The sequence below is a fragment of the Meles meles genome, chromosome 3 (assembly GCF_922984935.1).
Source record: "Meles meles chromosome 3, mMelMel3.1 paternal haplotype, whole genome shotgun sequence".
In the NCBI taxonomy this organism is placed as follows: Eukaryota; Metazoa; Chordata; class Mammalia; order Carnivora; family Mustelidae; genus Meles; species Meles meles.
The window spans coordinates 41,509,790-41,581,878 of NC_060068.1; the positions used below are offsets into that span (position 1 = coordinate 41,509,790).

At 42.1% G+C, this 72,089-nt stretch overlaps 2 protein-coding genes across 2 annotated transcripts; both read left to right on the top strand.

Moving 5' to 3' along the window:
- Window positions 1–1,970: 1,970 nt before the first annotated feature.
- FAM170A (family with sequence similarity 170 member A) lies at window positions 1,971–6,840 on the top strand. The gene is made up of 5 exons (XM_045998877.1): window positions 1,971–2,129; window positions 4,102–4,242; window positions 4,977–5,748; window positions 6,041–6,104; window positions 6,491–6,840. The coding sequence occupies exons 1-4, from the start codon at window positions 2,060–2,062 to the stop codon at window positions 6,045–6,047; spliced, it is 990 nt and encodes a 329-aa protein (XP_045854833.1). The 5' UTR covers window positions 1,971–2,059; the 3' UTR covers window positions 6,048–6,104; window positions 6,491–6,840.
- Window positions 6,841–68,089: 61,249 nt separating this feature from the next.
- Window positions 68,090–69,073, top strand: LOC123938604 (proteasome subunit alpha type-6-like). Its single transcript, XM_046000132.1, has one exon. The coding sequence runs from the start codon at window positions 68,154–68,156 to the stop codon at window positions 68,892–68,894; it is 741 nt and encodes a 246-aa protein (XP_045856088.1). The 5' UTR covers window positions 68,090–68,153; the 3' UTR covers window positions 68,895–69,073.
- The last annotated feature ends 3,016 nt before the right edge of the window (window positions 69,074–72,089 follow it).

The window sequence follows — 72,089 nt, forward strand, 5'->3', positions numbered from 1 at the left end:
GAAGCCTGCCTCTCCCACTCCTTCTCCCCCTGCTTGTGTTCTCTTCTCTGTCTGTCTCTCTCTCTCTTTCTCTCTCGCTGTGTCTGTCTCTGTCAAATAAAAAAACAAAAACAAAACCAAAAACCCAACAACAACAACAACAAAACCTCCTCATCTACTGGATATAAATACTGCTGCATTTAGAGAGAGGAGAGGACATGTCTGAGATTTTCTTCAAAATGCAGTTCTCCCGCCACCCTTACACATTCCCAGAAACATCTAAACTGGAACAACTGAAGGAAAAGCTAACTGTGTGTACGTGGTGTGGGGGAGGGGTGTGGGGATGGGACGAGAATGACAGAATATTGGTAATGGTTCAGCCTGGGTCATAGGTCTATGGAGCCACATCCCCATTAGACACCTTTTTTTTTTTTTTTTACTTTGTGTATGCTTGAAAATTTCTACCACAGGGTGCTTGGGTGGCTCAGTTGGTTGAGTGTCTGCGTTTGGCTCAGGTCATGATCCCGGGGTCCTGGAATCAAGTCCCACATCGGGTGCCCCGCCACTTCTCCCTCTCCCATTCCTGCTGCTTGTGCTCTCTCTCTCTCTGTCAAATAAATAAATAAAATCTTAAAAAAAAAAAAAAAAGGAAAGGAAATTTCTACCGCAAGAAGTTTTGAAAAGCCCTCCTTTCCCTTTCTTACCTAGGGCTTCTCTAAGAAACAGGAAGGTTGAATCTCATCTGTAAATCCTCGCAAGACTGCATTTGTCCTGTCTCCACTCTCTGCTGTTGGAGACCATGACGTCCGACAGTGCCCTTCAGATTCGGATTCACCTTGGTCCAGTCAGGCTTCTTGGTGCCAGGGACCAAGTCCTGGGGAGGTCTGCCTGCTCCCTCGACACCAGTACTACCTTCAAAAGGAGGTGTCTCTCATTTTGGACTGGAATCAAGAGCATGCAGTTGGGTCGCCACTTATAACTGGTAGATGTTTCATCCCACAAGCAGAGGAACACAAGAAAGAGGATGGAATTGTTTTTGTAGCTCTGCTAGATTTGTATGTTAAGCCTTGATCCTGTTGGTGTCCCCTTTGGATTTCCACCCATCCCTAGCGGGAGGTCGTACAGGGCCACGGTGAATGAAGGTTGAGGTGAGAGCATGGTTACTGTTTATTGGGAGGACACACTTACAGCTTCGATGTCCCGTAGCTTGGTTGCCGTGCCTTCTTTGGGTTTGGTGGTTCTTGGGTGACATGTGGGACAGGTTGCCATGATTCTGCCTGTAGGTACAACACAGCCTTCTCCTCGTGGAGTTTTTGGCACACCTTCGGCTCTAACCATGCCTTGGAGACTCCTCCTTCTGGTCCACAGACTTCTCTCTGACAGTCGGTACCTCTCAACAAGCTAGTAGGAAAAGAAGACAGGAAGTACTGAATTTCAAGAATCCTGCTTCTGTTAGGTTCTGCTCAAGTGCCCTGTCTTATCTGTGGAGTTGAGGATTTTAGAAATAAAAGCCAAGGGGATGAGCATGATTTGCCGCTTTTAGCCCTGCCAATGCCCTTCCTCTGGCCAGAGAACACAAGAGTCTGCTACTTGTTCGAATGCAGAAGAGAAAGAGAAAGGGAAAAAATAATAATAATAATAAAGAAAGAAAGGGGGAAAAAATGAAACACCAGCAGATGAACATCTCAAAATACCCTACCCCTCTTAAGATGTGTTGAATTCAAGGGAGAGATTCCACCGGGGAAAGAGGAATTGTTCTTGAACATGGGGTCTGTGCATTTGCAAAGACTGTGTGGGATCCAGGTCCCCAGAATGCTCTGATGTCATCATTCAGGTCAGAGAACCCCCGCTGGGGGCCGGGTGACCTTTGAACCTTAACAGTCCTGTGCTGGAGCAGGCACTGGGTGGTGTTGCTGGTTCTCTATGTGGTCTGAGTTCCTCAGCCATTTAGGACACTCGACAGTGTTTATTCCTTTTGGGTCACCTCAGCGAATTTCCTGAGAGTGAGGAGGGCCAACCAGTACGGAAAAAGAGGAGCTGGGTGTTAGGCATCTTCTAAGCAACTCCTGTCGCTGGTACCATGAAACAGCGACAGAAGAGGAAACATCTGGAAAGTGAAGAGTCCCCGGAAAGTGCCCAGCAGGGAGGAGGTATGCGCTGGGCACCTTATTTGGGGCACAAAGGCTGCTGCCAGCCTGGACCTTCTCTAGGAAGCTGGGGTGGAGGAGGACGTGTCCCTGGGGAAGTAGCCGAGGATGCTGTTGCGTCCCTTCTGAGCATCCCTGTAGTGTGAGATGGCATGGGAGGGCCACATGCCCCTGCCCGGAGAGGGGTCAGCCTTGCCCGTCTGAGGACTTCTCTCTTGAGGCTGGTCGGGGCTGGAGCTCTGTTGGACTCATCGCAGGCCAGGGTCCTGCTTGTGCAGACTCACAGGGGATGGCTTTTCTCAGTCCTGTATTCTCTCTCATTCTCTTTGTTCCACCTTCCTCTGGGGTCACTGGGTGGGGGTAGGGAGGTTGTGAAGGATGCCGATGAAGATCTATGGGTTGTGCTGTCCCTTTTACCAAAGAGCAAGGAGAAGCCTTGTTGAAAAAGATTTTGAGGAGCAAGAAAGGAGATTGTCTGGCGATGGCATCATACTGCAAGCATGGAGATGGGGTTCCTTCAGCAGGAAGAATTTATCAACGGATCTGTAGGAGTCTGTGTGATCTCCAGATGTGGGGCTCGGCAGCAGAGATCGGGGAAGGGAGGGCCTTTCAGAGACCAGGTCCAGATGGATGGGGGTGAGAAATGGTGTCAGGGGCCTGCAGGGAGCTCTGACAGTTGTGGATTTTCTCCCTCGGGTCCCTGTAAACTCCTAGCTTGCCTTGAGAGAGAGTGTGGTCACATTGGGAAGTGGGCAGAATGGAGACCATCGGAGGGAGCCTGCCAGAGACTTCTGGCACATATCAGAGGCCCGCAGTTTCCACAAGGCATAGGGCTGGGCATATAGGATGAGCCCTGGGACTGGAGGCCTGGACAGGAGGCAGATTTTCAGGCAGCAGCTATAGGACAGAGAAGGCAGTGATTGGTGAGGTATTTTTGCCTCTGTGTGTATGATGGGGTTGGGGGGAGCAGTGGGGAGAATGTGGATAGAGTATCCTCAGATATGAAGTCGGCCTTGTAGAGTTCCTGTCACCATGCCTGGATCTGGGAGACACTCAAAACATGTAAGTGTGAATACAGAAGTCATGATAAGTGAGTTTCACGAGAGCATCACTTATATATCTGTATACACTTTGTACAGAAAAATGTCGCACATCTCCCTGCACCCGATTTTATCAAACCACACACAGATCGTGTAGGGAGATACTCACATCACTGCTGCAGTGTGTTTGCACACCATCCACGAGTGTCAAAGTCCTCTCCTCTTACTCTGAGCTCTGGAGTATGAGTATGTCCCAAAATGCCATATGGGACATACTTACGCTAAAAATAGGCATCACCCAGGTATTGTATGGGGAAAGCTTGCACTAAAAAATTGTTTGTGGTTTAGCTGAAATGCAAATTTTCCTGGGCATCCTCTTGTTTGCTAACTCTGGCAACCCTTGTATACTTAATGCCAGCTATCATAGACGTTTACTGTACTTACATCTAGTGTCTGTCTTCTATTAGACTGTTCAGCCTTCCCAGAGCCCAGAATCGTGCCCAATACATAGTAGCTACTCTCTGTTTTTGAGTGAATGAATAAATGATTGACTACACCCCATAAGTACATACCATATTCTATAAAATGGTTATGTGTTGCCTCATTCCGGAGTTGTGAACACCAACTTTCCACCAAACACCACACCAAGGCGTGTGTACCCTCCTCATCACACCACCCTCACATTTGTGAAAGGTTTGGCTGATACACACGATGTTCACATTTCAGACCTACTCAGGCCTTCAGTCCTAAGCAGACACTAACAGAGTAAGTGTTGATAGTAATTCAATACAGGAGCAGCCACCCGGGACCAGACTCTGAGCCCTGTGTATTCACTGCACTTGACATATGTCATTTGGTTGATATTTGTTGTATGGACAAATGATGCCCAGACATGGCCCACCCACCATATTTCTGAGGCTTTCCTATCTTTCCAGGAGTCTCAAAGTCACAGGAGGACGCCCCTCAGCTTGAATCAACTGGGGTGGCCAAAGGTTGGGACACGGAGGTGGGGGAAGTGTCCTCTGCCTCTGAATATTTGTCCTGTGTCTCTTCTCCACGCAAGCTCGTCTATGCTGGTAAGGGTTCAGGGCTCCTTGGTTGTGGGGCACATAGATCCAGGAGAGGCCAAGAAGAAACCCAAGACAATCAGAGGTGGTCAGGGTTCCGCGGAGGAGCCTGGGAAGCTGGCGTTGCTGTTAGGAGAGCGTGGGTATGAGCTCAGTGTGTGTGTGGAGGGGAGCCCTGCTGCAACCACAGTGGGGATGTTAAGAAGCATGAGCCAGAAAGATCTGGGCTGGAAGCATGGTGCCGAGAGACGGGATGAAGGAGCTGTGTAGGCTGTGCCTTTGCCGTTGCCTGCAGAGAAGGACAGAGCTCCTCAGCCCAGGTCTCCAGCCCTGGAGCAGGACCGTCCAGCTCAGATCCCTGCACCCTGAGGCACACAGCTGTGCTCCACACCATGCACATCCATTCTCAGCACACAGCTCCTGCCCCCGAGACATGGGATCCACAGCACCGTTTCCTACATGACTGTCCACATTCCACAAGCACACCGATGGTATCACAGATAACACACAACCCACCAGCATTCCAGACATTTCACAACCCCTCGCCACCCTGCTCCACACCGCTGGATACTGACACCCTGCCAACATCCTTACACATGCATGAAAAATGCCTAGATGACACCACCCCGGTTATGAACACTGACCCCAGGCTCCCCACACCATGCGTCTTCACATGTGAAGACCCCCTCAACTTCTGGCCCGCCCCCCACTCACATTCTTATGTCTCTAATTTCCTTTCCCAGGACTCCGGCGAGTACCTCGAGACTGTCCCAAGCCTAGATCACCCCTAATCCAGGTTCAGGAACAAGGGGAGACTGCTCCCCCCTCACACCGAGTCTCTTCATCCCCTTCGTCCTATAAGACCTGTGTGTCCTCTCTGCACATAAACAAAGAGGAAAAGGGCATGAAAATATACTACATGCTGGTACAAATGGAAAAGGGCGTGGCTGTCTCCTGGGAGACCGAGGAGACCTCGGAGTCGCTAGAAAAGCAGCCAAGGGTGGAAGAAGTGACCCTTCCCGAGGACGTGCGGGTAGGGACTCCCCCCTCTGACGTGTCCACCAGAAACCTGCTGTCTGACAGTGAGCCCAGCGGGGAGGAGAAGGAGCACGAGGAACGGGCAGAGTCCGACAGCCCACTGGGGTCGCCCGCGGTTGAGGAGAGACCCAGGGCCAAGACCCCCGACTGGCTGGTGACCATGGAGTCCGGTTACAGGTGCATGGCCTGCTGCCGGGTCTTCTCCACCCTGGAGGTCCTCCAGGAGCACGTGGAGCATGGCATCTGGGAAGGTTTCAGCTGCCGCGTGTTTCACCTCACCATGGCTCAGCTGACAGGCACCGTAGAAGCCGCAGGCACCCGTGAGGAGGAGCAGGATGAGAAGGGGGAGGAAGAGCAGGAGAGGCGGGAGGAGGAAAAGGAGAAGGAGGACGAGCGGCCTCCGCAGGAAGACCTCAGCCCAAAGCGACCTTGGAGCCAGTGCCCAGGCTGTGTGTTCCATTCTCCAAAGGACAAGAAGTGAGCAGGGCCTGGGGCTGCTGCGGGAGCCATGCCTTCTCCGAGCTGCCCCTGTTTCTCCCATCCAGGCTCACCCTGCCAAGGAAGGAGAGCTGGGGGCTTTCAGAGCTCAGAGGACACCTGAAGGTTGGGCGGGGGGGGTGGGGGGGTGCAGGTAACTGCGGCCCTGGCTTCTTGTCCAGTCCTCTAATAAAGATCTGACTGGAAGTGGGGATTTATCCTGAACTTTTCAGGCTAACAGAGCACCTTTCTTCTTGAATTATGGAGCATCTTTGTTCTGGTTTCCACACAGCCATTGAGATTCGTGAGCCAGAAGATCCTGGAAGATGGTGTGGTAAGGCCACACCTTGGGAGAGGTAAGGCCTGAGGCTGGCATCGTCTGAGTCCGTGCCATGAGGTTGGGGAGGAATTTAGGGGCACTGAGAGAGCTTGGCACAACATCAAGGGCCAGGAATGGTGTGAAGCGAGGACAAGGGGCCTAGCGGGAACAGAGGTCTGAGGTATGAGGGCCAGAGCCAGAGGTCCCAGAGTGAGAGAGGGGCGAGAAACTTGGAAGTGAGGCCCTAAGAGATCTGGAAATGTTCCAGCACCTTGACTGGGCTGTAGCTGATCTGGTAAAGAAACTCACTCTGGTGTGCGTGACTCTGAGCTTTAAGACGGAGGTGAAGGGTTACTCAGACTAGTGGGACTCCCGTTGCTTTTGTCTCTTCCTGCTGCGCCCTATCTGTTGAATTGCTTCCAGGGAGAAGACAGGACCCTGGGGAGAGTAGCAGAGAGGATGCCAATGACGTGAAGGAAGACGAAGGAACCAGCGCTCTGTCTAGCATCACAGGACCATATGAATGTCTTATGCAATAAAGGCTGTTTTCCAAACCTCCCCTGGATATATTCTTGAGTTAAAATTGTCTATCCACCATGTGCACTAGTCTCGCTAGTGGCTGGCAAACCAGGTTTCCTGTAAGTGCCAAGGACCCCCACGGTCCTTTTGCAGATGCAGCAGTACTCACGCCCCTGGGACGGATGAGACTTCAGTGTGACCGTTTTCACAAGGCTGGCTTCCACCTCTCGCAGGAGACTGGGACAAACACGCTGAGTTCCACCGAGGTTGCTGGTAGGCAGCAGGTGCTCTAGAATCCGTGTCCCGTGGGCTGTGACTGAAGGCACTGGGATGGTCTTCGGGGGGCTGGTGGGTGCTGTGCGTATCTCCCCGGGTCTGGCCTGGATGGAGGCCTCTAAGTTGTGGCTTTGCAAGGAAGCACCAGGGCAGAGGAGAGATGCTTTCACATGGAAGCTGTGCATGGAACAATTTCTTCTGGGGTTGGTGGGACTTCATCACAGTGCTTGAAAAGAAGCCGCCTGACCACGGGCAGGAATTGGAGGAAGACACGGTTGTAATCAAAGGTTCAGCCAAGAAGCTTGGATATTTCCAGTTCTGATGTGAACGGGTCAGTTGCCGCATAAATTCTTACTCTAGCTGCTCAAGTTTGGGACATGAAGTTGAGGTCATCCCTGAACTTCATCCTCACCTCACTGCTACCAGAGCCCCCAGACCTATAGGTGTCTGGGAGGTCCTGAAGATGCATTTCAATGCTTGAGGCTGTCCATGGACAGAGAGGTAAGGGGGATGCTGTGTGTCTTTCTAATCTGAGTAGGGGGCCAAAGCCAGGCTTCAGAGAACTGATGGAATTAGAAGGGAATAATTCAAAGCCCAGAGATTCTGTGAAACGAAGTGGAACCGGGTCTAATTCCAAATTCCCATGGATTTTTTTTTTCAGGAGCTGAAAGGTGACTTTCATGGGGCTTTACTGAATCAGCCATGGTCCTGTGATCTGGTATTGTTGTCACTATTTCAGTCACCATCATTATTATCTTCCAGCTTCCTCACTGGCTTCTCAACCTCTCCAAAGGGGGTGCCATCTGCATGTCCACATCCCTCTGCCTCTAGATGCCTAGTGCCCCCTTTAACGGTCATTCCAAGAATTCAGAATTTAGGGCTTGTCTATCCTTCCGTACTCACACCACCCTCTGGGAGATTCTGCTCTCTCTCTGGGAGGCTTTGCTGTGCTCTGTCATCTTCCCCTTTGTTCCTTTGCTCCTTGAGACCCCCAGGAATTTTCCATCCCCCCTCTGCCTTCCTGGGTCTTTCACTGACAGCTTCAAACACCTAGCATTGATTCCACAGGACTTGGGAGGGTGCAGGTTACTACAGAGTTCTGGCTGTTCTCCCTGCACGGGGGGAGAAAGAGAGAGAGAAAGAGAGAGAGAGAAGACTTCCCAGGAAAGCACGGAGTCACACAAGGGCCTGTGCCTACGAGTCAGCGGCAGGCAGTTATTGCTAAGTCTAGAGAAACTTGACGGATTTTTCCATGCGCTGACCTTGAATCCACCTGGCTTATTGAACTGTCTTACTAATTTATCTGCGTATTCTTTTGGGCTTCTTGGATACATGATGATATTGAAGGTAAATCCTATGCTCCATGGATAACTTGCATAATTCATTTTATAGATACTTTTTATTTTTATGTATTTATTTATTATTAAAGATTTTATTTATTTATTTGAGAGAGAGAGCATGAGCAGGAGGATGGGCAGAGGGAGAGGGAGAAGCAGACTGAGATGAGTGGGGAGCCCGACCCAGGGCTCCATCCCAGGAACCTGGGATCGTGACCTGAGCTGAAGGCAGACGCTTAACTGACTGAGCCACCCAGGGGCTCCTATAGACACTTTTTAAACACAAAACCATTTCTAGATCTATTTTTAGTGCCCCTCCCCCAGCTTCCCAGAAGTGACCGGTATCAGAGTTTTGCATGTATCCAGTCCATATTTTCATATATATATATAATCAAAATATAACATTGTGCATCACATTTTCTTTCAACCAGTCCTGGGGTTTCAGGTTTTATCTGTGTCAATTTTTAATTGACCTTCGTCTGTTATTTTAACTGTTCAATGTTATTCATTCATATGAATACTAGCACCATTTTTTTTTCCCGATTCAGGTGTTACTGCACAATTGTGTTGTGTCCATCCTTTCTCTGGAGAAAGCAGTATTTCTGAGAATCTTCCAGACTTCTCCTCTCAGTCAGGAAGGACCAGACTGTCTGAAGGATTGCTGCTTGCCTTCAGATGCCTTGCAGCAGCCTACCCCCAGCCAGCAGTTGGAAGCACCGAGAAGTAACCGCTCCTCCAAATGGGAAAATCGAAGGAGCCAGAAGGTAGGAGGTTAATGCCAGGTGTCCTTTTGGACTGCAGGAATGTCTGGGCTGCCCTGAGCCTTCCCCCATCACCTCACCCACCCTGGCTTCTCTAAAGAAATGTGGGGGAAAGGAGAATCTGAAAACTGAGCAGACACAGGCGAGATGCAGGCATGGAAGCTATGACCAAGGTCTCTGAGTGCACTCTGGGGTGCAGATGGCCAGGCTCTGCCTTCTGAGAACTTCCAGAGATGTTCATAATTGGGGTGATGCCAGGCACATGCAACTGACTGGGGCCACCCTGTCCCAGAAAGCTCTGCTTTGTCGGTATCTATTCTTGGTCACTCTTGTTTCTCATTATCCAGTCCCTGCCTTCGGTCTTCCGCAGATGGGGACCACAGGAGGTAGAAGACCCGCATGACCCATCCTGCTGCTCAGTGTCACCAAGCTTGGGAGGGAGGGAGGAGGCCGACTAAGCTCATGAAGGAAAGATGGGCTTTAAAGAGGGGATCTGAGTGAGGGGGGTTTCCTCAAGTCTTGACGAACAAAAATCTAACATTACTACCATGAGGATTTCCTGAAGTCCTCCTTCTTTCAAGGCTGGCTGTGGGTCTGGGTTTACTCGGTGAAGGAATCAGGGTTCCTGATCCGTTCGGTGCTTGCTAACACTTGTGAACTCTGATACACAGCTCTGCGAGCCTCGTCATCCCTCTAAGATGACTTTTTACTCTTCTCTCTCCTGAGCATTTACTGCTGTCCTGCAGAACCCCCCCCCCACCTTTAAAATGTCACTGCAGTGAATGTATAATTTGATAATCGTGCTTCTCATTCTATTCTCAGCACCTTCTGATAAACTCTCTCTGCTTTAACTGCTGCCGTTTTCACAGATCAATAATCCTTCTTACCTTTGTGGAAGTGGATGAAACTGTGAGGAATCTTTGCCTTTCCCCTTTCATCTTTGCCAATTCCTTTCTATCTTTTAAGATCCTTTTCTTGTCTCTCTACTCTCCTGACTCTTTTTTTTCCTGATTTTGGTCAACTTTCAGTCTCCTACCCTAATTTCCTCAAAAACATTTGGGGTTCCTCTCTCACAAATTAGAGAATGTTTGGTTGTTGAAAGTGCTAAGCTCACCAGTGTTCTTGCGATTATGGAAGCTTCCCTATCTGGCGACCCACAAGAGTAAAGGAGGTCCATGGAGACATCCAGCTGAGTTCCAAACCCTTCTAAACACAAGAAAGTTCATACCAAGCATACCTTCCAGCAAATGAGAGTCCCTAGACCACTGACCAAGCTCAGCTTTGAATCACTATCCATTTAAGATGACTTAGATAAAAGTCATGAGGTAAATGTGTCCCAGAATCCATGTAAGTAGAAAACCAAAGAAACCGTAAAACAAAAATTGGAAGGAAATCACACATAAAACAAATTAGGGAATGGTTTTTATTTATTTTTTATTTATTTAGTTGACAGAGAGAGATCACAAGTAGGCAGAGAGGCAGGCAGAGAGAGTGAGAGGGAAGCAGGCTCCCTGCTGAGCAGAGAGCCCCATCGGGACTCGATCCCAGGACCCTGAGATCATGACCTGAGCCGAAGGCAGTGGCTTAAACCACTGAGCCACCCAGGCGCCCCTAGGGAATGGTTTTAATCTGTACCAAGTGTGTGTGGTTTTAGTATGTTGGACGTGTGGGGATAGAGTGGGAAAGGTCCTATGAGCTCTAATGACTTATGCAGGCAGGTTCAGTGGAGACATCCATTGTCCCATTTGCAATGGGTACATCCAACCTGACAGGCCTCTGCCATTTTTCTCATGCTTTTTGGAGCAGCCTGTAAGTGCAGAGGCCTTTGGTTCCCTTCATAGGTGTTTTAGGTGATCTTCCACTCTGGGATGTCCTCACCTCATCCAAGAATCTGACTTGCGCACCCTGCTGCTTTGGGTCCCCACACCACTCCTCTCATCTTCTCAATGCTGGAGAACAGTTTTCCCCGTCTCTTGGCCAAGCTCTTCCCTCTCCGAGGCACTCCATTTTTTGTTCCTCAAAATTTGAACAGTAAATATTCATGGCTTATTAAACCTAGAGTCAGCTTATGCTGAGAATGTGGTGAGAAGCAGGATGGTCAACAGAACAGCTAGTTCACCTTTTCTGAGGGGCTTGAGAATTTGATCTTTAAACCTCTCTACCATGGAAGGGCAATAGAATATAACACTAGCAGTTAATGAGAAAGCTCTTTTCTATGTATTTGTGTGGATTTATTAGTCTGCAAAAAGACTCTGTGAGGCAGGTCCCATTATCATATTGTAGGATGAGACTTATCCGGCCAAAGGGATTGTCAGAACAACTCCTGGAGCCACCTGGGAACTTGGTTCTCATTCTGCAGCCCCAAGTTCAGCTGGGACCAGATAGCACTAGCCTGGAGCTCCCAGGGAGTGGATGAAGGATTTATTCAGGCCTGAGGTCACTGTACATTGTAGTTATATTAGGTATGAAGAAATTTCAAGATCGAGGAAATGTACTTGGCCCGGATAGCCAGAGTGGTTTTTGTGCAGATAACTTCTGACCTAGGGAAGTTCTGAGCTGGTTCTGTTTGATCTCACCCAGTGTAGGCAGGGGATCCCCCATCTCATGACCAGCCCCACAGCCTCTCTAGGGGTATGGGCCATGCCACAAGTCAGGTTTTGAATGTCCTGGGAGAGTGGACACACAAGAATTTGGATGGGTGCCACCGGGTATGTCTCTTGCTGGGGAGCTATGGGTGAAGTGCCGGTTACTGGAGACACAGGCTTACTTGGGGACAAGCAGAGTATTATCAGAGTGCTTGCTCTACACGTGTGTGTGTGTGTGTGTGTGTGTGTGTGTGTGTGTGTATGCGTGTTCCCTTCTGGTTGGTTCTCTTGTGCACATGCCCTAAGACTCCATCCACCTTCAGCCCAAGGAGTCCTTTTCATCACAAGGGTAGGACATTTGCCTCATTTGTCATCATATCCTTTCCCCAAAGGATGGTTATGCTAAGGTGTCCCCACTTCCCAGACTTTTTTTCTCTCACTTCATTTCGGTCCTGTTGTCTCTTCCCTCCAGAATGGTCTGTTGACTCAATGAGTGTAGATCCAAAGATAGGAAGAAATGCCAGCAATTCCAAAATAATACAGGCATGGCAGGAAAACTTCAAAACATTTATCCTGACACATCTTTAAAAATTTCACAAAGAATATATTAAATGTGTCACAACTCAAATGATAGAGGAATGGAATAAAACTTTTTTTCTTTAATCCTTCCCCAGTGTATTCCAATCCTCAGAGTTAATATGATGAGCCATTGGATAGGCAAACTTTCATATATTTTTACACACACACACACACCCACACATACACACTTTTCTTTTTTCACATACGTATGAACTGGGTCCCCACCAGCTTGCCATGATTGTCATTTACTCTTTCCCATTGACTCGTCCACTGGTAATGTAACCATTTTCATGGAGACATTTTCCAAGAGCGAATAGTAAACCTCGGCTAAGTGCTAACTCTGTGTCAATTATTCTTCTAATGGCTTATGTGTAGCTATCATATGTAAGTTTCACGACCTACCCACCGAAAAGGTACAGTTAGAAGCCCCCTCTGACAGATAAGGGCAGACAAGGCATGATCATCTACTCCGGGGACTTGCCTGAGACATTGGAGCAAGTCCAAATCCATGCCTTTAATCGTTCTCCTTTATTGTCTCCGGAAGACTGGGTGATTTTGCCACTAAAACCTTTAAATATCATGTTCCATTTTTACATCTCTAAAACAAGCATGGGCTTGTTACAGGGGGTACGTCAACTGACTCTTTTTAAAAACCCTTATGCAGGGGCGCCTGGGTGGCTCAGTGGGTTAAAGCCTCTGCCTTCAGCTCAGGTCATGATCTCAGGGCCCTGGGATCGAGCCCCGCATTGGGCTCTCTGCTCAGCAGGGAGCCTGCTTCTTCCCTCTCTCTAGCCTGCCTCTCTGCCTACTTGTGATATCTCTCTCTATCAAATAAATAAAATATTTAAAGAAAAAAAAACCCTTATGCAGCTGGATGAAGGTTAGCTATAGATTGAAGATTGTCTACCAAATTTTAAAAAGTAGCTTCTTAAACTCACTTATGTAACGTCAAGTCTAGTATGCTGTCTGAATAGCAACAAAGAAGTGAAGGTAGGTAAAACATTATCTTGAGCTGACAAGGGCCAAGAATGTGGTAATACCGGGACCAGGGTGGAGACCCATAGAAAAACCTGATATTTCCATCCAGACCCTTGGAAGGGCTCCACCAACTGCCTACGCCCCTGAGGCAGCTAGTCAGCTCACTTAGTACACCGCATCTTCAATTTGATAGACCCACAAGGAAGCCTTCCATGCGGTTAGCGGTTTTGTGTTCTTGATGCAATCATATTTTCAGAGTGTGGGAGGATATGAAGCTATGAAAATATCCTTGGAGAGACTTGCTTATTAAATTTGTCTTTTTCAATCTTCCTGATACTTTTCACTAAACACCAGGCGGTTCCCGTAATTTTTCAGATTCATGTTGTTTTTCTTTTGTCTGATGTACTTTTACATACTTTCTGATGAGCTATTGAGGTTGGAAAAAAATCAACATCTCTACAATAAAAAAGATATTGACAATGACAAGCAGGGAAAGCCCGAAAATTGAGGCTATACTTCATTATGTCCTGCTAATTGGAATGGAAAATTCAGGTTCACACAACTTAGGGTAGATAAATAAAAGCCAAGGATTCTCTGAGGCATCCCTGGGATCCTTTTGAGTCTCTACCATTTGTAATGAATAAGATTTGACTGATAAAATATAGGATATGTAGTTAAATTTGAATGTCAGAAAAACAATGAACACATTTTTAGTATAAGTATACTCCGCATCTTATGTAAGATATACTTATGGTAAAACATAAATATTATTTATCTGAAGTTCAGATTTGACTGGATGTCCTGGATTTTTATTCAGTAAATCTGACAATCTTAGAGATGAGCCATGGTCGGGGCAGCTAAGAGTGGGTGCACACGGGTTCTTGGATAGTCACAAGTTGCTTAAGGACTTCTAGGTATGGTGTCAAATCCTATATGGGTATATCTGAGAAACCATGGCCAGTATTTGACTCTAAATACTTCCTTGGGCTTCTTTTCGGGGGGAAGAACCTTCCTCTTAATGGCTTTTTGGTAAATCTGAAGCCCATATCCAAGGTGGAGGAAATCCCAAAGTGAGTCTCATCCTTACAACTACATTTCCATTTGAAAATGGAGTCTTCCTAGAATTAGTTGCCTGTAACTCATAAGAGATGAAAAGGTTTGTGGACTTGGGATTCGTATACCTTTTACTCTTTATGGGTGAAGCTTCGCTGTCCTGGGAGGCTTCACCTGAGCAATGTGGAAGATCTCAGGGTCCCAGGCAGAGAGAAATAGTCTCTCATATCCAGAAATACTTCTGGATATGTGGCCAGGCTCTAGTGTTGTAAAGAGTGAACATCTGGTCGTAGAAACACAGACCCAGGCTTGGATGTTTCTGAGGACAGGCAAAGACCTGAATTTGAAGTTTACCTCTTATGTCTTGTGGGGACAACAATGAACCACATGTAGCTCCCAGAAGGGAAGTCATGGAGCCAGACCTTAGTTATATCCATGGTGCAGGCTTCTATATTTGGTTCTATCCAAATTGTAATTCATGGTAGAGCTTGTTTACAGCTTTGGAAGTCCACAGAGAATTCAACTATGTTCTTTGGGCCCTCAATCCCAGAGAGAAGGCAGGGCTAATACTATAGAAATGTATATGGTGGATGGTGGCATCGCCCAGGCCCTAAAGACTCCTGCTGTTCCCTGACGTGTGTAGAAGGATTTTTGTTTCTTCTGTGACCTGTCACAGCATTATGAAAGGAAGCTGCTGCACCTGTGTCATAGAATTTCAGATGTGGTGGGAGAAGACTGGTCAGGTTTAGGCTCCCTGGTATTGCCAGGGTCAAGGAGAACAGATGATGGGAAGTGGAGGTGTGTGGGGTGGGAAGGATATTGCTGCGATTTCACGTATGCTGGAGACCAGGGAGGACCTCTGGAAGTCCTAGGCTGTGATTTCAGTTGCCGGTAAGGGAGTGAGGAATGGAACTGACCTTATATACCTGGCCAGCTTCTCATGCGTTCATGCATTTTTCCTTCGTTCATTCAGTCATTCATGGTTTGCGGTCATGCACTGGGTGTTGTGTTGGGTTTTGAGACACAGCTGTGAAGAAAATCAGATCTCGGGGCGCCTGAGTGGCTCAGTGGGTTAAGCCTCTGCCTTCAGCTCAGGTCATGATCTCAGGGTCCTGGGATTGAGCCCTGCATTGGGCTCTCTGCTCAGCAGGGAGCCTGCTTCCTCCTCTCTCTCTCTGCCTGCCTCTCTGCCTACTTGTGATCTCTATCTGTCAAGTAAAAAAATAAAATCTTAAAAAAAAAAGAAAAGAAAATCAGATCTCAGTCCCTCTGGGGCTCATAGTTCAGAGAGAGGGATACATAAATAAGCATAGGAATTAATTAATTAATTGGCATAGGCGATAAGTTGCCTAATAGAAGCAGAGTCTCTGTGGGTACAAACAGGAAGGTCAATTACCTAAGCCCAGCAGAAGGGGTAGGGGGTGGGGGGAGCAGAGGGAGTTCTCAAGGGATGTGATAGGGGAGATCTGCGGGATGAGCAGGAAGTTTTCCAGACCTTGCCGGGCAAGGATGGAGGGAAGGAAGAAAATTTCAGGAAGAGGGACCAATCCGTTCCAAACCCTTAAGATGAGGAGAGTATTGTATGTTCTTTAGTATGTCTGGGGCATGAAATCTGAGGGAGACGAGTGACAGGACATGTGGTCGGGAGGGGAGGCAGGGTTTCGTGGGCCATGTTCACAAGTTTAAACTTTGTTCTTTGGGCAAAGGGAATTCACTGGAGCTGTGAGGCAGAGAAGTGACTCTGTTGCAAGAGTGGCTCAGAAAAGTCACTTAGGTGACTCTGTCTGGGGTGGATCTAACTGGACATCAACATAGATGGCAAGCTCACAGTCTTCTGTGTGGGGACCATGGTCCCACATGGGACTACGCAGGTCACTGGAGTCAAGTGGGCCAGTGTGTGGGAAGTTGTTTTCTTTGTTGTATGAGGCTTGGCCAGAGGCCATCAAGCCTTCATTCTATTAAGAGCAACATGAAATCAGTGAAAACTCCTGAGATTGTACAGGGCAGAGCTTTCTTGGCATTTAAAAAATAATATTACCTCAGGACCTGAAAAGGGGTCTGGTGCCTATAACAGCTGAATGGAAAAAGCAGCTGGGGAAAAAAAAAAAACAACAAAAAACAAAAACAGAAGATGAGAGATTCTGGGGTAGAAAGCCCCAGAAATCTTAACATGAATTAGAATTTAGGTCACAGCCAAGGGCCCTTCCGGCTCCCAGGCCCCTCTACTTCTCTTCCTGACCCCCAGCCTCATGAGGAAGAAAGGGTATTCTAGAGACCTTTGCTCAAATTTCCTTGTACGGACCCTTTGCATATAATCCATAGCTTGGTTCTTTCTCTTGAGAAAAAGATTATGTTAATAACTGTGATGATTAAATGAGGAGTGCCACCTGAGGAGATGTGCATATACCCCAGGTTGTCAGAGAAGGGAACATGTGCTAACTTGTAAATCTCTTCAGTGAAACCTCTCTGGGCCAGACCTGTGCTAGCCCCATAGGCAGGACTGTTTCCCCTGGAACAGAGAGGGCCCTGCCTTTATGGATTCTTTCCAATTAGGCCATGGAGTTATGATCGGACCTTGCCACAGAGAACATTTTTTGCTTCTGAAGAAGTTATAAAAATGTCAGAACATCCTTCTTTGAAAATGGTTGTTGAATTCCTTATTATTATTATTTTAATTTATTTGACAGACAGATCACAAGTAGGCAGAGAGGCAGGCAGAGAGAGAGAGGGAAGCAGGCTTGCCACCAAGCAGAGATCCTGATGTGGGGCTCATGGGATCATGACCTGAGCTGAAGACAGATGCTTTAACCCACTGAGCCACCCAGGTGCCCCTGAATTCCTTATTTATCCAACACTGTCTCTTCTACCAAAGTGTGTGTGTTTGTGTGTGTGTGTGTGTGTGTGTGTGTGTAAGAGAGAGACCAGATCTGCTCAGACATTGAAGAAATAATCTTAAAATCATAAAGATGAATTCAGTATGTCTCTGTGAATTTAGTTCTGCACATTTTTATGCCTCGCCTGATCTGTCTCTGGGTGTAAAATATTTACCCTAGTGTGTATTTTAAAAGAAGAAAATTGATGCCAGGCTCAGGAAAGGAACCACTCCTGAAAGCCTCCTTAGCTTTACTTTTTTTTTTAAATTTTTAAATTTTTAAAATTTCTTTTCAGCATAACAGTATTCATTGTTTTTGCACCACACCCAGTGCTCCATGCAATACGTGCCCTCCCTAATACCCACCACCTTGTTCCCCCAACCTCCCACTCCCGCCCCTTCAAGACCCTCAGGTTGATTTTCAGAGTCCATAGTCTCTCATGGTTCACCTCCCATTCCCATTTCCCTCATCTCCCTTCTCCTCTCCATCTATCTCCCCATGTCCTCCGTGTTATTCCTTATGCTCCACAAATAAGTGAAACCATATGACAATTGACTCTCTCTGCTTGACTTATTTCACTCAGCATAATCTCTTCCAGTCCTGTCCATGTTGCTACAAAAGTTGGGTATTCATCCTTTCTGATAGAGGCATAATACTCCATCATGTATATGGACCACATCTTCCTTATCCATTCATCCATTGAAGGGCATCTTGGTTCTTTCCACAGTTTGGCGACCGTGGCCATTGCTGCTATAAACATTGTACCCCAATGTATTACATTGGGGTACAGATGGCCCTTCTTTTCACTACATCTGTATCTTTGGGGTAAATACCCAGTAGTGCAATTGCAGGGTCATAGGGAAGCTCTATTTTTAATTTCTTGAGGAATCTCCATACTGTTCTCCAAAGTGGCTGCGCCAACTTGCATTCCTACCAACAGTGTAAGAGGGTTCCCCTTTCTCCACATCCTCTCCAACACACGTTGTTTCCTGTCTTGCTAATTTTGGCCATTGTAACTGGTGTGAGGTGGTATCTCAATGTGGTTTTAATTTGAGTCTCCCTGATGGCTCGTGATGATGAGCATTTTTTCATGTGTCTGATAGCCATTTGTATGTCTTCATTGGAGAAGTGTCTGTTCATATCTTCTGCCCATTTTTTGATATGATTCTCTGTTTTGTGTGTGTTGAGTTTGAGGAGTTCTTTATAGATCCTGGATATCAACCTTTTGTCTGTACTGTCATTTGCAAATATCTTCTCCCATTCCGTGGGTTGCCTCTTTGTTTTGTTGACTGTTTCTTTGCTGTGCAGAAGCTTTTGATCTTGATGAAGTCCCAAAAGTTCATTTTCGCTTTTGTTTCCTTGGCCTTTGGAGACATATCTTGAAAGAAGTTGCTGTGGCTGATATCGAAGAGGTTACTGCCTATGTTCTCCTCTAGGATTCTGATGGATTCCTGTCTCACGTTGAGGTCTTTTATCCATTTCGAGTTTATCTTTGTGTACGGTGTAAGAAAATGGTCGAGTTTCATTCTTCTACATGTAGCTGTCCAGTTTTCCCAGCACCATTTATTGAAGAGACTGTCTTTTTTCCGCTATATATTTTTTCCTGTTTTGTCGAAGATTATTTGACCATAGAGTTGAGGGTCCATATCTGGGCTCTCCACTCTGTTCCACTGGTCTATGTGTCTGTTGTTTTTTTTTTTAAATTTTATTTATTTGACAGAGAGAGATCACAACTAGGCAGAGAGGCAGGCAGAGAGAGAGGAGGAAGCAGGCTCCCCGAGGAGCAGAGAGCCTGATGTGGGGCTCAATCCCAGGACCCTGGGATCATGACCTGAGCCAAAGGCAGAGGCTTTAACCCACTGAGCCACCCAGGTGCCCCTCTATGTGTCTGTTTTTATGCCAGTACCATGCTGTCTTGGTGATCACAACTTTGTAGTAAAGCTTGAAATTGGGTAACGTGATGCCGCCAGTTTTGTTTTTGTTTTTCAACATTTCCTTAGCAATTCGGGGTCTCTTCTGATTCCATACAAATTTTAGGATTATTTTCTCCTTGGCTTTACTTTTGAGAAAAGTGAGGAACTTCTGTAGAAGTATTTCTAGGATGTGAAGGCAGCCTCTAGTCACATGGATGAAAAACCTGTGATTCTTTCAAGCACAATGCAGTGAAGGTTTCTTTCTCTTATTTTGTGTGTGTGTGTGTGTGTGTGTGTGTGTGTGTATGCGTGCGTGTGCCTATTCCTGTGTCGACATTGAGATTAACAATTAGGGGTCAAAATCCCATACCTGATAAAGAGTTGGTATCCAAAATTTATAAAGAACTTCTCAAATGCAACACCCAGAAAACAAAAAATCAGTTAAGAAGTGGGCAGAAGACATGAATAGACTTTTTTTTCAGAACAGACATCCAGATGGCTAACAGACCCATGAAAAGATGCTCAAAATCACTCATCATCAGAAAAATGCAAATCAGAACCACGATGAGATACCACCTCACACCTGTTAGCATGGCTAAAATTAACAATACAAGGAACAACAGGTGTTGGTGAGGATGCAGAGAAAGGGAAACCCTCTTACACTGTTGGTGGGAATGCAAACTGGTGAAGCCACTCTGGAAAACAGTCCAGAGATTCCTCAAAAAATGAAAAATAGAACTACCTTACAATCTTGCAATTGCACTACTGGGCATTTATCCAAAGAATACAAAAATACTAATTCAAAGGGACACATGCTCCCCCATTATTTATAGCAGCAGCATTATCAATAATAGCTAAATTATGGAAAGAGCCCAAGCGTCCATCAACTAATGAATGGATACTGAAGTTGTGGTATATATTACCAATGGAATATTAGGACTCCACCATCAAAAAGAATGAGATCTTGCCATTTGCAAAGACATGAATAGAACTAGAGAGTACTACCCTAAATGAAAGTCAGTCAGAGATTTGATTCATTCATATGTAGAATTTAAGAAACAAAACAAATGAGCAAAGGGGAAAAAGAGAGAGAGAGAGAAAGAAAGAGAGCAGCAAACCAAGAAATAGACTCTTGACTGTAGATAACCCACTGATGGTTACCAGAGGGGAGGTGGGTGGGAAGATGAGTGAATTAGGTGATGGTGATTAAGGAGGGCCCTTGTGATGAGCACCGGGTGACGTATGAAAGTGTTCAATCACATGTTGTACACCTGAAACTAATATTAACTTGCATGTTGACTAACTGGAATTTAAATAAAACGTTTTAGAAAATTATGGGTCAGATGCGGAGCGTAGAAAGGAACCCGAATCATGGCAATGCTCTCAACACCCTGTGGCTTGAAAGTAATGAAATTCCCCGAGTGGGGATATGCTGTTTATCTTCCCTCTGAGACACTGGATGCCATTTGTAAGTTCCACACAGCTACTGTATTTAGAGCCTTCTTGCTCTCCATTTCTGAGGGTGTGTCATCACTATCTCCTTTGTTCTTAGAAAGGTAATCTTTATCAAACCATCAATTGCCACGGATTGTTACTATAACAAAACCCACCAAAGTTCTCCACGGAATTTGTTGTACTGGGATTTGATCTTCCTTGCTATTTCTTGGACTGCCTTCCTAGCTAGTGCTTTAGTTGAACTCAAATTCCTTCTGTCTGTTGACCACTTCAAAGCTTTCATCTGGAAATTAAGCTGGTAAAGTAACGGAAGTGTTTGCCCCAACCCCATGATAGTCCTTTCTTCGATGGGAAGTGGGCTATGTAGGATAGCGTGAGAAGGCTTCAAGTTCGAAGGTTTTAAAAATGATCTGGAGAATCAGGAGTGAAAAGGGATTAACACAAGTGAATCTGAAATGTTCTTTTACCCCCGATACCCCTCAACATGGATTAGAATTTAGGTTTCTTGTAGAGCCTCATTAGATATTTGACCACTTTCAAGTTCTAGCACTCAGCTGTTCTTTGCAAATCTATTTTAAAGTTCTAGCTGAAGATCTTGGAATACATCTCCACTTGGTGGAATGTAGGATGTGAAGAGGTGAAAGAAAAGTCAGGCTGGGAAACAAACCGCAGACCAGAAACTGTCCCATCCGTGATCAGACGTGCAAATGGAAGTCAACAGGGAGAAGAGAGAGAAGCAGAGGTGGTTTTGTAATGCATGGGACGGGTAGCTGTTTAAAAGTGCTAACCACAACGGCGCAGGTGCAAAGTGCTCAGTCAGGGCTCCTGGTGAAAAGCCCACACTGTCGGAATGACAGGGCCACCAGCGTGGGAGGTGTCCTCATTTTTTGTACCCAGGCTGGAATTATGAAGCTATTAAGACACAGGTTTTTCTCCGAGGGAGAAGGCCTGTGATGTTCTTTAAATAGACTTTCCAGAGCTGATTACATATTCATGCTAACAAAACCCTATCTGTCAATCCGGGGACCTTTGAAAAGAATGGAAGAGCATAAATTCTGGCATTTGCCAGACCCGGGTTGGTATCTATTACTTTGGTAGATTACTTAATCCCTATTATTTAATCTTAAGTAGTAAGTAATTACTTAATGTCCTCATCCGTGGATGAGTGAGGATAATAATAGGATTGCTGGGACTACTGAATGAGATCCTGGATGTTGGGCATTCTGGGTATCACCTGGCAAGCAGGAGCTCTTTCATAAATGGTCTTTAGCAATCATTGTTCACATTATGAAGAATCGTGCATCTTGGGCTTCTTTTGAGAGAGATTTCTTATTATCTTTACTCACCTGCTAAGATGACTTGTGAGACCTTCAGAATTTGCGTTTGCTGCTTGTCTCCTATTGGCCGTTCATTCGGTGCCCCTCCCACAGGTCTTACCTATTATCCTTCTGTGCACTTGGCCAACTTCCAACTTGCTAGTGTCTGCCATTTTCTAGGGCAAGAGCTTCTTCTGAAGCTGTAGAAGTCTGCTCCGCCTGTGCACATGGTAGAAGGAAATGAGGGGAATTAACAGCTCCCCAGGAGCAGCGCTCAAACAGTGACTGGTGGTCCTTGCTCTTCAGGTAGGCTCACTGTGTTGGTCAGAAGTTCTCCCTTGATTCGCTCCACTTTCCAACACTATTACAAGGCTAGTAACACAGTCTTCAGTGCTGGTCTTTTCTTCCTGATCTCTCTTTCTTACTTTCTTATGGGGATTTCTTCCATTTCTCAAATTAATGATTGGAACCAGAATGTTAATTACTGGGTTTGACTCTGAGAGAACCCAAGTCATTTTCTTGAGATGAAAAGTTGTCAAGTTACCTTCTACCACAAGATACTAACTAATAGAGACACTAAAGTTTTCATTATGGTTAAGTCATAATTCCCGGCACATGTTTTTTGGTTACAGTTTTGTTTAAATAATTATATAATATAGAAGTGATAGAAAAAGTATAAGGACACAACTGATTTTATAATTAAAGGCATTCACTTTAAGAATCTAAGAGTAGGGGCGCCTGGGTGGCTCAGTGGGTTAAGCCACTGCCTTCGGCTCAGGTCATGATCTCAGAGTCCTGGGATCGAGTCCCACATCGGGATCTCTGCTCAGCAGGGAGCCTGCTTCCCTCTCTCTAATGCTAAGGGAAAATAATCTAAGACAAAATGGTTTATGATTTAAGAATAATTATAATATCATTTGCAGTAATTGAGTCCTGCTGAATTCTGTTGAGTGCACATAATAGTGATTGGTGTCATGGGGATACTAAATTAAGTTAAGAGCCATTGACCAAGTTTAAAAGAATGGATATGTTTGGGGAATGGGTGGTCCTTCTTATTTTTTTAGTTCTTAGTTACTAAAAATGCATAATAAAAAGTGTCACTCTCCACTCCTTCCACATTCTTCTTGTTTTTGAAGAGTGAAAGAAAAATGGAAAACAAAGTGAAAGTACTTTCTTAACGAAGGTCATTTTATTGATATCCTTGAAGACACCTTTATTTTTTTAATTTAAATTCAATTACCCATCCTTAGTTTTTGATGTAGTGTTCAGTGATTCATTAGTTGTGTGTAACACCTAGTGCTCATCACATCACGTGCCCTCCTTAATGCCCAGCACCCAGTTACCCCATCTTGCCATGCACCTCCCTTTCCACAATCCTCAGTTTGTTTCCCAGAGTCTAGAGTCTCTTATGGTTTGTGTCCCTCTTTGATTTCTTTTTTTTTCTTTCTTTTTTTCCCCTCTTTGATTTCTTCCCATTCAGTTTTCCCTCCCTTCTCCTATGATCCCCTGCACTATTTCTTATATTCCACAACTTTAATTGGGAGATTGTAACTGCATAACTTACGGGGGTAGCTTCACTTTGAACTTGTAGCCTACTTCTAAGATGTAAATGAATAGAGTCAAAAGGAAGAGCTTGAAGGGTCACGAAGGCTAAGAGCAGAGCTGGAAATCATGTCTGATCACACGTCAACAGTTAACAACTGCTTTAATTTTTTATCAGAAATACAAATTCCATGGCGCCTGGGTGGCTCAGTTGGTTAAGCGATTGCCTTTGGCTCAGGTCATGATCCTGGAGTCCCAGGATCAAGTCCCACATCAGACTCCCTGCTCAGCAGGGAGTCTGCTTCTCCCTCTGACCCTCCCGTCTCTCATACTTTCTTTCTCTCAAATAAATAAATAAAAATCTTAAAAAAAATACAAAATTCAGGCAAGAGGCACCCAATATTTAGGATAATGTTGATAACATGATATTAACAAGATAATATGATGGTATCACGTGATATTATAAACCTGTTGGCATTCTTGCTGATGCAGGCAAAGTCCAAATTTCATATGTCCTCATGAAATGTACTTTTCTAGTTTTAGGCACTGACCACGTATTTGATTTTGGAGCACAATTCCAACCGTGTGTCAGGTTGGCAGGAGGTAAGAAACCTCCCTCTCTTCCTAGTTAGTGATGCTTACTCGCAGCTGGGGCAGGATACAGCTTGGCCTACATAGTCCATGCTTGGCTCTCTAGACCAGGATGGTTTGAAAATATTAACACGGCTTATATCTTCAAAATAGCAATTTTTAAACCTTTTTCCCCCAGCATTTGAATCCTATTTTCTAATAGCATATTCTGTAGAACTCCATGCTGTAATATATATTATGGAAACCCTGACTCAGTAGACAGGTAGTTGAAAATGGTGACAGAGTATGCTGTCAGAACACTCTGTAATAATTATTTATCCAGAACCTCAAGGGAGGTGTCATGGGAAATTTCATATCAAAATTGTGGAGAAAGTTGATTATTGTGTGGTTTCACTTATTTGTGGAATATAAGGAATAGCACGGAGGACATTAGGAGAAGGAAGGGAAACGTAAAGGGGGGATATCAGAAGCGGAGACAAACCATGAGAGACTATGGACTCCCAAGAAACAAATCGAGGATTTTAGAGGGGAGGTTGATGGGGGGATGGGGTGGCCCACTGACGGCTATTAAGGAGGCACGAATTGCATGGAGCACTGGGTGTTATATGCAAACAATGAACCATGGAACACTACATCAAACACTAATAATGTACTGTATGGTGACAAACATAACGTAATAAAAAATAAATAAAAATTGAACCATCAACAATGTCTAGCTACCACTCGTATTTCTTTTTTTTTCCACTTGTATTTCTTATCATAAACACAAAAGTCAGACAAGAAGCACACAAGACCTTTTATAAGTACTGAAGGATATATCAATAGTAACAAGATATTATCTGTTGGAAATTAATTTATCATTGAACAGTAGACTATCCTATGATAAGATTGTATTCCAGGCAGATGAATCCAAATCTTAAATGAAAAAAAAAAAATGGAGGAGCATGTTATTATAGAACTGGGTTGTCGTTTTTTCATGCCGACATATGTTTTTTTTCATAACGACATATGTTGTTTTTTCATACCGTTTTCTTACCATACAAGCCTTATGGAAGGCAGAGTTACTGTGATAAGCTCAAAGGACATGTACTTAGCAAATGAAACCAGGAGATGTCAGGCTGGGGGATGTTCAGGGAACGAGTACTCTGCATTCTCCTCTGTTCTACCTGTGGGAGATCCTATCTGGTTATATATAACCCACAGTAGGGTCTTTGCTAACACTTTGTAGTTCAAATTTGTCACCCTGAAAATCCAGCATGACTGCCCATCATGGTTGTAAAATCTGCCAGTAAGCAACCACCTTTGTAACCTGGCTTTAGTCATTTCTTGCTGTACCACTGGCGCTGTCTTGTTGCAGTGCCCACGGGCTACAGAATAAGACCACGTATCATACATGTCCAATAGGGACAACTGAGCATGAAGTCCTTGACGAAAGCTTCCATGTTTCTGAGGACTTTATTATACATTTTAGAAATGAGTGTAAGACAGTTATTAGCTTAAAAAAAAAAAAAGACCAGGGTAAAACTGTACTCTTATTAATAAATAACATACTTAAAGAAAGTTCATTTATATGTACAGATTTGGTAGAAATAGCTTTATACTGAACTTGACACCCGAGAATGAGTTCACTGGGCTGTATCTTGGAAAGGGGATTGTGAAAATGTGTTAAAACCTGATCTATAACACATACAAGTTAGTGATTCCTAGTATATTTCCACAGTGTTAAAAATATCCATTAGAAATAAAAAAACTGGACAAAGTAATTGTACATGACACCTATAACAACTCTCCAGAATTTTTAGGGCTTCTAGAACCATAGCTTTAAATCAAATCCTAAAATGAGTAGATCCCTGGCTTGAAGAATTTGGATTATTGCCATTTTATAAATAGAGCATAACAAATAAAAAAAAAATGACTGAGGTGTGACTACATAGTAACTTAGTGGCAGAATTGGAAAGTGGAGTTTAGGGTTCATGTGCTGAGGTCCACAAATCAGATGACCTCAATTTCCATTTAGTAGAGTGTAGCTCTGAAGTTATGGACTAGAGCTATATTATTGAATTTGGTACAAAGGAACATTCATTTCATTTCACGTGAGAACTCTTAGTTGCTCAAAAATAATAGTGATTATTTTTATACTAAAAATAATAGTGATTAAAAAAAATAGTGATTAAAAATGATATGATTTCCTGTCTGACTTGACTCCAAATCCATGTCTGATGGCTTGGTAATGATAAAAAATTAAAGTGTAAAGCTAGGGGCAGGAGTAATAATTAGGCTATGTGGACAGCTAGTAATAGGTAGGAATTGTAGGACACTGTCTTTGGCTAGGAAGTCATCCATAATAATCTGCCTAACAATTTTGGGGCCATGATGTTGTGTTGAATGTCAGGTATTAACTGACTCAGTTTTTAGGTTGTAAAATGTCTGTAGGAAACAAAGTGACATTTGCTTTTCCGATGAAGTGATGCTAAAGTACATTCCCCAAAGATTCTCATTTTAAATGATCAATTTCTTACATTTTATTTTTAAAGATTTTATTTATTTATTTGGCAGATAGAGATCACAAGTAGGCAGAGAGGGAGAGGAGGAAGCAGGCTCCCCACTGAGCAGAGAGCCCGATGTGGGACTTGATCCCAGGACCCTGAGATCATGACCTGAGCTGAAGGCAGAGGCTTTAACCCACTGAGCCACCCAGGCGCCCCTTAAATGATCATCATTTAAAGAAACGTTTTTCCCCTGAGAGTAAAATTTGAAACAGTCTACAAGTTTGGGTGGCTTTTTGCATCCCATCTCATGGTCATGGAAATTTTGAACTTTCCCCTTTCCTCATCACAGGGAGTCAAGGGGAACCTAGATAAGGTGCTCACCTTGGAAATGTGTGAGAAGGTTCGTGTAGTGGAGGACAATGTAGGAGTATTTACTAAAGCTATTTAATTTGCTCCTTGAGAAGATAAAGCCAAAAGATAGGAAAAGATCTAGAAATGGAAGACAAAGCCAAGAGTAGAATGGGAACAATATAAATTCAGATAGGCACAGAGCATGAAGGGGTCTGTTTTTGTATTTATTGGTTTTTTAGTGTGTGGTTTACTAGTTTTGGAGAGTAGGTGAGAACATGAGCATTGTGTATGTGCAATACTCTTGTTCCTTTTGCTGAGAACTCCTGGCATAGGGCAGGATTAAGTTCAGTAATGGTTAGTAGGTATGAATCAACAAAGGAGCCCAATCTCAAGAAACAATTCAGATAAAGAGCTTTCTTCACTAACCAGTAATTGCATGAGAAGATAGGGCGTGTTTCAGACAATGCATGCAAACAAACGTTTTATGTGAAAAATACACTATCTCCCTAATACATGCTCACTTCCCCTGAGGAAAGAAAGTACTTTGCATTTAGTAGGGTTGTTATCAGGTTTCTATCTTCCTGTTCCTGAAAATACTTTTTAAAAAAAATATGAATAGTTGTGGGTTCTTTTTTCCATTTTATTTTATTTTATTTTATTTCTTTTCAGTGTTCCAGAATTCACTGTTTAGGCACCACACCCAGTGCTCCATGCAATACGTGCCCTCCGTAATACCCACGACCAGACTAACCCAACCCCACAGCCCCTTCCCATCCAAAGTCCTCAGTTTGTTTCTCAGAGTCTACAGTCTCTCATTGCTCGTCTCCCCCTCTGATTTCCCTCAACTCACTTTTCCTCTCCATCTCCCAATATCCTCTGTGTTATTCCTTATGCTCCACAAATAAGTGAAATCTCTCTGCTTGACTTATTTTACTCAGCATAATCTCTTCCAGTCCCGTCCATATTGATACAAAAGTTGGGTATTCATCCTTTCTCATGGAGGCATAATACTCCATAGTGTATATGGACCACATCTTCTTTATACATTTGTCTGTTGAAGGACATCTTGGTTCTTCTCACAGTTTGGTGACTGTGGCCATTGCTGCTATGAATGTTGGGGTAAAGATGGCCCTTCTTTTCACTACATCTGTATCTTTGGGGTAAATACCCAGTAGTGAAACTGCAGGGTCACAGGGTAGCTCTATTTTTAATTTCTTAAGGAATCACCACATTGTTTTCCAAAGTGGCTGCACCAACTTGCATTCCCACCAACAGTGTAAGAAGGTTCCCCCTTCTCCACATCCTCTCCAACACTTGTTGTTTACTGTCTTGTTAATTTTGACCATTCTAACTGGTGTAAGCTGGTATCTCATTGTGGTTTTGATTTGAATCTCCCTGATGGCTAATGATGATGAACATTTTTTCATGTGTCTGTTAGCCATTTGTATGTCTCCTTTGGAGAAGTGTCTGCTCGTGTCTTCTACCCATTTTTTGGGCATGATTATTTGTGTGTGTGTTGAGTTTGAAGAGTTCTTTATAGATCTTGGATATCAGCCCTTTGTCTGTAATGTCATTTGTGAGTATCTTCTCCCATTCCGTGGGTTTCCTCTTTATTTTGTTGACTGTTTCCTTTGCTGTGCAGAAGGTTTTGATCTTGATGAAGTCCCAAAAGTTCATTTTCACTTTTTTTTTCTTTGCCTTTGGAGATGTGTCTTGAAAGAAGTTGCTGTGGCCGATGTTGAAGAGGTTACTGCCTATGTTCTCCTCTAGGATTCTGATAGATTCCTGCCTCATGTTGAGGTCTTTTATCCATTTTGAGTTTATCTTTCTGTATGGTGTGAGGGAATGGTCGAGTTTCATTCTACATATAGCTGTCCAATTTTCCCAGCACGATTTATTGAAGAGACTGTCTTTTTTCCACTGTATATTTTTTCCTGCTTTGTTGTAGATTATTTGACACACACAGGAAGGCAAATAATCATATGAATAGTTAACAAACTTTGTAGCATAGATACAATGACCTAGAATATGTATTCTCCATAGATAGAATAAATAGGTAGCTAAAGTACTTGCAGTGAACAGGACCAAAATGGATCGTGCATAACCAAGTGCATAAAAAGTGTTCATTTTATTCCAAGGCGAGTGTTGGGTAAATGAGTCTGGTTCGGGGCCAGATGTTGTTTGACAACCTGAGGTTGTGGCGACAGAAACGGGCTAAGTCACCACAAGAAGGATGTGTTTACTAACATCGTTGCTCTTTCTGAGGTGGTCCTTCTCATCACTCGCCACAGTCGAGGGGGCTGGCGTCTCCCACAACGTGGCTGAGAGGACAGATGCTTCTTGCATGGAAGCTTTGAGTTAACTACCTTTCTAGAGAATCTTTGCCAGTTCCCGCTGGGATTACAGAAGCCATTTGGCCAATGAACACGGACTGGACCAGCTGTTGCATCTGTAACACTCTGAGGCCCTTCAACTTGTCTGAAGCCTGGTATGATTTTTCAGCCCAGGTGCTACAGGTGGAAAGCTATTAAATTTTCATTTATGCTGCATTTCAACGCGAGGCGCAGAGCTGGAAAGGGTTACGGTCTTAAATGACGGGATTCAAAGGAAGTTCACATCTTATGGAGAGAAGCAGAAACACGTAGGCGGTGACCCTGTTTGTTCATCAGGACTCCTTGGGTTCTGAACCCACTCAGTGCCTTCTCCTCCCCTGCCCTTCTGGATGCTGCTGTGCCAAATTCATTAACGGATCAACCCTCCTTTTCTTTGTTGTGTCAAACGTTTCTCATGTCTAAGTAACGGATAGCGGTCTCACTGGTGTGCTACTGACCTTGGGCTTGTTTTGAATTTGCTAGCTGGCTGAAGTTTATCCTTCAGAGCAGACCCAAAATTATCATTTTTTGAGGCGACATGAGGAAAACGGATTAGAAATGGTCTAAAAGACTAGACCACCATGCAAATGGGTGATTTTATTTTTTTTCACCTACAGACACAGGTGGGATAAATACTTCCCGGTGGGGCGCGGCAGGTTCAGTGTGAGTGGGAATGGGAGACAAATATGGAGATCCTTTCACTTTCCTCTTAGAGATTGGGGGTGAAAGGACATACCTGAAGTCCTTTTAATTTAAGAAATGATTTCATCCTTGCATCTGAATATATCTGAAGTTAAGTCGAAGTTAAATGGAATGGAACCTGCCAGACTCCTGATGTTATGGTGGAATTTCTGCACCTGCCTAAAGAGATGCTTGAATAAGATAAGTCTTTGCATCCATTTTGTTTCCATTGGAAAGGACATTAAGGTAGTAGCTTTGTATCTTAGGGAACCTATGACATGTCCATGCATTTTGCAGTGGTATTCCTTCTCCCCCACTTTCACCCCCTACCTCCACACCTCCTTCTCAGAAGAGGGCAGAAGTTTCCTGGCCTCCTTTACCTTTGGTTTTTAAAACACTTAACCATGTGCCTGGCCCTATGGTGGGGACGGGGGGGGAGGCATGCATCCTTCATTACCTCTTTTAATGTTTCAACAGCAGCAGAGGTAAACATTATCACCACCATGTATGGACAGAAAACCAAGGTATAGAGGGGGTAAAGACACTCAGAAAGGCCCTATAAACAGTGAGTGATAGAGACCCATGGGATTCAGGTCAGTGTCTCATTATAAAAGCTGCCCCAACCTCCATTTGACTGATCTGCATTAACTCTGAATCCTGGTTTTCTTTAAAGAAGTTTCACTGATATGTGAAACATAAGGAATAGCACTGAGGACCACAGGGGAAGGGAGGAAAAACTGAATGGGAAGAAATCAGAGAGGGAGGCAAGCCATGAGAGACTCTGGACTCTGGGAAACAAACTGAGGGTTACAGAAGGGAGGGGGGATTGGGGGGATGGGGTGACCAGTGATGGGTATTGGGGAGGGCACGTTTGGTGAACACTGGGTGTTACATGCAACTAAGGAATTTTTGAGCACTACATCAGAAACTAATGATGTACTATATGCTGGCTAACTAAAATTAATAACAATAATAGAAGTTTGGTGAGAGATAATCCTTGACTTGGGCTGAAAAGGAATTGTACACACCTGAACCTCAAAATACTTTTAGATGAAAAAAAGGAGAAACAGGAAGAAGTCCAGGTATTCTTAGGGTTTGGAACAATTACCATTCCACCTCCCGCCCCCTCCCTGTTCTGGGTCCATTTTATCAAGTAGGACTTGATGACATTTCAATAGAAATAAGACTACTGCAACATAAAGCAAGACCATTTAAAGTCATCTTTGGAGACCTAACAGTCGTGCTGGTTTTACTCTCCTTTATTGCTAGGTCATCAGGGCAAATAGAGATGTGATTACAAAATGTGGTTTCATTCCTCTCCATATTCTAGGCAGATAGTGTGTTCAGCCATAGAGACCTCTACTCAGAGGAAACATGGCTGGTGAGTCACAGGCAATGTGGGCAGTTACTCACCCAGGGAGCCCTGTTTCTACGGATTAATAGACATCTTTGGGTAACACCTAGCAGTTATGTAGGAGGGCTCGGCAAGGTTGAATGGCGAGAAATAATAGTTGCACGGGTCTTGTGAGGTATTGTAAAGCCAGTCATCACCAGGCAGGTCAGGGTTTGTTTAAACTCCAAGCACGGAAAGGGCTGTCATTAGGGAATGGAATGTGGCTTGGAGGATGTGAATACTGAGCGACTGGAGACCAAGAAGCGTATCAGCTTAAAGAGGAAGAACACTAGGTCGATTATGTATTGCCCACCTAGGAAGGTCTTTGTTTCTGACGCTTGGCATGTTTTTGGACACCGACTTTCTGGGGCGTGCTCCAGGCATGTGGGCGGGTGTTTGGGTACCCCTGTGCTGCTGGTCATTAAAGGTGAGCTTTTTGCTGATGGCGCTGATGGGCAGCTCCTCATGTCTTCCTGCTCTTCTCCTCACATGCCCCCATGAGGGGTCTTGTCTCTCTCTTCTTCCCTCACTGCTAACCTCAGGCATAGTGGGGGTTTGTATCCTTTGGACCACTGTTAACTTGGGAGCATCTGCTCTTGAAGCTGGTGGTTCCAAGGGTAGAAAATTTATATACTTACACCTTGTCAGAAGCTTCATCGGCACACTGGCTCCTTGAACATTCTTCACATTTGTCGCTAAAAATACTTTTTTTGAGCCTTTTCCATCTTATTTTGTTGGAATTTAATTTGTTGTGAATTGCCTATTCGTTCTCCATTCCCTCAGGAATCAAATTTGGTATGTGCTTTATTCATTGTCAGTGTTCTATTCCTCACTATCTGTCGGTATTTAAGTTCCTGTAAGCCTGTGTAGTGGAGGGGCTGGCCATGCCCAGCAAACGTCAGGTTCTCAGAGCCCCGTGAAGCAGGGGACATGGAAAAAAACAGTCAGAATTTTTGCTTCTTTAGAATACATGAGGCCAGGGGCTCCTGGGTGGCTCAGTGAGTTAAAGCACCTCTGCCTTCGGCTCATGTTATGATCCCAGGGTCCTGGGATCAAGCCCCACATCGGGCTCTCTGCTCAGCAGGGAGCCTGCTTCCTCCTCTCTCTCTCTCTGCCTGCTTCTCTGCCTACTTGTGATCTCTCTCTTTGTGTCAATAAATAAATAAAATCTTAAAAAAAAAAAAAGAATACATGAGGCCAGAACTTCCAAGGATCTAAAACATGGAAAATCATCGCTATCCCAAACTGCAAGATTGGTTAAGTGTCCATGAGGCATTTTGTTGACATTTCCAAAGGAGACCGTTTAGATTCTCTGGTATTGCATTGAATATCTGATAACCAATCCCTAGGGCCTATACATTCATCCTGTTAGGAGTCTGAAGAGGTCATTTTGACATACTGCCCCAGCTAACTTTATCTGTCCTATCGTAGTAGGTCGTCTGGTATCCACTATATGTAGCTGGGCACTTGCTGTTCAAGAATCTCATCAGGCTCACTGAAGTCCTTTTGGTCTGAAACATTTTCAGTGATTCTCCTCACCTCATGGTGCTCAACCAGCCCTTTTAAGCTTTCTTTTTTATTGCCATTGATTCCGCCCTTACATCAGAGGTGCCATGATCAGTCCTGTCAGAGCAGGTGTACACACAGTTCACCTTGATGGCTCACAGATTTATATGCGAACCAGAGGAAGTGGGAAGATAGTGTGAAAAGGAAATACATGAAGTCCATCTGTCTGGCATATCGTGAGACTAATTTGGCAGATGGGCCAGTATGCATTCATGAGTCTCATAGTCTTTGTCTTTAAAAAAATACTTTAAAAATTGTGGTAACATTGACCTGACATAGTTTACAGTTCTAACCATTTAATAAAGAGGTATATAGTTCAGTGGTACTTGTATTGTCTTGCAACTATCACCATAATGTGTCTTCCCATCTTTTTTCATCTGGTACAATGGAAACTATGTTCTCATTAAACATTAGCTCCTCCTTTCTCCTTCCCACAAGTCCTTGGCAACTACCATTCTACATTCTGTCTGTATGGATTTGACCACTTTAGTTATCTCATATGAGTGGAATCCTATAATATTAATTCTTTTGAGCCTGTCTTCTTTTGTTTAATAACTTCAATATTCATCCATAGTACAGGTCAGAAATTCCTTCCTTATTAAGGTAACATCACAGTCCTGGTATGAATATACCACATTGGGTTTAGCTAGTCACCATTGATGGCCACTTGGTTGCTTCTGACAGTGCTCCCTATGAACATGGGTGGATATCCTTTCAAGTTCTTGCTTTCCATTCTTTTAGGTGTATATCCCAAAAGTAAAGTATTGGATCCTATGGTAATTCTATTTTTAATTTTCATACTGTTTTCCTTCGTGGCTATACCATTTCACATTCCCACCAGCAGTGCGTAAGAGTTCCAGTTGCTCCATATCTTCACCAATACTTACTCTGTTTTGTTTTTTTTTTTTAAACAACCATTCTAATAGATATGAAACAGTATCTTGTGGTTTTGACTTGCATTTCTCCAATAGTGATCTTGAGCCTTTTTTCATGTGTTTATTGATTGTTTGTGTATTTTCTTTGGAGAAATGCCTGTCCAAGTCTTTCACCCTTTTTAAAATTGGGCTTTTTGTGGTTGTTGTTGACTTAAGGAGTTCTTTATATATGCTGTATATTAACCACTTCTCAGATGTATAATTTGCCTAGATTTTCTTCCATTCCACAGGTTGCCTTTTCACGCTGTTGGTAGTGGCCTTTGATGCCCAAAAGTCTTTAATTTTGATAGAGTCCAGCTGATCTATCTTTTGCTGACGCTGTGGTCTTTGTCTTCTTATTGTAAATCTCCTCACAGTCTTTTTATCCTGATAGAATAATGTTGGTTACTTTATTCTGTCCTCGAGCTTCATGTTATAGACCTTTAATTAACCTCCCTGCTAAATGTGCTTTTTACCCCCACAAACACTGAAGTCCACCCTGGAACATGAGCAAATAGGCTGTGAGGCTAAGGGGCCTTATATTTCTGTGTTGATGTTTACTTTCCCCCAAATTGGAAGTCTGTTCTAAGCAACAGCATTTTATTTGGTTTGCTTGTTAGCTTCAGAATTCCAACCTCTTTTCCACTGATCTCTTTGCTTTTCATTGGTATTCATATTTTCTATTTGTGCATTTAGTTTTATCTCTGTTGGTGTCATCTGAAAAATTAACAAGCATACTAGTTACCCTTATCTAGGTCAGGCTTTTTTTTTTTTTAACTTCCTTCTCTAAAGCAGTTGAACCCTCTTTTCAAACAAAAGTAGAAGTGGATTCTCAGCATAGTTGAGAAAAGCAACACTGCTCTGTTTGGAGCAGGGTATAAAGAGGTTTGGTTTGATGTTTTGCATCCTCTAGCTCCTGAGGCTTTTCCCTGATCCTAGATGTAAGATTTGTGGAGTCCACTCAGGAAAACCTGCTGATGAAACAGGAAATAGAACATAATCATTCATTCCTCTTTTCCCCAATCCTGCTTACATCAAGAAATTCAGCTTTTGACCATTCCATGCTCTTGGATTGGAAGAATAAACGTTGTTAAAATGTCTATACTGCCTAGAGCAATCTATACTTTTAATGCCATTCCGATCAAAATTCCACCGGTATTTTTCAAAGAGCTGGAGCAAATAATCCTAAAATTTGTATGGAATCAGAAGAGACGCCGAATTGCTAAGGAAATGTTGAAAAACAAAAACAAAACTGGCGGCATCATGTTACCTGATTTCAAGCTTTACTACAAATCTGTGATCACCAAGACAGCATGGTACTGGCATAAAAACAGACACATAGATCAGTGGAACAGAGTGGAGAGCCCAGATATGGACCCTCAACTCTATGGTGAAATAATCTTCGACAAAACAGGAAAAAATATACAATGGAAAAAAGATAGTCTCTTCAATAAATGGTGCTGGGAAAACTTGACAGCGATATGTAGGAGAATGAAACTCGACCATTCTCTTACACCGTACACAAAGATAAACTCGAAATGGATAAAAGACCTCAACGTGAGACAGGAATCCATCAGAATCCTGGAGGAGAACATAGGCAGTAACCTCTTCGATATCAGCCACAGCAACTTCTTTCAAGATATGTCTCCAAAGGCCAAGGAAACAAAAGCGAAAATGAACTTTTGGGACTTCATCAAGATCAAAAGCTTCTGCACAGCAAAGGAAACAGTCAACAAAACAAAAAGGCAACCCACGGAATGGGAGAAGATATTTGCAAATGACAGTACAGACAAAAGGTTGATATCCAGGATCTATAAAGAACTCCTCAAACTCAACACACACAAAACAGATAATCATATCAAAAAATGGGCAGAAGATATGAACAGACACTTCTCCAACGAAGACATACAAATGGCTATCAGACACATGAAAAAATGATAATCATCACTAGCCATCAGGGAGATTCAAATTAAAACCACATTGAGATACCACCTGACACCAGTTAGAATGGCCCAAATTAGCAAGACAGGAAACAACATGTGCTGGAGAGGATGTGGAGAAAGGGGAACCCTCTTACACTGTTGGTGGGAATGCAAGTTAGTGCAGCCACTTTGGAGAACAGTGTGGAGATTCCTGAAGAAATTAAGAATAGAGCTTCCCTATGACCCTGCAATTGCCCTGCTGGGTATTTACCCCAAAGATACAGATGTAGTGAAAAGAAGGGCCATCTGTACCCCAATGTTTATTGCAGCAATGGCTACGGTCGCCAAACTGTGGAAAGAACCAAGATGCCCTTCAACGGATGAATGGATAAGGAAGATGTGGTCCATATACACAATGGAGTATTATGCCTCCATCAGAAAGGATGAATACCCAACTTTTGTAGCAACATGGACGGGACTGGAAGAGATTATGCTGAGCGAAATAAGTCAAGCAGAGAGAGTCAAGTATCATATGGTCTCACTTATTTGTGGAGCATAACAAAGAACATGGAGGACATGGGGAGATGGAGAGGAGAGGGAGTTGAGGGAAACTGGAAGGGGAGATGAACCATGAGAGACTATGGACTCTGAAAAACAACCAGAGGGTTTTGAAGGGGCGGGGGGGGGTGGGAGGTTGAGGAACCAGGTAGTGGGTAATAGGGAAGGCACGTACTGCATGGAGCACTGGGTATGATGCCAAAACAATGAACACTGTTATGCTGTAAATAAACAAAACAAAACAAAACAAAAAAAGAAATTCAGCTTTTGTACATTAACTGCATTTAGGAGTTCATGCAACACTCAATTTAAACATCAGGGTACTCTGTCTGAAATGGCTATTCAAAGACTCCCAATCCAGCTTTCTGACCAAATGATAACCCATGTGGGACTGAGGACTTGTAACCATGACACAACTCTTATGGAAACTGACCGAGTTTATTGATGACTGCTTCCCATAGGATAGATTCCAAAGCCACAGGAGAGTCGCCTGGTAAGGAGGGTAGCTACTGAGACATAGGAAACTTCATTTTGATCCACAGAAATTGTAAAATAGTAGGGAACTCAGAGATCATTAGCCCAGAGGCTGCAAATGGAGTGTTTGGGTTGCATGGCATTTTAAAAATTAATTGTCACATTAAAACATCAGAAATGTTTGTGTAAAAATCCTGATTCTAGCTTCTCTTGAAAAAAAAGTAAGATGTGGAAACCCTGGGTCCATAGTTCTGTATGGCAGGTGATGAACAACCAAGAGGTCTTTAAAAAATCCCAGTGTCAGGCCACCTGGGTGGCTCAGTTGGTTGATCTCGGGTTCAGGTCATGATCTCAGCGTCCTGGGATCGAGCCCGGCACCAGGCTCCCTGCTCAGGTGGGAGTCTGCTTCTTCCTCTCCCTCTGCCCCTCCCCCCACTCACTCTCTCTCTCAAATAAATAAAATATTTAAAAAAATCCAGTGTCCACTTTGCATCCCAGACAAATTAAATGATATTCTCTGAGGTTTGTACCTAGACATCAGTATGTTTAAAAACTTGTGATAAAAAACACATGACATTAAATTTACTCATTGTTAAGTATGCAATTCAGTGGTATTAAATATATCACTTTGTCATGCAACAGATCCCACGAACTTTTTAATCTTTCCAAACTGAATGTCTGTGCACATGTGATATGATTTCCTCCTCTTTTCTAAGACTGTGTAATATTTCATTGTATGTAAATACTGAATCTGTTTATCCATTTTTCTGCCAATGGCTTTTCAGTGGGTAGCTTCCATTCATGGTAATTGTGAATAATGCTCCTAGGAACATGGGTGTGTACATACCTCTTTGAGATTATGCCTGAATTCTTTTAGATATCATAAGGTAATTTTATTTTAAGTGTTTTTGAGGACCCTCCACAGTGTTTTCCATAATTGTTCACCATTTTATATTCCCACCAAGAGTGCTAGAATTGTCCAGGTTCTCCGTGTCTTTGCCAACATTTGCTGTTTTCTGTTCTTCTGCTAGTGGCCACCCTAATGGGTATGAAATAAAATTTCAGTGTGGTCTTGATTTGCATTTCTCTTATGGTTGGGGATGTTGGGCATCTTTTCATATACTTGTTGGACATTTGTATGTCTTATTGGAGAATTGTTTGTCCAATTCCTTTGCCCATTTTCTATTTAGTTATTTGTTTCCTTGTTGTTGAGTTATAGAAGCTGCTTTTTCTTCTGTTGTATAGAAATTTTTAAGTCTGACAGAATTTAATTTCTCTGCTTTTTTGTGTTGTCTATTTCTGGTGCCACATTGAAGAAATGTTATTTTCATTACTCTTTGAAAAAAAAAAAAGACCTCACTTTTGTTGATTTTTTAAATTTTGTTTTCTGATTTTCTATTTTGTCCATCTCTGCTCTAATCTTTCTTATTTCTTTCCTTCTGCTTATTTTTGGCTTGATTTCTTCTACTTTTCCTAGTTCCTTGAGGTGTAAAATTAGGTTGCTTGAGATTTTGTTTTCTTTTTTTTTATGTAAATCTTTACTGCTCTATGTGTCCATTTCAGTACTGCTTTTGCTGTATTACGTAAGTTTTGGTATGTTGTATTTCTGTTTGCATCTGTCTCCCGATATTCTCTGAATTCCCTTATGATCTCTTTTTTAACCAACTCATTGTTTAAGAGTGGGTTGTTCAATTTTAATCTATTTCTGAATTTTCCTGTGTATCTTCTACTTTAGAAGATACTACTTTTATACCATTCTGGTTAGAGAAGGCACTTTGTATGGCTTCAGATTTCTTAAAATTTATTAAAACGTATCTTGTGACCTACCATGTGGTTCATCCTGAAGAACGTTGCATGAATACTTGGTAAGAATGGGTATTCAACTATTGTTGGCAGGGGTGTTCGTTTTCTCTCCTTATTGATACACTGTCTAGTTGTTCTATCCATAACTGAAAATGAAATACTGAAGTCTTCTACTATTATTGTGTTGCTGTCCATTTTTTCCTTCTGTTCTGTCAGTGTTTGCTTCATATATTTCTTTTCTCCTGCCATCCCTCCCTCCTTTCATCCTTGTTCCCTTCCTTCTAGAAGGAGGGGTGGGACACTAAGAGCAGTGATTTTTAGCTCTATATTTAGCTCTATATTTCCCTCAGTGGTGGGGCTGAAGCAATGAATGTCTTCCCAGTTTAGATGAAGTTTTCCAAATAGACTCAGCCTTTTTGAACTAGAACCTTTTGAATAGCACATGGGAGTTGGGATTCCTGTTGTTGTCAAGTGGTGGTCTAGCATCACTAATTTTCTGATTTTTAAGACTTTTTGCTGGTATCAGGGAGACTGTAGGCAGACCATCTACACTGATATTTGTCCTTGTCAATTCATTAGGAAGGGTCTAGAAAAGCCAGTATTTCTTTTTCCTCGCTAGCTCAAAAGCCTTCTGTAACAAAAGACCAGAGACCCATCAGACAAGCATATGAAAGTTGCTTTCATTACACAACTACACATTATAAGAATGAGAAACATATCTGAGCTCTAAAACATCTTTAAGGTCTAGCTATTCTTTGTGGTCAACTTGGCAGGGCTGATTTTCTCGAAAAGGATAGAAGGGAGAGGTATAGTGGATGAGCTTTAGGATACCTCAAGACTTAACCGGTATAGGTTCATGTGGAAGCAAGTCAGATGTTTTTAGCAATTTAACAAAATTGCGTCAGTTTCTTCTTTATTTTAATGTTGTTTAAAAACTTGTTTTAGCTTCTGTTTTGCATTATGAGACATGCGATCATCTCCCTTTGCAACAATGTCTTCTAAAGCCCTTTGATATGTTTTTTATAACAAGATGAAACTCAAAATTAACTGTGATGTGGGAGATAGTTGATGATTAAGAAGGAAAACTGTCATTACCGTAATTTATCATTTTATTTTAGTGTGATTATTTATTATACAGAAATGAATATGACCTTGGGATTTAGGGTTAACTATGCACGGTAACGTCAAAATAATCACAAATTCAGCAAATTATCTAATTTAGCAAATTGTATCAGCTAATAGAATGATTTCTTAGTCATTCTTGTGAAAATTAAAGTTGGGTACCTGAAACTAGAAATTCTTTTTATGGTATCTGTACACGTTTATCTTGGAGTGATGGTGTGGGTTGTGGAACTCCTGTCAAAAAGGTCCGTATTTTGCACACTTCTAAATGAGCTTTTGTGGCATTGTGTACTTGTATAATTTAAAATCAAGTTCAGGTTTGGATATTTGGGTATATATCTGTGAAAAATGCACTTTCTCATGCGATATTTTATAACTACTTTCAGAGAACATATTTCTTTCAGTGCTCAATTTTGTATGTGTATTTGCCTTCATATATGTACTTCATAATCTTTTTTTTTTTTAAGATTTTTATTCATTTATTTGACAGACAGAGATCCCAAGTAGGCAGAGACAGGCAGAGAGAGAGGAGGAAGCTGGCTTGCCACTGAGTAGAGAGCCCGATGCAGGGCTTGATCCCAGGACCCTGAGACCATGACCTGAGCCAAAGGCACAGGCTTAACCCATTGAGCCACCCAGGCACCCCTGTACTTCACAATCTTAAAAATTAACCTATGTGTTAGGTTTGAATATTCTGTGTAGTCCTTTGGATTGCTTTAAACTAGTTTTAGCAATAAAAGGGATATTTTGAGTTTTCATTCAGTGCTTTCATATCTCCCCATAATATGTACTAAAAATTTCTCCTCTAACTATTCTGAAACTAGGCTCCCCACACCCCAGCCACCCACTAAATAGTAAGGAAGAAGATTAATAAAGCAGGTTTTAAGGTATCATTTTCCTTCATCTTTGCTTTGGCCCATGCTGTTCTCTCAATGCTGATTATTGTTCAGGAATTTGTTAATAGGTGAGTTTTGAGTTTTCTCTAGCTTTCTTTTGCTACTCTCTTTGCCATCTTCCTGTAGCCTTTGTCATGCTGAAAGTTCTTCAGGAACAGTGAAATAGTTTCTTCTGCCTACCTTGCTCACAGTTGACTCTGTCCTAATGAGCTGTTGGGACGCGTTTAGTTTGGTCCTCTCATATCTATGCTATGTCCAGCTCTGTGACATGATGTTCTTATCCTTTGAGGTGTCTGTTCATTAGGACATGCTATACCATGCAGATAATGTTATTTAAATATTGAGAGTGAGGGAATTTCTTACTATGTCATTTTATGCCTTTGGGGGCACCTGATCTCCAGGGAGAACTTTATCCCAATGAGTCAACACTTGCTTATGAGATTATGGTGATGATGACACTTAAGTAATATAAATTAGCAAAGAGCTAGTTTACTGTCTTTTCCTCCTATGCCTGCTCCCCCAATCCAGTGGGGTTTGGCCCATGGCAATGCTATGCCAAAATCTGGCTTTTCCTCAGACTTATCTTCTGGACACCAGGGCAGTTCTGGGCCCCATGGTGACTCTTGATCAACGGTTCTTAAACTTTTTAGGGTTATGAGTCCCAGTGGGAATCTGAAGAAAGGTGTGGACTCTGTCTGGGAGAAATAAACGTAAGCACATAGACCATTTTAGAAATAATCACAGTGTCTTCATCAGTGTCCCCGAGGTTCATCTCAGGGTTCTCTAAGGACCTTCGTTGTTTGATGACTGACTGTACTGAGTGTTATGGGAGGTCTGTTGCCCGGGTCATCTTATTTGATGCCTACAATGATCTGATGAGATGGGTTCTGTGTTATACTAATTCTTTAAGATAAGGAAATGGAGTCATTAGATTCAATAGCTAGGTGACACAGAAAGTAGGGAGGGGAGCCTAGAGCCCGGGACTAGAACCTGTGCAGTCTGATGCAGAGCTGGAGACCTGTGGGCTCCAGCTGGAGAACCCTTGTCTTTGGAGAATTTGACTTAGTTCCATGGTGAATTTTAATCTAAAGGAGAATTACGGATTTTGGACAATTATGAGAGTTCTGAGTTAGCAAGGGAATCAAGGGTGTGGTCCATAGATCAGCAGTTTTGACATCACTGGAGAGTTTATTAGAAAGACAAAGTGTGGGGCACTGGGATGGCTCAGTCTGTTAAGCATCTGCCTTTAGCTTAGGTCACAATCTCAGGGTCCTTGGATTAAGCCCCATGTGGGCTCCCTGCTCAGCAAGGGAGTCTGCTCTTCCCTCTCTTTCTGCCCCTCCCCCACTCATGCTCTTTCTCTCTCAAACAGATCAAATGAAACAAATTGCAAAATGTCACATCTCACCCAAGAACTACAGAATTTTAATAAGATCCTCCAAGAGGAGACTTGTATGCACATTAAAGTTTGAGAAGCGTTGGCTTAGATGACTCAGCAGCAGCAACTCTTGATGCCCTTTCAAACCCTTTTGAGCTTAAAATTATATATTTGGTACTTTGGTAATAGAGCTGATGGTTCCTAGCAATATGCCTGCTAGCGATGGTTGTTGTTGGAGAGAAGGTGATACAGAGAGAAAGGTGACGTCAGCACTAAATGAATACATGTGAGAACAATGTATGGCACCTACCAGGTCCCCCTGCTCTGATTTTTGTTTTTTAAAGATTTTATTTATGTGACAGAGATCCCAAGTAGGCAAAGAGGCAGGCAGAGAGAGAGGAAGGGAAGCAGGCTCCCTGCTGAGCAGAGAGCTCAATGTGGGACTCGATCCTAGAATTGAGAAGCAGATTTATAAAGATGTCATCCTCATTCGTTAGCTGCATGCCTTCCAGAAGCACAGGATGATTTTGGGTAGTACACAGCTCTGGATAGCCATGAAAGTTTCAGAAAGACAAGCTTTAATGTCTCCTGAATATTTCCTGCCAGGCCCCATTGCCATGGTAGATCTTTAAGAACCAGTGGGGATGCGTGACCCTTGGCGTGCAGGTGTCCTTGAGCTGATTGCCTAGCTGTATCCGTTGCTTGCTTTATGACCTGGTTTCTGACCTCCAAACGTTGGCTACTCTCTTAGATCCCCACTTAGCTTTGGTGCCAAGTGCATCCCTCCAGTGGCATTTTCCCTCTTGAATTGTTACTGTCTTCAACTGGGTTTTGCGAGTAATCCCTTTCTTGTTTTTGAAATGTAGTTAATTGAGCATCCCGTGGCTACGTGGTGATAAGCTGGGCCTTTTACCAAGTGGTAGTTCTCTACCCTCTGATCCCTCTTCATGTAGAGAGAACTGTCCTTTGTCATTGAGAGCAGTCATGATGAAATCATAGGAACACACACACACACACAGAGACTTTAAAATCCTTTCAGGTACATTCTGGAACGTAAAAACATTCTTTAGAATAGAGGGATAAAAGGGGGTGAAATGTCCCCACAGCCATGTTTTTTTCTTTGAGAACTTGAGATCGGCACAGATTTTGTAGTTAATTTAATAGGTTCCAGGATGGATATTGGACTTTGGTGATGATGAGTGCAGAGATGGTTATTTGAATGTTAAAAGAGCTATGTGTTCTTTTCTGCCTCTGAGCGGGGAGCGTGAAATCTATTTAGAGATGTAACCATCAGCCGAAAATGAAGAGTCTCTTAAAACAAGCAAAAAAGGCGCTGCTAATAATTTTGATTCCTGCACCAAGAGTGCTCTATAAAAGTGGTGCTAAAAATTCCCCTCTTAAAAAAAAAAATCTTATTTCATTATATTTTAAAGGACGGTACAACTTCTTCAAGGGATAAAGCTGTAGAGGACAAAATGTTTTGGAACGTTTAATATGGGAATCTATATTTGAGTTAACTAAAATAACCATCCAAGATTGAAATTATAGGCATTTACATGATTACCACTGAGGCACACTGGTATGTAGCAAGAGAACGTATCACCCAAGATGCAAGGAAATGCACATCCTTAACTTTAGACAAACCCACAGACCATTTAATACCTGGGTGCTACCTTTTAATTACTCATTTGAAACAAGTTGACTGAAAGAGTAAACAATATGTAAACTCTTCAGCTGGGAGAATATTTGAGTGATATATAGATACACATTAACATGTAGATTAATTTTTTATTAATTAGCCATTGTCCAAAAGTCAGAGCGCACAGCTGCTTGCCATAGGAAGAGAGGAATTACTGCAAACCTTGGAAGAGCTGTCACTATGACAACCCCTTTGAAAAAATTGTTTAATGGAAGCAATTAAATTACAAGTTGATTTTTTTTTTAAAGATTTGTTTATGTATTTAGAGAGAGAGTGTGTAGGGGGAGGGGCAGGAGGAGAGGGAAAGAGAGAATCCCAAGCCAGCACCATGCTGGGTGTGGAGCCCAACGTGGGGCTCGATCTCACAACCCTGGGATCATGACCTGAGCTGAAATCAAGAGTCAGAGGCTCAATGTACCGAGCCACCCTGGGCACGCCACACGTTTGCTTATAGTATCTGGGAATGTTTCTTCACTGGGAAATACCTTCCATAATTAAACTAAATTGGATTAATTCCTACTCTGCCAAAGAAGAGTAAAGCTACTATAGATAGCGCTTTCCTAAAATTTAGGGTAATCCAAAGTTGCCTAAGGAGACAGAGTGCATCAACTCTGGATTCTGTCCTTTGTCATCTGCTTATGTTTTCCGAGGGATCACCAGAATCATTCAGGTTTCTATAAGCCATCTTCTTCCCCAAGGGGGAAGCAATGCAGACCGTGCTTCCAACATTTCTTGGTGCTTGTGAAAAATGTAGTAATCAGAGAAGTTGTCGAGGGCCTTAATTACAGCTCCCAGCGTGACTCTTTTGCATATGTATATTATTCTCAGTGGTGTAATTTGCGAGGAAAGGTTAAGGTAAGTGAATTAGCATTTAGACTATTAATTAGAAGGAAAGCGAAGATCTTGCCAGTGACTCAAATAAAGTGTTTATTTAGTTTATTTGCTCTTTTCGGTCGTCTCTGAGACTGTAGGCAAGCACCCACACCACCAGGCTATCCTTTTTGCTGATCCCCTCAGACCGCTGAGAAGCCTCCATTTACGTACTAAAGGATCTGACTAATACTGAGCATGTCTCAGCATGTATTTTGGGGTGCTTTGTGGCAAATACCATAAAAACATTTTTGCTGGTGACATTCTGAAGGGAATGTCAAGGAAATAAATTATCTCTGATGTTTCTCATGGTGATGGGTCAGTGGCCTTGAAATTGAGAAAAATGAGGTTTGAATGGAAGAAATGGGAGAAGTTGGGGAAGGTGACTGGGGACCAGGACCGAGGGAAACATAAAACATCACCAAGTTAGAGTGATGGAAAGGCAGTGTTTTAATGGTAGAGAGTCTGAGAAAAGAAGAAATCAGAGAAACGAGGATAAATGGACAGAAAAAGATTACTTGTTATCAGTCTTTTCCATCAGGATTCACACTTTTGAAAAAAATTGTTTTTCTTTTTAAGCTAATATTGGTAAGCATTTCCTGTGCACTTACTGTGGTACTAAATACTATATGTTTTTGTTTTATTATTACATTTTAATGTTAAAACGCTGTGAGGAAGCAGTAAAGGTAATAGATAGTGCTTAAATGTATGAGCCCTAGATGTTGATTGTCTGGGGTTGGAATCCCTCATGTGCCACTCACTTACTCTGTGACCTTGGGCTTAGTAACTTTTCTGTATTTATTTCTTTGTCTATAAAGTGGTGACAATACTCCTATATATCTCATTAGGTTATGGTGATGATAAGTAGATTAATAAATGTAAAGCATTTAGAGCCCATGGACATAATAAAGATTGGCACTTGTTATTATTTTTGTTATATTCCAATTTCATAGTTGAGGCTCAGAAAAATCAGGGCACATTCTCAAGATGTCTTGGCTAGTTTCTCATCCAAGTGAATCTGCTTGAGAACCCATGCCTTTAATCCACATCCCATAAGGAAATAGAAAACCTAGATCTTGAGATCTGACAGATATTCTAGACTCCAACGTTAAGTGGCTTTTTTTTTTTTTTTTTTTGGTAAGTTACTCAAACTCTCGGATTTTGCTTGGATTTCCCCCCCAACCCTTCAAAGCAGAACCTGTGGCAAGGGCATGATGAGTGGCTCCCCAGAAATGCAACATTTTTTGATGTATATGTTATAACTCTTAATGAACAATTGCATCCAAATCCAATAAAGCAGAAGAGGCTTGATGGATTGAAAAGAGTAAAACAGGGAAGGAAGGAAGCCCATTCAGAGATACTTTTTAAGAAAATGGATGACAGCAGCTGGGGGCTCTCTATAACCCCACCCGAGTTATATGGAATGTACCCTGGAATCATCTACCAGGGATGGGGGAAAAGGAGCCTTTATTTACCTGCTGATTAAAGGTTGCTCCAAGGGCGTTGACTCCCTTGCATTCCAACTTTGCGCATGACCCAGCAGAACTCGTAATCCCAGTGGACAGAAAGCAAGTGAAAAGCATCACGGCAGAGATGTGTCATTTTGTCAAAGGTAATGTCTGTGGCACAGCTGGCGGGCACAGCTGTTCACGCAGAGTTGTGCGCCAAGGGAGCGTAACAGGTATCTGCCACACTCCCTTTACTTCAGTTTATACATGGATTACACAAGATACTCGCTCCATGTTTGTGTATGCCAATTTTCTGTCGGTAGCACCGCCTTATTAAGATTAAATGCGACATGTATGAAAAGGCTCTGAAAAATATACATCATATGGAACCTCACATTCTATGTGTTATATTGAGATCTCCAAAGTTGAAGGTCAAACAGTGGTTGAACCATTTTTTTTTTAACCCATCAATATGGCAACTGTTGAAATCAATGCTTCTGTCATTGTCCTTTGTAACTGTGTCTGGATTTTAGCAGGGGAAAGTAACCTTGGGAACTCAACAGGGCATGCGACAAATTGATTGCTGGTGTAATCCTCTGGATTGGAAAAGTCCAAACAGCCTATCTGACTAATGTGTAGTCTTTTGGTTGCTTGTCTTCTTGGAGGCTCTCCCCCTGATACTCTGAGGTAAAAATGAAATAGAGCAGAATAAAAGTTTGTTCTCACTAGTCTAAAATCTGAGCCAGTTTGGCACTTCCTATATTTGGTGGAAATCAATCTGTGCTCTACTTTGAGAACAAAAATACAGCTTTGAAATGTTTATTTTTCAGCATTATCTTCCTGCTTCAAGTTTGAATCCTTACTCGTTCACTTACTCGCTGAGATATTGGTCGTATCGGTTAAACTTTCTGGACTTCAACTTCCTCATTGCAAAACTGGGGGTAATAATAATATTTAATCCCATGACTTAGGATGAGGATGACTGTAATGTGTTTGGAAGAGTTCCTGGAACATAAATGCGTTCAGTCTGTGTTGGCTGCTATTATAATTGTTATTAACATTATCCATTTTGACACAGATCTCTTGCTTTATTTTCTCAGTGCGTAAATGTGACGGTCATTTTTATTAATCCCATTTAATGATGAGCTGCTCTAACCTAACATTTTATATGACACATAAAGGCTCTGAAAATCGTCTCGATGTCCTGGCTGAGAGAGACGTTAAAAATCTTTTGACCCTTTTAGGAGCTCTCTGACACCATGAAAACCCGTAGCCTTTCTAATGTTGATTTTCTAAACAGAAAATGGAAAGCCCTGTCCATATCTGACTTGGAAGCAATTTAAAAATGTTAAGGACCTTAGAAAGGAATAATGATTTTGATGATAATGCTGTATTTATGGAGGTGGAAGGCCACTCCGCCACCAAGAACCAGAAGTGCCTTGTGTTCTTATTCCATGAACTTCGCCTGTGCCCTTGCAGGAGGTTTTTTTTGTTTGTTTGTTTCAAATTTTATTTATTTATTTGACAGAGAGAGAGAGAGAGAGAGAGCAAGAGAGGGAACTCAAGCATGGGAAGTGGGAGAGGGAGTAGCAGGCTTCCCACCGAGCAGGGATCCTGATTCGGGACTTGATCCCAGCACTCTGGGATCATGACCTGAGTCGAAGGCAAATGCTTAATGACTATGCCACCCAGGCGCCCCCTGCAGGAGCTTTGCACACATGTATTATCGATGTAACAGATCTCTATCTCATAGACTTATATAAAAGCATCTAAGTATAATCCAGTGTAATTTGGAATCTGGCTCCGTTTTTTGATGCTTGACTGCTAACATCTTAAGTTTCATCTTCGGCCCCACTTCTGGAAAAACTGATGGGGAAGTCTGGATCTTCCTCCTTTGGTACTCGTGGGAAATTCAAACCACATAAATTCTGTCTGTGCACACAAGTCCTCACGTCAGCCTCAACCTCTGACTACCATAAAGACCCATGCCAGTGTCCTCTACCTCTCCTGAAAGGCATTTTCAGCCAGCTCCACAAGGCTGCCCTGCTCTCCCCAGAAAGCCTCATTATGTAAGTAATAAACATTTCCATACCTTCTGGCTGTGTCATCGGTCTTGACATTCCAACTACATTTGGGTGGGTGGGTGGGGTGGTCTGTCCTACTTCTTCAGAGTGGTTAGAACACACAGATATTAGCGTGAACTGAAAAGAACTAAGGTTTTCCCATAGCAATGGCCAAGTCCTGGTTTAGGCAAGAAAAATACAAGAGAAGTCTGGGATATTTTTGTTATGCCCTAAAGCAATGAAGTGCTCAAAGACTAATGGGGTCATGTCAAAAGAATAACAGAGGCTAGGATGAAGGGGCTTCCACTTGCCAAAATGGGACAATTTGAACACTGAAAAGAATAATGATGGTAATGGATTATATCACATTGAATATAAATCTATAATGATACAGAAAGAGAATAGGTAGGAGAGAGGCGGAGATAAAAAGGCAGAAGCTATTCTTTGTAAAGAGTTACTAATATGTGTAGAAAAAAGGAGAGGTTTTTGAAAAGTCACCATTTTGCAGCCAAATGTAATTCAAACGAAGATCATAAAATAAAACAAAAATTTTGAATAAGATGTTAGGATATTTGCATGGACAGTGTATTATCCCATGGATTATGTGTCTTAATTGCCAAGGAAAATTAACTCCTATAATAGATGGATGTACAGTAGGAGATAGATAATATCTCCTATGTACTCTAGCATTTAGGTCAAAATAATTAACCTGAACCTTATGGTGAAGAAGAATTAAATACAGAACGGGGGTGCATAATAAAAGGCCACTGTCTTGAATTTTTCAACGTCATGAAAACAGAAACAAAAAGCTGAGTGCTCTTCTAAAAGAGATTAAAGGTATTAAATAGACATGACCATGTGTAATGTGTGAACCTTGATTTGATCCTAGAGTGCAAAAAGTAAAACATCTTAAAAGACAATTTTGGTTAGTTGGGGAAACTTTAATGTGGTTATGTGAGAGTGATGTGTGGTTTTGTAGGACACTCACTCCGAACAGATGTGTGATATTTAGGGACGAACTGACATGGTGTCTTGTAACTTATTCTCAGATGTTTCAGCAAAAAAGTGTATTTATTCTTATGTAAGAGAATAGAAGATTAGCCCAGATATAGAAGGAAAGATAGGAAGAAAGGAAGGAAAGGGGGAAGGAAGGAGAGGAGGAAGAGAAGGACTCAATGGTAACTAAAACAAGTGTGACAGAATGTTAACATTTTGATGACTTGAGATGGAGGGGATTTATTCTCTTCTTTCAAGTTTTTTGGTGGGTTTAAATTTCTTCAATTAAAAAAAAAATTCAGGCTCAAAGCTCAGAGTGAACAGTGATAGAAACAAAAAGAACTTCAGAGGAGTGCTGGACACCCGGATGCTTCTGTTATATCCCCTGGAAACTCAATAGACTTGAACAGAATGTGGTATTTGTACTTGAAAATTATTCTTAATGTAGAAAATAAATAGCAATTATTATTACGTCAAAAGACCGACCACAGAGCAGCTCCTGTTCATGCATCACCATTATTTTCCTCCGTCTGGGACATCTATTTGAATCTCTCTGCCCTGAAAGCGGTATAAATATGTGCCCTCTGCCAACGAGGACAAATACACAACTGACTTGAAGTCAGAAGATTTATGGGAGCTGCAAGTCTCCTTATTGTGGTACCTCGTTAGCAGCAGATTTGATTTGAGAGCATCTTCCTTGAACTGCAAACGAGCTCTGACTCCTGTGATTGGAGAGCCACTGGCGAGACTCACCTGTGATTAACATCTCTTTGCTCAAGTAAGAACGACTCCTCCAAGATGACATTTCTGACTTGTGCAGCTTGTGTTATTACATCTGAAAACAGCAGTCATTCCTTGCCCTTCTCCTGTGCCCCGAGACAATAATTGGCGTGCTCATTATCTTTTAAGACCCCGGAGGAATTTATCCTATTAGGACAGTGGGCAAAGGAGTAGTTACCCAGCTCTCTTTGACTTTGCAGTGCCTTTCCGCAACTTGTTACAGGGACGAATCTTTTCTTCCCCCCATTCTGTAGTACTTTTTTTTAAAAGATTACAACTGATTTTTCTTTTCCTCCGTTGTGAGATTCTCTGTATGGAGAGGTATTGTCAGTTAGTGCAGTATTATGAATTCAGGGTAACGCAATTGTAAGGGAATCCTCAGTCATTGTATACTCCATCCTCTGACCACCCGAGATGCGACTATTTCCACCGTATTTCATGTTTGCTCACATTTAGAGTAGCAATCGCTTGGTACTTTCTCTTTTTTTGTTGTTGTTGTTTGTTTGTTTGGTTTTTTTTTGTGATTCTTCCTTTGATTTCGGTCTTTGTTTTACTACAGATCCTTTTTCCACGACAGAGAGCACAGCTTGCTCGATAGAAAAATAAACACCCATGAGACAGATACTGTACTCGGGGAATTTAAGGACCCGAGTTTGGGTAAAAGTGGAACTTCCTTATAAAATGATTCTTTGTTTCTGAAAACTGGAAAATTCCAGTGAAATGCATACTTTCAAAATGAAACCTAACTGTCCTTTCAGAATCATAGGAGTGTTTCTGGAGAGCTAAAAGACAGAAGCCTAACAGCAGATTCCCATGACACAGATTTGAATCCCGACTTTGTCCCCAGCTGTGTGTCGCTTTATACAGGCCTCTCTGAACCACAGGTCTGTGAAAGAGGTACACAAATCCCCACCACACAGGGATGGTGTGAAAGGGTTAAATGATGATGATGTCTGCCAAGGAGTCCAGAAGTATTAGGCATTCAGTATATGCCAGTTGAATTTGACTCTGTTGAGAATCCCTAATACCTGGATAATTAGAACGGAAAGGAAATTCACACCCGGACCAAAGGTGAGTAAGTGGTTTTATCCTTACCTCATAGAAAGTCAAGGGAGATGTTGCTGTCTTGGTTCAGGGGTTCAGTAATACCAGGGTTGGGTGGCTTCTCTGCTGATCATCCGGTCTTACCTTAATAGTCGTCCCAAGGTGACGGCTACCTCTCCCATTGACAGATCTGTTGATCTGACCTCGGCAGGGAGAGGAGGGTCAGAGTAGTCACTCCTGTTTGTCCCTTGGATCCTGAGAACAGAGATTTTCCAGAAACCCCGGTCAGCTTCTGCTTCCAGAAGTCATGTGGTCTGCTCTAGCTTGACAGAAGCCAGAAAAGCGGCGTGTGGCTCTCCCAACCTCGACTGAGGAGGGAAGCAGGCGAGGAGAGATGGGGAATGGGCCTGGGTGCGCCTGCCACCCAGGGTGATCAGAGCAAGTAGGGAGGCAGTGCAAGAGCGTGGACTTGAGATGGCCTTGGTCAGCTTTGCCAGTCACCGTCTGGGGACCTTGAATGGTTTATTTAGTGTTTCTGAGCAACAGCTTCCTCATCTATATTAAAAAGTTAATAATCATCTCTCAGAGTTGCTATGAAGATTATAATATATATGGAGTATATATAATGTATACTAATACATAGTATATATACATGTGTGTATAATGGAGATGATATATATAATATATAATTACAATATAATAATATAATATATAATATATATGGATAATCAAGATAATATATATTAATATATATTATAACATAATTTATTACATATAATTTTACACATTGTATTTTATAATATAATTTATATTTATATAATTATATATGACATAATATATATCATATACTATATATATTTTATATTGCATATAACACAATAATATATTTATATGTGACATAAATATATATGCACATGTAATAACATATTAATATATTAAGTATCATTTAATATTATATTAATATTAATTAATACAAAATATTAATTATTTAATAGTAATACAATATATTGATATATAACATTAAAATATTATATATAATAAAATAATATATATCACCTCCATTTTCCATTATATTACACCTCTGTAATAAATTATAATTACCAACAAAATATTTTTTAAAAATTATATCTCTATCGTGATAACCACTTGGCAATGATATAAAAATGAGTTCATCTTCTATTAGATTAACTCATTAGAGTTCATATTAACTTATTAGAGATTTTAATGCATTAAGTGTATAAAGTTAAATGACAGTATTAAAAGGAGTAGAGAAAAACTTCCTAAGGGAGAGAGAAAAGTCTAACATTTTAGGGAAAAGATGGATACAATTGACAAATTTCATGTGGTGACATATTGGAAGATTCCCATCTGGCTGATGTTCTCTCGACAGGCATCTTTGTGATAGTTCCTTCGAGGAGTGATTTTGAGTCTCTGTTAGCACGTTCAAGAATAGCGATGGACTTGGGCAGACTGTAACTGACTTGGGCAGACTTTAAGATCGTTGGTGAGCAACCTTCAGTTTGTTTTTCCCACTTTTCCACAATAACAACTCAGTCTTCCTTTCTAGAGCTAAGGGGGACAAAAATAAACTTTGTGGGAATGCATTTGCCCTCTTAGCTGTTGAATACTTCTTCGCTATGATCAACCCTATTTTTTTTGGGAACTTGCTAGTATAACGACCTGGAGAATAGAGGTAGAGGGACACATGAAAGTTTCTGCTGCAGAAATTATACCTGATTTCAAGGCACAAGAGCCTTGTACTGACAAGCATTCACTGCAGCCAGAGCTCTGACTTCTCACAATGCCCAATCCTTTATGTATTTATTTTCTTCAGTGTATAACAGGCATGACCCTGACCTTACCGGATTTAGGTTGATATCAAATGAGGTCATTTGTGGGCAATCACACCATAAATACGGATTTTGATTAAGAGTCAGAAACTAAAACTAGGATCATGCTCAAGAGAAGTACATGAAAAATTAGGACTAGTGTTGGCATTTAATAATTTTCTAGGAATTTACCTGTTTTATCCACCTTTAAAATTTAGTAGTGTAGGGGCACCTGGATGTCTCCGTCGGTTAAGTGACTGCCTTCAGCTCTGGTCATGGTCCCAGGGATATGGGATTGAGTTCCACATCTGACTCCCTGCCTGACAGCGATCTGCTTCTCCTTCTCCCTCCCACTTGTGCTCTCTCACTCTCTCTCTCTCAAATAAGTAAAATCTTTAAAAAGAAAAGAATCGTGTACAGTATCTAACTGTCCCTTAATTGCTGGTATTATGATTGTCTGTTTGAGAGAACTGAAAAGATCCAGAGAGAAGCTATTAAAACCAATATAAGAGTTTAGCAAGGTTGATGGATACAGCATCAACCTTCAAAAATAAGAAAGCTTTTCTCTATACCAGCAATGATCAGAAAACTCCCGAAAAGTAATATTCCATTCCTAATTGCAATGAAACTATGAAATATCCTGGAGTTAAGGTAACACATGGAAGATCTTTCTGGAGAAAGTTGCCAAAATGAAATCTTCAAAAAGATGAAATTACGACCTTTGTGTAAATGGAGAATGAACCTGTGTCAAAGATTTTAGATCTGTTAATTAATGAGAGAACCCATCATGTCATGGTCTATCAACAGAGCACTTAAGAAGCTGAGAATTTATAGGCAAGGTAGTAGAGAAATATTAAGATAAGGTTGGTGATTGGTTATAAAATAAATGTACCGCCCACCTTAGGTCTTTGGAGTTCCCTGTTTCATCAGACACAAAATTGTTTGCATCTCCTGGATGAAATTCTAGAAATTAACATGTAACCTCACCAAGTCTGGGACCTTTTATTAATAGTAAACAGTGAGATAAACCAAGTGTATTCGTAGCTATCCTTTGGTTTTGTGGTCTTTATTCCCCAAGTGATACTGAAAGCATGTTCCATGCATCTTTTTGGCTTTATTTCCAAGTTTCACATGAATTTCCCGATGCTTTAAAACTCTAGTAAAGGATATAAAAGATGATCTGACTAAATGGGCTGACATTTCATGTTCCTGGACGGGATGAATATATATTACTAAGACGTAGATTTCCTTCAATTTAGTATATAAATGCAATGCAATTTCAATCCAGATTCCAGTTAAATAGTTTGCAGAAACGACTAAACTTGCAGTGAAATCTGTAGAGGTGACTAAAAGTCCATGGCTGTTGGTGCCTGAATGAGAAGCGGTAAAGATGGAGAACTTGCCTTGTCAGGTATTAAGATGTACTACAAGGCCAAAGTGCCAAAAGCAATGGGCTATCAGTGTACGATCAGATAAACAGGTAAGTGGAAGAAAATAACACACTCGGAAGAGACTCATGTATCCATGGAAATTTAATCCACTTGAAAGGAATTACTACAAATCAGCGAGAATCGTTTAGTTGAAGTTTTTTTGGAGAGAAGCCGGCTCACTATATGCAGAAAAATTAAATTGGATCCCTACCTAACCCCAAATTAAGAGTGACCTCCAGATAGATTATTAATCTAAATTTGAAAGGGAGGGGTGCCTGAGTGGGTCGGTCAATTAAACATCTGACTCTTGATCTCGGCTCTGGTGGTGATCTCAGGGTCCTGCGGTCAAGCCCAGGACTTTGCCGGCTCTGTGCTCAGCCAGGAGTCTGCTTGAGGGTTTTTCTCCTCCTCCCTCTGCCCTCCCTCCTCCCCCGGCTCTCTTTCTCAAATAAACCTAAAATTAACAAAAATAAATAAGTTGGAAAAGGGGAAAACATGGAGCTGATAGAAGGGAATGTATGAGATAATGCTTATAGCCTAGGCATAGTGAAACGGTTCCAAAAATTCAAGAAGAAAATAAGATGTTGATAACCATAAGTAGATGAAAATTAAAGGTTTCCATTCATGAAGGCTACCGTGGGCCCGATGAATACACAACTAACTGGGGGGTCGTGTTTTCAATATCTAAAACCGGCAAGGGATTAATAATTAGGAAAAGAGTTTCTGTAAGTTGCTAAGTCAGTGATGGTAGTTGCTAAGTCAGTGATGGAAAACAAAGAATATGAACAAGGAATCTACAGAAAAGAGAACTCTCAAAACCAACGTGTACGTGAAGCCATGCTAAAGATAATAATCAGAAGGCAGGTTAAATTAACAATATTAAATTGGCGAAAATTAGAAAGCTGGGTAATGCTGAGTGTTGTTAGGGAACCTGGTACACAGAAAGCTTCCTGAGGGGGTAGATTGTTACTCACTCCGAACAGTCTGTCATGATGTACACCAATTGAGTATATGTACGTGCTGTGACCTGGCAATTCTGCTCTCGAGAAGGTATCAAAAAAAAAAAAAATCTCATATTTAGAGCATGAAAAAGATAAAGATACTTTCTGCAGTGTTGTTTACAGGGGTGGAAGTTGGTGCCAGTTTGGGTACATAGACTTGGAGACCACCATGGGTTATTAGGAAGCATCGGAAAGAACACATCTGATGTATACACAGAAATAAGATTGGGTTTTTTTAAAAACAAACAAACAAAAAAAGCTTCACCCAGAAAGATAGAAGCGGAATGAGATCTGTAAGGATTTTCATGGTTTGACATAAATGCTAACAAAATCAGACATGCTATTTTTTAAGCACTTAAAACTCAAAAGGAATAAACACAACAGAATGGTTGTGTTGGAGATGGAGATAAGATGGAATAACTAAATATTGAACCTAGAGAGCCTCCTAGGGGTCTATGATAATAATGTGCCTTGAACTGAAGAATGTTATTAATACCCAATGAATAAATAAAAAGAAGATAAAAGAGCGCACTGGAGGTACCTGAGTGTTCATTGTTTTTTGTTTTTTAAAGATTTTATTTACTTATTTGACAGACGAGATCACAAGTAGGCAGAGAGGCAGGCAGAGAGAGAAAGGAGGAAGCAGGCTCCCTGCCGAGCAGAGAGCCTGATGTGGGGCTCCATCAGAGAACCCTGGGACCATGAACCGAGCGGGAGGCAGAGGCTTTAAACCATTGAGCCACCCAGGTGCCCCCTGAGTGTTCATTGTTATGGAGAGTTAGGGCTTGCTTACTCCTTGCCTCTTTAAATTTACCACCAGGATTGCTTTCTAGGACAGAGCCCACCTCCGAGGCTGCTGTGGGCCGACTCAGGGTTTTCACATGCTCTGAGATCAGAGACCAGCAGCAGAAGTTCCGGAAAAGGAGCTCACAGTCATATTCAAGACCATTCACTGTGGTCTCTTTTGTGCATGTTGTTAAAATGCTGGAAAAATTTTGGATCTTGGGGTGTCTGGGTGGTTCAGTCGGTTAAGCATCTGCCTTTGGCTTGGGTCATGATTCCAGGGTCCTCGGATGGAGCCCCATGGTTGGGCTCCCGCTCAGGGTGAGCCTGCTTCTCTCTCTCCTTCCTGTTCATTCTCTCTCTCTCCCTATCTCTCTCTCTCAAATAGGTAAATGAAATCTTTTTTTTTTTTAAGATTTTGTTTATTTATTTGACAGACAGAGATCATAAGTAGGCAGAGAGGCAGGCAGAGAGAGAGGGAGGGGAAGCAGACTCCCTGCTGAGCAGAGAGCCTGATGCGGGGCTTGATTCCAGGACCCCAAGATCATGACCTGAGTCAAAAGCAGAGGTTTTAATCCACTGAGCCACCCAGGTGCCCCAGGTAAATGAAATCTTAAGAAAAAAAATTTATTTTTGATATTGTTTTTGTTGGCGAGAACCCCAAAGTTTCTGGGATGTCTGGGTGGCTCGGTTGGTTGAGTGTCTGCCTTCTGCTTGGGTCATGCTACCGGGTTCCTGGGATGGAGCCCCGCCTCAGGCTCCCTGCTCAGCAGAGTCTGCTTCCCTCTTCCTCTCCCTGCTGCTCCCCCTGCTCATGCTCTCTTTGTCTCTGACAAATAAATACATAAAATCTTAAAAAAAAAAAAAAAGAACCCCAGTGTTTCTGCATCTCATGCCCTATGTATTTAGTAGATTATCTTCATGTTTAGTAACAACTTATGCTTCTCTGGTTTTACAATATGCAAATCATTTTGATGAAACATCCTTTTTTTTTTTTTAAAGATTTTATTTATTTATTTGACAGAGAGAGATCATAAGTAGGCAGAGAGGCAGGCAGAGAGAGTGAGAGGGAAGCAGGCTCCCTGCCAAGCAGAGAGCCCGATGTGGGACTCGATCCCAGGACCCTGGGATCATGACCCGAGCCGAAGGCAGCAGCTTAAACCACTGAGCCACCCAGGTGCCCCGATGAAACATCCTTTTGTTCCGTGTTTGCTGCGGCTCACTTGGAGACCCTGTCATGCTACTTTTGCAGTGGAGAAGGCAAAGGCTGAGAGAAACCAAAAAATATGCAACATGTCAAATATCTTGGAAGTGATGGAAACAGAGCTTAATGTCGGGACTTGTGGCTCCAAACCCCACTTTTTTAATCTAATGCTTCAATGCTTTAATGCAAAGAAATCTTTAGTCCTAATGAAATTTAAGTAATTGAAGAAAAAAAATGAATGGAATTCTTACAGAGATTTCTATTGCTATTTATACTGAAATTAACTAAGAATTAATTGGGGAAGAGTTAGTAGATATGGGAGCCAGGGTAAGGCAATTTTTGGGTGGAAGTCTGAAAAGCAGTGATAAATACTATAATTCCTAGGCCATGCACTACTGTTTGGAAACCACTATGCATTTTATAATAAATTCTGAATTTCAAGGGATTTCAGCTTGTCCAAATGCATTAGGCTATGAACTGAAGATATTCTGTAATATTATCCCAGATGCAGTTTCAAAAAAAGAAAAGAAAAGAAAAAGGGAATATTTATCGTATTAAACATCTCAAAATCAGAAAAACTGGGAAAGAATATAATTCAATTTTGCAAAATATTAGATATGGGAAAGCTGATTAAAATAGAACATAGGGGTGCCCAGATGGCTCAGTCACTTATGTGTCTGCCTTCAGCTTACTTAGATCATAATCTCAGGGTCCTGGGATCGAGCCCTGCATCAGGCTCCCTGCTCAGAGGGGAGCCTGCTTCTCCCTCTCCCTCTGCCTCTGCCTCTCTGTCTCTCATGAATAAATAAATAAAATCTTTAAAAAAATAAAGTAAAATGAAATAAAATAGAACATAAACTTGAAGTAAGAGTGACAATACTGTCAAGAGGCTATGAGCTTTCTCCATGTGTCTTGTATGAGGCTAAGACTACTGTCACCTTTCTCCTGACACACAATGTCCACAGCCTCCCGTTTGGCACACAACATTCAGGGTGATCTGATTATTATAGAGTTCTCCAGCTCAGGCCTTCCATATTTATTTTCATAATGAAGAAAGAAATATGGTCCCATATTTCATCTAGTTCCACCTACCGTTCAAACCTTCCTTCCAACACTCCCCTCTCAATCAACGTGAATCTAGAACAAATGCATGGTTCTTCCACTTCCTCAGAATCCCTGTGTTCCCTCTCACCACAGGCCTTCTACCTACATGCTTCCCTTGACTGGAATGTTCTAGAATGTTCTTCAACTCTCTTCATCTGCTTACCTCATTCCTTCCTCAGACTCAAGTCAGCGATCGTTTCCTCAAGAAGTCTTCTGGATCCCCAGTTCGAGTTGGGTTCCATCGATACCAGCGGTCAGAAAACGTGGTCTCTCTCCTTTGTATCTTATGAGATTTATAATTATATATTTATTAATGGGATTATCTGCCTGACTTTTGTTCTGCCTTCCCCAGCAAACTGCAGATTCCACACAAATTTGTTGCTTAACATGTTGTTTTTATTTTTCCTCATCATTTTCTCAGTTTGTATTTAGTTCCCTCTTTTTTTTTTTTTAAAGATTTTATTTATTTGACAGAGAGAAATCACAAGAGAGGCAGGCAGAGAGAGAGGAAGGGAAGCAGGTTCTCCGCTGAGCAGAGAGCCCGATGCGGGACTCGATCCCAGGACCCCAAGACCATGACCTGAGCCGAAGGCAGCGGCTTAACCCACTGAGCCACCCAGGCGCCCCTATTTAGTTCCCTCTTGCTTGTCGGAGGCACTGGTCATTTATTTTGACTCTTTGGCACCTTTGTACAGCTTTCTTGGTTTGGGGAATTCTTCACCTTCTGAGTCCACTACTCACAGTGGCAGAGAGCCCAGAAGCTTACTTCCCTAGTCATCATACTTTGTAGCCACACACCGACATACCACCTAGGCAGTGACATCCAGCTTTTCAGACACAGTCTGGAAGACTCCAGAATTTGTCTTCAGTACCTGGAATCCACAGGGCAAGCTGTGGCCTTGTGTCTTTTGGTAGCTGTGGTGTTGGCATCATTTTGCATCTTATTTTGAATTTTTTTTTTCCCTGGGAGAACGGCCGTCAAGCCTGCTTCTGTGACTTTTCCAGAAATTCTAAGGCTTATACCCTTTAATATAGTATTTTTATCTGCTTTAATGAGCTAGAACAGTTTCTTTGGATTGCAACTAGGGATCTCAAAGTGAATGAATGAATAATGGAATCTCCTTGCTGCCAACACAAATTGGATGTTTTGATGTCTATGCTGTTCTATGAAGTTATTACAAAAGAGATTTAAATTACAGAAATGATCTGAGTGTTGTCTAGAGGCTTATTATGGCCCAGTGTATTTCAGCCGTAGGAAGCTACAAAATGTTCTTAGATTCATGTAAATATATGCATTGTCTTCCTAATATCTATTGCTTAAAATCTTCTGACAAGTAGTTTGGAGTTCTGTGTAAGCAATTTCAGAATAATTCAGCTCTTAGTGCTTACTGTTTGTTGTTTTACTGTATACCACTAAGCTGAAAGAAAAATATTAGATACTCTCGTGTCAGGATTTATAAGTACCTCATACTTTGTTCTGTGCTGAAGGAAGAGATTTCAAATTAAACAAATAAATTGGAAAAAAGATGTGTGCTGTGATTCTCCAAATCACACCAGCAAAAATTGTGTGGATGCACGTATCTTATTAGAAGAGAGCAATCAGGGGCGCCTGGGTGGCTCATGGCTTAAAGCCTCTGCCTTTGGCTCAGGTCATGATCTCAGGGTCCTCGGATCGAGCCCCACATTGGGCTCTCTGCTAGGCAGGGAGCCTGCTTCCCTTCTTCTCTCTCTGCCTGCCTCTCTGCCTACTTGTGATCTGTCTGTCAAATAAATAAATAAAATCTTAAAAAAAAAAAAAAAAAGAAGAGAGCAATCAACATATTCTTCTGATAATGAACTTTGGCATCCTGGATGGAAGGCCTAGAAGAGCAAAAATACTATATAGCCAGTAGTTAAATGTGTGAACTAAGGTAAAATCACCAGTGACCTGAAAGTGTAATTGGCCTCTCCTTGAGCCCTACCCCTGGACCACGCCATCACTCACTTACATAGCACAGACTCTCAAGCTCCACTGTCCCTGAGACACAAAAATGTGAAACGAGGCTGCTAAAAGACGTTTCAGAGTAGTGGGGACTGTACAAGATTAGACCATTCACACTATTAAAAGCTGAAACATATTAAAATTTTTAAGAGTTTATTTGAGCAAAAATCTGTTCAAATCAGGCAGACCAAGCCAGGCTCAAACCAAGCCAGACGTGGTTAGAACGCTTCACTGACAGGGGCTTGGCGAGAGGCTTTCACAGAGAAAATGGTCAAAGCAAAGTAAGGAAGTTCTTATTTGGCCATAATTAAAGCCTGGTTGGCTGTTTGTGATTCATTGTTTTTAGTGTCTTGATTTCATACTCTTGAGGGATTCTCAGGCTTAGATTTGGTTTGCTTAAGTAGGCTGTGTTGATATTAGAGATGCATTGGCTTCCTTGTTTAATTAATTTGACAATTCCTGCTTTTGATCATTCTCTTGCTTTTGTCTTGCTGTGAAACTCTGAAGTTACGATGTGAAATCTGTGGAAGAATTGTTTTTCCTGTTCATCTCCTTGTTCTATAAGCAAGCAAGGTCCCAGGATGGGTTTTTCCAATGTTTTCCAACGTTGATAGTATAAACAATGTTTCTGACTGTGTCCTGTTACAAGAACAGATTCTTACTGAACTTGTGCAAATAACTCTATCACCATCAAAATAAGAATTTCTGAATTCTGGCAGTATTAGGCAGGAAGAAAAAGGCAAATGTTTTATCCTTGTTCACAAAGGTATATTTTCCAAATCACTGATAGCTTAAGAAAAAGATAGGGGAGCTTGGGTGGCTCAGATGGTTGAGTGTCTGCCTTCAGCTCAAGTCATGATCTCTGGGTTCTGAGATCGAGACCAGTGTAGGGCTTCTGGCTCAGCAGGGAGTCTGCTTCTCCCTCTCCCTCTCTCCATGCTCATGCTCTCTCTATCTGTATCTCTCTGTCTCAAATGAATAAATAAAATATTAAAAAAGAAGAGAGAGAGAGGAACGACAAAAGGTTTCCTTAATTCTGGAAAGACAAAACATTAAAGACCCCACACAAGTCATAAGCAAAACAAGCAAAAGTTGTAAAATCTATAATCATTCTCAACAGTTCATTGAGTCCCATGTAATTAATTCTTACCGATCTTGATCTTTTGCTGTAGTTTTATGAAGCTGTCACTTTCTCTGTTCAAGTTCTGAAATTCTAACCCAGTGCAGGAGTATGATCTGAAAGTTAGCAGAAAGTTGTGCTTGTCCGAGTCCTTTCTATGAGTCTCCTTGAAGATGAAGGGCTTTGGTGAAAGCATCAGAGGAAAACCGTAACTGTGCATAAATGACAAGAGACTTAAAAATGGCCATGGTTAAAAATCTGAAGGGGGAGTTCGCTATAATGAAAATGACAAGGAAATGTGATTATTTCTTTGGCATGCAATGCTTTAAGATAATAACTGGAATTACAACTAAAAACACTATTAAACTAGGACATATTGGATTTTCAGGAATTTTATACTCTTTCTGCCACACTTACATTTAGTAACATATATCGATCCATTATAACATAAAGAAGGCTTAGCGTCCCTTCTTGTTGGACAATGTTTCCCCTGTTGTTGTTTTTTTTTATAAAGATTTTATTTATTTATTTGACAGAGAGAGAGAGATCACAAGTAGGCAGAGAGGCAGGCAGAGAGAGGGAGAAACAGGCTCCCCGCTGAGCAGAGAGCCTGATGCGGGGCTTGATCCCAGGACCCTGAGACCATGACCTGAGCCGAAGGCAGAGGCTTAACCCACTGAACCACTCAGGTGCCCCTCCCCTGTTGTTTAACGTATGCAAGTAAGCCCAGTAAATTTAACATCTCCGTTTTTATAAAGAAAGACAAAAAATCTTTTGAGGCGATTCAGGGATCCTCTGCAAACCCCAAAGTTAGTTTAAAGGAAAAAAAATACTTCATTTAGAATTTTATTTTTGGGACGTGTGTCCCCAAAACATCCACTTAACCAAAGCAATAATTAAAAACCTCGAAGGCGCATACAGAAAGTTTCATAGTTGTGAGACTTGAGCTCTTTCAATATTGAGAAGACTGAGTTTTCTGAAGTAATTGAAGATCTGATAAAGACAACCCAAAGCCCACGGAATTATTTTGATAAAACACAGAATCCTGTGTTCTAGACAGATTCCTTAAAAGGTAAAGAAAAACCTTTCATAGGTCTTATTAAAAGCAGACCAATAGGCCAAGAGAGCTTCATCCTTTAAGCAGATGAAAGGAAATGTTGAGTTTTATGTAAGTACACTATTTATTTATTTATTATTTTGTTTATTTATTATTTATTAAAGCTTATGTTTAAAAAAAAAGTAAACCTTATAATGAATTCATTGTGGTTTTAGCTAGCTTGACTACAAAGGTAGTGTAGTCTCTCCATCAGACCTTTTCTCCCCATCCCTCTGCCTCCTCAACTTCCTGTGTGGAATTTGTTCCCCCCTTTATCCTCCTCTTTCCATTCTGAAACAACCATCTCTCCTTTAGGATGCAATTACTTTCATCTCCTTTAGCAAAAATGTATCCCTGTCACTCATACCTTTTCTTATCCACACACATCCTATTTCCCTCACAAAGATTGTTCCTCTCATTATTTCTAGTTGTTTTAGTTGCAGAGATTAATTAGAATTTCTAACCCTTAGAACTCCTTCATTCCTGGTGAAACTAACAAGGTAAGCAATTGTAAACTTTCTGTTATGCCAGCTGGCAGCGGTCAGTAGGATCCCAGTTGCCAGCAAAGTGCAACCCAGCTTTCAGTCCAGCCAATGTTTGCAGTTCCCACCTGACGGTTAAGAAGGCAGTAGCTGTCCCCAGGACAGAACGGATCAACCACAAATTGAACCCAGAAGCAAATGCACCAGGCCCAGTTCAAAGATGTAATTTTACCAATGTTTTTGCCTGCCAGTCTCTTCTCGTGACCAGGCACCAGCAATAGAGATCTGGGAGAGCTGATTTTGGTAAGAATTCTCACTTTTTTTGACTTCTGCCAGTTTTCCCAGGATCCTGCCTGTAGGCTCTCGAGATGGTGGGGTGTCCTGGCAGGCACCATTCTTATCACTAGACACATTACAGGGAGAAAAATAATTTTCCCTCTGCCCTTTATGATGAGCACTTGACTAAGATCCTCTGCAAGGACCTATTTAGCCAGAGTGCTCCCATCCAGGTTAAACAATAACGTTGTTGTTTAACCCTTAAACTGTTTCTGCCCCTCTTCCCCCAAGGGACTTACTCAAATACAAGTCCCGGAAACCAGCCCCAGGTAACAGCCCCAATACAAGGGTGGGTCAGGCCAGGTGGAGACATCCGATCAGTGGGGGGGATGCATACTGTCTCCCTAGCTACCAAGGAATATGGGCCCCGCTCGTTGGGAGCCTTTTGGGTGCCAATTCTGACCAAGGTGATAGGCTAGGTCAAATGTCTACTATAGGGTAAATTGTAATTCAATTGGTCACTTATGTGTGAACTAACATGACTGTGGAGTTTCCTCTGTGTGTTACAATCTCATTGGCCACCTGTGCGTGGCCAGGCCCAACCACACGGCCTTTGCCCTTAAAAGCTAGTTGTGAAACAGAGAAAGGTCGCCCTCTCTTATAAGAGGTGCGGCCCCGAACGTTCAGTTTGATTCTTGATGCTTGGCGTGAAATAAAGCTTTGGTTGACCTTCGCTTTATATCAGTCTCGCTCCTTTAATCATGGACCCATTATTGGGGGACCTATCACCTCTTTTTTCTAGAGTTCCTTGTAAATGGATAAACTTATATAGGTTAAAATTTCTCCACTGTGGCCAATTGTCATCTAAGATCATCTGTGGTAAGGTTAACCCTTGTTCAGACTAAAGACAAAATTTTATTCACCTAAGGCCTCACGCTGGACCCAATATCTGGTTTCTAAGCCAGATCCAGTCTGGTTTCTAAGTTGGACCCACTCATACTCTGGACACAGTTCAGTTTTTAAGTCAGACTCGGCCTGGAGAAAGGAATGCTTAAATAAAGTTGGAGAGCTCATAACGCAGAAATTGCAGAGGCAAAAGGGTGCTAGGTCTTATCTACCACCTCCAGCAGCAGCAAGATAGCCGTGAGCTCAAGGGGGCTCAGCAGGTAACTTCACTTGGACCTTGGCCTTCCCCGTTCTGGTCTTTCTGAGTGGCCCCACAGGAAGGTTATTTTACATACAATATATGCCATTGTTTGTGTCTCTGCTGTGCGACTGCTGCTCCTATCTCTCCCCACGTTGTGTAGAACGTGTCCTGTGTCTGTCGTCTACACTGCTCTGCCACCAGCGCATTCCTGGTTGCCCACTGAGTGGCCTTGATTTACCCTTGACCTCTGAAGCTCCCTGTGGCCTCTTCTCTCTAGAAAGCCAGGACTATGGGGCACCTGGGTGGCTCAGTTGGTTAAGTGGCTGCTTTCCGTTCAAGTCATGGTCCTGGGGTCCTGGGATGGAGCGCTGTGTTGGGCTCCCTGCTCAGGGACTCTCCCCCTGGCTTGTGCTCTCTGTCTTGCTCACCCGCTCTCTCTCTCAAATAAATAAATAAAATCTTATAGAAAAAAAAAAAAGAGCCAGAACTATAAGCTCTTCACCATCTTTCCTATGAATCTCACACGCTCACTCCTTTGACCAGTAAGTAAATACTTCTTGTCACTTCCTGCTTCTTATTTTTAGTGGTGGCAGTAGGGAAATCTGCTATGCGAGTCTTAATTCCTTGGTAATATCCAATTTTAGGCTCGTCTCGCTTCTCTTATTCTGATAATAGAGATTCACAAGAGTTGCTAGGCAGCTTTCTTGGTGAAGTGTTAAGAGAAAAAGGAAAGAAGATGAATGATGGCTTGTGGGGACCAGTCACTTGAGTGGAGTGTAGCGAGCCACTGCAGACTCAGGGTAAAGGAGGAGGAGGAGTCACGGCTCTGCCTTCAACTCTATCAGCGGAAGGACCAAGCCATCCCACAACTAGAGTGAACCTCTCCCATCATGATAAAATGCTCAGTGCTCAAATCACGCAGAAAACGGGCTTCGCTCATCCTAAGGGATCTCTCTTTCCAAAGTTGGAAAGGTCATAAAGCAACAGCTAATGTCTTTCTAACCTCTGTCCCCTTCAAGGCATGGGACCAGCAATGTTTTGTTTTGAATCATACTGAAATATGAGAACTTCCAATGTCTCTGCCCCTGTGTCATTTACGATGCCCCATATTATCCAAGTTCTGGTCTTTTATCATGGTGAGCCTGACTCATGAGCCCTATTGAGGTTAATGCTTTCCTTCTGAAAGCAGAAACTGTAAATTGTAAATGGCTGTGTTTGACTATTTTTGATGACTTCTTTCTTTTGTCTCAGGAAAAATGATATTAATCATAAATGTCTGCTTTGTGCCTGGTAAAACATCTTTATTCTTTTTTTTTTTTTTTTGACAGATGGAGATCACAAGTAGGCAGAGAGGCAGGCAGAGAGAGAGAGTAGGAAGCAGGCTCCCAGCTGAGCAGAGAGCCCAATGCGGCACTCGATCCCAGGACCTCGGGACCATGACCTGAGCAGAAGACAGAGACTTTAACCCACTGAGCCACCCAGTCACCCCAACATCTTTATTCTTTTCCAAGAACAAACAAATCTGAGGTTTGCCTGGCTTTCTACGTTATACTTTTGCTATGATAGCAGAAGTAGTGAATGAATGGCTAGAGTTTCTGAATTTAAATAATCTTTTTTAACCTCCTTATTCATATGTATATATTCATAATGTGATAGTTTCTTTTGTTCTCTTTGATGTGTCTGCTTGGCTAAACTACATCTCCAGATATTCAAACACTAATCTGGGCATTGCTGTGAAGGGAATTTGCAGATGTAATTGAAATCTTTATTCAGTTGGCTTTACCTATGGGAGATTATCCTGGATAATCTAGAATCTGATTAAAGCAGTTGAAAAGCCTTAAGAGCTGGGCTGAGGATTGGGGTGTGTGTGGGGGGGAGGGTGAGAGAAAGATAACAAGAGAGAGAAATTCTCCTTGTGTGTTAAATTTCTTTTTTCTAGCTTAAGTATCATAATGTGTTTAAGACATAAAACACGAGGGGCGCCTGGGTGGCTCAGTCGATTAAGCATCTGCCTTCAGCTTGTGTCATGATCCTTACGGGCCTGGGATCAATGTCCACGTTGGGCTCCCTGCTCAGTGGAGAGTCTGCTTCTCCCTCTCCCTCTGCACCTTCTCCCATTCATGCTCTCTCTTTCTCATTCACTTTCTCTCAAATAAATAAAATCTTTAAAAAAAGACATGCAACATGATGATTTGATATAAGTGTATGTTGCAAATGATTACCTCCATAATGTTAACATACCCAGCACTGCACGTGATTAACTTTTCTTTTCCTTTTTTTTTAAAGATTATTTATTTATTTATTTGACAGACAGAGATCACAAGCAGGCAGAGAGGCAGGCAGAGAGAGAGGAAGGGAAGCAGGCTTCCTGCTGAGCAGAGAGCCCGATGCGGGGCTTGATTCCAGGACCCTGAGATCATGACCTGAGCTGAAGGCAGAAGTTTAACCGACTGAGCCACCCAGGCATCCCAGTTTTTATTTATCTTAATGCTCAGATCATCTCTGACTTATCCAGTGGGAATCCCTCTGAGCTGGCTCCTTGTGTCCTTTTCACGTGTCCTTATATTTTTTTTTCTTAAATTTTGGTTTTTTTTTAAAGATTTTATTTATTTATTTGAAAGAGAGACAGAGGTCACAAGTAGGCAGAGAGGCAGGCAGAGAGAGAGACACGGGGAAGCAGGCTCCCTGCTGAGCAGAGAGTCCAATTCGGGCCTCAATCCCTGGACCCTGAGATCATGACCCAAACTGAAGGCAGAGACCCAACCCACTGAGACACCCAGGTGCCCATTTTGGGGTTGTTTTTAGCTGTTTATTACTTTTCGGCACTAAATACTCAGATTGATCTGGTTCCTTTGCCCCAGCTCTGGAATCTGCCATTTCTCCAAAGACACCTCAATTAAAAGAAAAAAAAGATTTTATTTATTTATTTATTTGACAGACAGAGGTCACAAGTAGGCAGAGATGCAGGCAGAGAGAGGCGGGGGAAGCAGAGAGCCTGATGTGGGGCTTGATCTCAGGACCCTGAGATCATGATCTGACCCAAAGGCAGAAGCTTTAACCCACTGAGCCACCCAGGTGCCCTGACACCTCAATTTTTTAAATGGAGAATGATATTTAGAAATAAAGATCTGAGTGTCTGGTGTGCTAATTACTCCTGGTGTGTAATTGTTCTGGGCTTCCAGACCCTTGCAGTGGACAAAGCTGGAGAAAACAAATTTAAATGGCTACCTCTTCTACATGAGTATGAAGTCTCAATGTAGAACCTGGCTACATTTAGGCTTTTTAAACATTTGGCATTATAAACATGCTTTAGGCTTGATGGCATTTGTTTTCTGATTCGATCACATAAACCCTCAAAGTAGTTGCATTTCCATGCTTATTTCTACCACCTCATTTATTCGTGCTTAATTTCCTAGGACTTCTTAGCCTTCTAGAAGCCATTGAAAGTTTTAAATTCTACCTTCGGGACTGATCTTCAAGGGCTTTCGTGGTTTCCCTGTTCTGTAACGTTAAGTCCCAGCTTAAACTGTCTTTGGTGTATCCTTTCAGAGGGCACAGGAGTGGATACATATATCACTAACCCTAATATTTGGGAGAAGACTTGGGGGGTTGGTGGAACAGATGGTAGCAGATGATGTTTCCATCATTCAGATTCTTTTCCCAAAGTCTAGTGCAGGTAGATTTGTCTAACAAATATGTATCTTGTGATTTAATCTCCTCTAACACCAGCCTTCTCCAGACAGATTCTTCTGTGTTGAACAACCAGCCGTGGGCATGTAGTTCCTGCTGCAGCTTCCAATCCTAATCTGAACTATTGCTTCTTTGGTAAACGAAACCACATTTGAAAGTTTTTTGAAAACCTTGCCAAGGATTATAGACAACAAGCTTCAGATAATTATTTTGTTTATCGGGTTAAAACGCTTCTGCGAGGAGACTAAAAAAGCCATTAGGGGTTGCAACTTCCGGGGGGATTTGTACGCCTGGTGCAGGAGCTACGGGGCTCAGAGACTGTGCTTGAAGTGGTGGGTGCGGCAACATGTCCCGTGGTTCCAGCGCTGGTTTTGACCGCCACATTACCATTTTTTCACCCGAGGGCCGGCTCTACCAAGTAGAATATGCTTTTAAGGCTATTAACCAGGGTGGCCTTATATCGGTAGCTGTCAGAGGGAAAGACTGTGCAGTAATTGTCACACAGAAGAAAGTACCTGACAAATTATTGGATTCCAGCACAGTGACTCACTTATTCAAGATAACTGAAAACATTGGCTGTGTGATGACAGGAATGACAGCTGACAGCAGATCCCAGGTACAGAGGGCACGCTATGAGGCAGCTAATTGGAAATACAAGTATGGCTATGAGATTCCTGTGGACATGCTGTGCAAAAGGATTGCTGATATTTCTCAGGTCTACACACAGAATGCTGAAATGAGGCCTCTTGGTTGTTGTATGATTTTAATTGGTATAGATGAAGAACAAGGCCCTCAGGTGTACAAGTGTGATCCTGCAGGTTACTACTGTGGGTTTAAAGCCACTGCAGCAGGAGTTAAACAAACGGAGTCAACCAGCTTCCTTGAAAAAAAAGTGAAGAAGAAATTTGATTGGACATTTGAGCAGACAGTGGAAACTGCAATTACATGCCTATCTACTGTTCTATCAATTGATTTCAAACCTTCAGAAATAGAAGTTGGAGTAGTTACAGTTGAAAATCCTAAATTCAGGATTCTTTCAGAAGCAGAGATTGATGCTCACCTTGTCGCTCTAGCAGAGAGAGACTAAACATTGTAGTTAGTTTACCAAATCCATGACGCCACTTGCCTGTGTGTTCGGTAACAACAGACCAACATTATGGAGGCCCCTGGATTGAAAAAGGAACCTCTCCCACTCCTGCCCTGCCACTGAAGTGGTTAGGACTCTGTATAAATAAAATCAGTGCTTTTGGAAAAAAAAAAAAAAAAGCCATTAGGGCTAAGATGTTAGAGATACTTGTGGTTTTGATTCCACTGGGTTATTTTTGCCTTAAAACATCAAGGGAGAAATCTGAAGTGATGGCCAAAGCGAGTTCCAAAAACAAGTGGAAAAGTCTTCCCTGGTACTTTTAAACCCTGGGGAAATGCATCCCAATTTTTATTTATTATACTTGGATCTATAATAGTGGGGCAATGCTATGATTTATAGTCGTAAAGTTCGCTTCTTGTCTTGGGTTTATTTGTGTTATATAAGTTAATTAGCCCTTAAGTATCTTTATCCACAAGTTATTTCTCTTTACTGCTAGATCCAAGCTATACATGGGAAATCCTATTCAAGAAATGGCCAGAATACAAAATGAAAAAGAAATCTTATTTCTCTCTCTCTCTTTTTTTTTTTTTAAGACTTTATTTATCTATTTGAGAGAGAAAGAGAGAGCATAAGCAGGGGGGAGGAGCAAAAGGAGAGGGAGAAACAGACTCTCCATAGAGCAGAGAGCTCAACACAGGACTTGATCCCAGGACCCCCGGGATCATGACCTGAGCTGAAGGCAGATGCTTAACCGATGGAGCCACCGACGGGCCCCTCTTTGCTTTTCTTCTAGTGTTGTCTTTCCTGTTCAAATCCAATCTACTCTTATCAGGAAAAAATTATGAGAGCTTGAGAAAAGCAGTTAAAGATATGTAAGAGTTATCAAACCATTTATATCCAAAGGAGGCTTAAAAATGATTCTTACTTTTTAGATTTGCAAATTATTATTATATCTACGATTTGAGGAGACTGAAGAACAAGGTTTGTTCAGTAGGGGAAACAGTTTTTTTTCTACTAAGGAGACACAAGTATATCTCTATCTATGTATCAAGTATACCTCTATGTATCATATCAAGGGAGTGATTGATATCTTACTAGAAACCCTAAGTATAGAGTTAGCTATATCCCTTGGAACTCATTGTCACTGCATAGCTGTGAATACATAAGACTATTTTTGGTGGTTAATATCAAAAAGAAATCTTCATCTAGGAGGTTAGCTATGCACTTCAGAAGTGGTTCCTAAGATTCCAGAGTCCATTTCTAAATCACTGTATAACATATCAGACTCTACCAGACTATGATCTCCTTAAGGACAGGGATCCATTAAGCCTAGTAGATACTCAAAAAAAACCCAAGACGGTGATGCATTGTCACTGGGAAAGAAAATAGTGAGGTTTAAAAATAGAAAAGTCACACCGATCTCTCTGAACATCAAATGAAATGGCAGAGCGTGGATTGTTTCTATAAAAAATAAAACACCGGAGGCCAAATCAGGTTGTCATGGGGGGCGCCCGCAGGGGTAACTTCCCCTAGGGCTCCAGAGGCCGATGACTAGATGAAATGACAAGACTGGTTTATTTCACACAAATAACAGAAATAGCAGAGCCTCGTGCCAATTTTTGAAAGTTAATTTCTTTCTTTGGAAACAGAAAACCACATCACTTTGGCCATTTACTGGAATACGTAGGAGGCCTACATGGGGCTGCTCTTCTGACTGATGACAAATATAGAGAGCATGGATTTCCATAATACCCAGCTTCCCGTTGAGGCTGATTGTGGCTGGCAGCCCAGGGGGGCGTAGGTAGGAAGAAAAAGCTTTGTATTTCATCTTCAAAGCTAAGAGTGGAAGTCAATGATATTCAAGGCAAAGCTTCAAGTAGAAAAGCCTATGCTCTGGGGGAAGAAAATCAAAAGTTATCAGCACAATTACATTAGCTTCTTTCCTAACTACAAACCAGTATAGACATTGAGCAAAGGCTCTCCAAAGGCTCCAAGTGAGAGAACTTGAAAATGTACAATTGCCTGTGATTTGATCATAAAATCTTAAAAGAAATTATTTGTTATTTCTTAGGGTCTCTTTACCAAGAGAAACATTAAGTTGGCTGGAGGGTAAATCTTTTGGGAATTTTGCTTTTTGGAGACAGAAGAACAATGGGTTTGTTTGTTTTTTTGAAAATACTGAAAGTTTGAAAATATTAAAAGCTGGGATGGATACATGCTATCTGGGCTTGTCCAGCAACCATCCCTGTACTACTGGAAAAAGTACCCCAGTTTCATGTTATGGAAAGACATCTGACTAAGGGGGTCAATCAAAGTGAATTCTTCGGGTGGAGAGTTGAGATTTCTATAAGAGATGCTCTTTATTTTCTGCTAGGTTTGAACACGAAAGGGGTGGATTAGCTACCTTGCCTCTTTGCCGAACCTGCGAATAAGCCATCCCACTAAGGAATGAGGTAAAGAGAAGTGGGGACCGTGGTTTTGTGACATAGTTTGAGCCCTGGACTCAAGTCACATATAAATTTTTAATTCATGTGATCCAATGTATTCCTTTATTTGCCAAATTAGGGAGCTTAGGGTGTCTATTATGTAACAAAAAATGATTGAACATATTAATATGGCAAGTGAATAAAAAACGGGCTTTTCTTTTTGAGTTCCCTTGAACACAACGTAAGTGCCTTTAAGGAAAAACTAAAAGAAAAGTTATCAGGTTACTATGACTCAGAAAGTAAAAAGTTCACACAAATATATGATTGTACTGAGTGTTGGTAAAAGATCTGAGGAGGCAGGTGATATACACCTATTTCTTATGGGACATTGTTCTTTCAAAACAAGCTTGATAAAAGACAATGCTAGTTTTTTTTTTTTTTTTTGAACATGAAGAAAGTTGTATTTCCTGCCTTTTTAGATCTCCCCTCTCCATTCCTTTGTATTTCTCATTTCAAAATCCTTTGTAACATAATTGATTATAGCTTAATTTCCCTAAATTTGGAAGCCTAAGTAATTGTCTAGAGGTAACAAGCTCTCATGGTATATTTTTCTGGGCTCATAGCTTTCCTTGGAGCACAACTTATGTAGGTTCCCCCAAACAAACAAAAAACCCACCAAAACCAATGGACAATCATTTCCTGAGAATAATCTAAAATTTTTGAATTTTGTTTGAATTCTCACACTTGACCTGAATTAGCTGGCTATAAA

Bases quoted from the DNA above. Each gene is read 5' to 3' on its own strand.
- FAM170A (XM_045998877.1), top strand. From the start codon at position 2,060: ATGAAACAGCGACAGAAGAGGAAACATCTGGAAAGTGAAGAGTCCCCG. The intron at 2,130-4,101 runs GTATGCGCTGGG...CTATCTTTCCAG, and splicing joins AAGTGCCCAGCAGGGAGGAG to GAGTCTCAAAGTCACAGGAG. The intron at 4,243-4,976 runs GTAAGGGTTCAG...TTCCTTTCCCAG, and splicing joins ACGCAAGCTCGTCTATGCTG to GACTCCGGCGAGTACCTCGA.
- LOC123938604 (XM_046000132.1), top strand. From the start codon at position 68,154: ATGTCCCGTGGTTCCAGCGCTGGTTTTGACCGCCACATTACCATTTTT.